General features: G+C 35.7%; 3 protein-coding genes and 1 pseudogene across 5 annotated transcripts in view; 2 read left to right on the top strand and 2 right to left on the bottom strand.

Moving 5' to 3' along the window:
* The window catches only part of LOC107910566 (ABC transporter B family member 11), a 6,016-nt gene extending 2,473 nt beyond the window's left edge, over nucleotides 1–3,543 (bottom strand). The window contains exons 1-9 of one of the 3 annotated variants that reach the window (XM_016838441.2): nucleotides 3,283–3,543; nucleotides 2,280–2,637; nucleotides 2,102–2,156; nucleotides 1,846–2,021; nucleotides 1,544–1,765; nucleotides 1,228–1,466; nucleotides 616–1,141; nucleotides 246–519; nucleotides 1–44 (exon numbers count right to left, since the gene is read on the bottom strand). The exon at nucleotides 1–44 is cut by the window's left edge and continues 831 nt beyond it. In XM_016838441.2, coding sequence (XP_016693930.2) covers nucleotides 1–44; nucleotides 246–519; nucleotides 616–1,141; nucleotides 1,228–1,466; nucleotides 1,544–1,765; nucleotides 1,846–2,021; nucleotides 2,102–2,156; nucleotides 2,280–2,606 — 1,863 coding nt within the window. In that variant the 5' untranslated portion in view covers nucleotides 2,607–2,637; nucleotides 3,283–3,543. Of the gene's footprint in view, nucleotides 45–245; nucleotides 520–615; nucleotides 1,142–1,227; nucleotides 1,467–1,543; nucleotides 1,766–1,845; nucleotides 2,022–2,101; nucleotides 2,157–2,279; nucleotides 2,638–2,943; nucleotides 3,243–3,278 lie in introns of those variants that run through there. The other 2 variants (XM_041098233.1, XM_041098232.1) reach the window with 2 other exon arrangements.
* A 24,116-nt stretch (nucleotides 3,544–27,659) lies between these two features.
* Nucleotides 27,660–28,454, top strand: LOC121220348 (uncharacterized protein At4g02000-like). Its single transcript, XM_041100038.1, has one exon. It carries the CDS (start codon nucleotides 27,660–27,662, stop codon nucleotides 28,452–28,454), a length of 795 nt encoding a protein of 264 aa, XP_040955972.1.
* A 9,263-nt stretch (nucleotides 28,455–37,717) lies between these two features.
* LOC107910587 (two-pore potassium channel 5-like) lies at nucleotides 37,718–39,265 on the top strand (annotated as a pseudogene).
* Nucleotides 39,266–43,141: 3,876 nt separating this feature from the next.
* Nucleotides 43,142–50,011, bottom strand: LOC107907031 (protein translation factor SUI1 homolog). Its single transcript, XM_041098231.1, has 4 exons — nucleotides 44,117–50,011; nucleotides 43,637–43,816; nucleotides 43,490–43,543; nucleotides 43,142–43,404 (listed from the first exon to the last, which is right to left on the bottom strand). The coding sequence occupies exons 1-4, from the start codon at nucleotides 44,150–44,152 to the stop codon at nucleotides 43,360–43,362; spliced, it is 315 nt and encodes a 104-aa protein (XP_040954165.1). The 5' UTR covers nucleotides 44,153–50,011; the 3' UTR covers nucleotides 43,142–43,359.
* Nucleotides 50,012–72,089: the final 22,078 nt, after the last annotated feature.

The raw sequence follows: 72,089 nt of genomic DNA, 5'->3' as shown, positions 1-72,089 counted from the left end.
AGAGTAAGCTCCCTCATGATCCTGGAGTAGTTCTGAATGTGAACCTGCTCAATTTGCAAAACCGTTATTAACATTGAGAAACTGCTCGAATGAATTATATGTTACCAACAAACTTTAGAGCATTACAAACTTGTTCCATGCTATATATTATATGCATTGCTGTTTTACAGCTTGGCAAAATTATGGAAGATGATAATGATTACCAAACTGAGATAGAGTTCAGCAATGATATGCTTTTAACACACCTTTTTCGACCATCTTTCCTCGGTGAATTACAGCAATCATATCTGCATTTCTCACGGTACTCAAACGATGAGCAACAATGACAGTTGTCCTATTGCCCATTATCCTATCCAATGCTTCTTGAACTACTCTTTCAGATTCTGCATCTAGTGCACTCGTGGCTTCGTCTAGAAGTAAAATCCGAGGGTCCTTCAGAATTGCTCTTGCTATTGCCACTCTTTGCTTTTGTCCACCAGAAAGCTGAGTTCCATGCTCTCCAACCATGGTATCTAGTCCCTGCATATGGAGTTCAAGGTCTTCCAAAGTAAGTTTACAACTCAATTCATATATGGTTATAGAAGTTATCATACCACATGGACGAGAAACTAAAACCTGAGGCAGCTTATCGATGAACTTAGAGGCATTTGCAAGCTCAGCTGCAGCTCGTATCTCTTCAGTGGTGGCACCTTCCTTTCCATAGGCAATGTTGTCCCTAATGCTTGATGTGAACAATACAGGCTCCTGGCTAACAAGACCAATCTTTCCCCTGATCCATCTAAGTTGAAACTCCTTGAGGTTAATGCCATCGATAAGAACTTCACCAGCATGTGGATCATAAAATCTCTCAATGAGACTTATCACGGTCGATTTCCCACTTCCACTTTGTCCGACCAAAGCCACTGTTGTGCCGTTTTGAATAGAAAGAGAGAAGCCACTGAAAATTTGCTCATCTGGTCTAGCAGGGTAAGTGAAATAAACATCCCTTAGTTCTATATCCCCACGAATGTCCTCCAATACTTTGCCCCTTGTGTCATAAGAGTCGATCTCTGGCTTCCTTTTGATGGTCTCAAACATCTTAAACGCTGCTGCTTGACCAGCTGCAAATGCGGTCACACATGGGGATGCCTGCCCCAGGGACCTGAAACATCCATAAGTACAATGACTTTAGCTTATGAAGCATGCATATAATAAGTAAAGATGGAAAAATTTTATAGTTTAACTCACATGGAACCGGTCAATACAGCAAAAATCACATTAATTACATCACCACCGCTGTACCCTCTGTCCAAAACCATCCTTGCACCGAACCATATAGCCAAAGAATAACTGCAGAATATGACTAGAAAAAGCACGCCAAGGCCTAGTCCGGCAGCAAAGCCTTCATGAACTCCCGATGTATAAGCAGCACCGAGAAACTTGTTGTAATTGCTAATGGCTTGCTTCTCACCAGTAAATGATGCAACCTGGAATCAGATTGAACAATTAGTCATATTTTTTCATCGAAAACAAAAAATACAACTATTCTTCGCATAGAACATACAGTTCTGATGGAACCAATTGTCTGTTCGACTACAGAGGCAGCTTTAGCATAAGCATTTTGTCCACGGGATGCCATCTTGGATACTATAAGGGCCATGACTCCACCAGATATTACAATGGGAGGGATAGAAGACAACATGACAAGGGTAAGAAGCCATCCTTGCACAAAGGCTATAACAAAACCTCCAATAAATGTGGATACCAACTGTATAAACTTCCCAACCTGCAAACCACAAGCAAACATTTCCATGATAACATGTATATATAGGATGATTTCGATTGCAGAGTCAAGATATACATTACCTTCTCACCCATGGCATCCTGTATGAGAACTGTGTCCCCAGACATTCTTCCAACAACCTCTCCCGTGTTGGTTTCCACATCAAAGAAAGCAACATCTTGCCTCAATATGGTTTTCAAGTACAATCCCCTTATTCGAGCTGCTTGTCGCTCACCTGTGACCATCCAACAGGTCACCTCTGCAAACAACATACCACGTTAAATACATCTGTATGGGATAAAACATTAGATGCATGGTTTAAATGAGAGATTTACTTACGAAGGAACGCTGCCACCCCTGCACCTACAGCCAGGTAGACGAATCTCAAAGCAACCTATGATGTTTCAAGAACCAAGTCATTTAAAAAATTCAACAAAATAATGGAATCTTTTAAAAAGAAAAGGCTCACACACACACGTATTGTGTTGATACAAGTTCATGTTACATGTTATAGTACCCTGGAGACAACATCAACCACTCTGTCGTCATTTTGATTTTCACCAAAAGCATCAATGAGATCCCCAAACAGGATAGTCATAAGGGGCATACATATACCGTTACCGACTGCGCCTATTGTGCCGACGATCATCAACAAGGTATCCCTTGAATCGGCAAATGCAAACAGCTTGTAAAACGGAACCGTGTTAGTTTTCTCATCATCAACCTTCTTACTTTCTAGATTGTCTCCGTTGGAACCGGAGACTTTGTTAGGCTCTTCCTGGATTTTCGATGTGCTGGCCTCATGCAGGTCAGTAGGATCACTAAATCCATTCTCAGAGTCCATCGTGGGGGTGGGGGGCCTCCCAAACTGTTACCTTGATTTTTAACACCAAAACTTCAGAATCTATGAGGTTTATTTATTGTATTACGCACGCAGGAAAACAATTGAAAGCATTGGTCAAGAAAGCCAGATTAAGAACAAAAAATCTACTGTTTGCTTGTACAGTACTACTAGCTAAGGATCTGAAACAGGATTCAAAGGGTTTCTCAATCTATAAGCAGCTTAAACATAAAAAATAAAAGACTTTTTCTAGTCTGTTTCAAACCCAGAAAAGCATCCATCTTGGAATTTGGAAATACGGTTGCAATCAAATCAATTACACTATAAAGAAACTTAGTACCTCTAAAGAGTGTACCATCAGCAGAAAAGGAAAAAAAACAAAGGATAAAGATCCTAGAGAAGATGAACAGAAGAAGGAGAGAGAAAAGGTGGTTTCTCTGTCAATGAAATACAACTAAAAGGGAAACCCGGTTTCATGATTCGTTTGGTTAGAAGAGACGACATAAAATGACGACCGATCATCATTGGTTTACTCCTAAGTGAAGAATAAACTCTCAGCAAAACCCACCATTTGAACATAACCCAAAATCCCAGAACCCAGATGCCTTCCTAAGTCCCAACTCTGCAACGATTAAAGGGGAAAACAAATGAAAAGAGACATTAAGAAGAACAGACCTACCAAAATTTCAAAAGGGTAGTTGGAAATTTGTCCAGTTATTCCAACTTTGTGGCCAACTAGCCTTCTGTTTTATGTTTCAGCTGTTTAAAAACATATTTATATTAAATCTTTGGTGAGAGGCTTTCCTTGAACAGCACGTATTTTGCCTTGTCGATTAGTCTTCACTACTTTTATTTTGGGATAGGTAAAGGTAGTCTTCACCATTATTCAATTGCGAATTTCGAGTTTTTCCACTTTGCCAACCATGGTCTCCACGGATCCAATTTATTTTTCCTCCTCTCCAAGCAAATATTATATTATATTATATGCTTTTTCCGACAATATACAAGATTTTAGCTGTTGATATGCTTCTTCGTCAAAATTATACAAACCATGTTCAGTCATAATTGTAACCAATTTAATTGTTATTATAGTAAAGTTTCGAGTCTCAATTTATTGAAATAATTATGAAAAGAAGGGGTAAATTAGAGTTGATCCATCTTATCTTTGCTTCTAATCATTGTTGCTTTTAAATAATTTGAAAGAAATATGTTCAAAAGAGGCGTTCGTGTGTACATTTGATGAAAGATGATTTCGAAATGATATGGACAGGGAGACAGAGAGAGAGAAATGAAAGCACCCATTGGCCAACTTTTTTAGGGACAGATAATTATGTTTGAATTAACCTAAAGTATGGGTTGTTTTATGATGTAAATTACACCTTTTTTTTCACTCAACTAATTAGATTTATCATAATTTTAACATAGTGACTATTAACTCGAGTCCTAAATAAGATTTGGGTCACCTACCCATGACCTGGATAGGTCTCACCAGATGATCGAATGAGAAGCGAATCACGAGAGGACAGTGAAGGGTGTTCGTGAACCCAGCTCGCATGGCAGGCTCGCGGATCTAGCTCGCACGAATCAAGGGAAGGCCGCGGTCTCAATTTGCATGCGTCCAAGGAGCTCATAGAAGGGGGACTGCATGTTCTGCAGACAACTCAGAGCGAAACATGTGTTCAGCAGGCCTGAAGCCCGCATCGAATGTCAGTGCTAGGAATGGTAGAGTCAAGACAAAACAGTGAGATTCTATCATCAGCTGTAATAATATGTATAAATACTTGAATACTCTCAGTAACAAAATACAAGATAAATTACTTGACGTATCGTTTGATCTGAGTTTAATCCTTTCATGTTCCATTTTCACATCTGTCTCATGTTTGTTTTATCCATTGAAAGTTTTTTTGATATATGTTTTGTAAGAATGGAAGAACCAAGAGTGACCTCGCTAGATGGTGCTCAACAGCTTTAGTTTTTAGTGAATCTGACTACTGCCCTCCTTACCGTACCAAAAAGGGGAAAAGGCATGTTTTTCCTTCATTGAAAAGTTGAAGTCTGCAATGAAGGTTTTTAGTTGATTTCATCTTTGTTTTTGTTTTTGGGAAAAATACTCATTTTGGTACTTACAATTTTCTTTTACTTATGCTGAGCTTCCGTCTGTGTTAATATTTTGGACGGGTATTAGTTTGTGAAAGTAAAGGGCATAGAAAAATAAATGGAATCATCTTTTTTATATAATTTAAGCAAGCTAGTGGCTAAAGAACTTTAAAAAAGTTGAAGCCCTAATAATATCCTTTCCTCCAAAAATAAATTTAATCATAAAATATATCATCATTGGAGCAGGCATATTTTAGTCAAATTTGATGTCTGACTTTATTTACAAGTCTCCATCTAGAAATAGGACCTATGTGAATGCCATTTATGTGATCACCATTTCGCCTTCTTTTCTTTTTTTTTTTTTTTTAAGTGATCAAAAAGTAAACTAATTATTTTTATGAAAAATTTCATCCATTTCTATTGTTAAAAACTTACATGTGGTTGACAGAATAACTAAATAGTTACTGATGGTGTGTCAAATATACCGCATTTTAACGTACAGACTACAGAGTCTTGCTTTTAACAATAGAAATAGATGAAAATTTTAATATAATTACAAATTTAGTCTTTAATCTAATATAAAGAGACTAAACTTATTTATTGAGTAAAGAAAACAAAATATAATCTACTCCTACTTAAACAACTTTGACCTTTTATTTTTTGCTAGCAACCATCACAAACCAATCTAGTTTTTCCCTCTCCTCTTTTACTTTTCTTTCTCCTCGAAAATTAAAGCTGACATAGTTTTAGAGTCAACATGTTATTTTCTTCTTTATTTTCTGCATTATAGATAAATGGTTAAATTTCAATTTTGGTCCCTCTATTATGTTTTGAGATTTAATCTTTATAATTTATTCTCTAAAATAATTTGATCTCTACACTTTTCTAATATTATTAATTAGTTAAATAATTAATAACGTTAGCTTTTCAATTAAAGTATTGCAAGATTATATAATTTGAAAACAAATTTTTAAATTAAAAAATATGACTAAACATATACCACTCTAAATAAAAGTACCTTCATGCATTGACACGATTGTCAACAAGCTATTTCTTTTTCTTTTTTTTCTTCATTATAGATAAATGGTTAAATTTCAATTTTGATCTCTTTATTATGCTTAAATTTAAGATTTAATCCTTATACTTTATTTTCTAACATTATTTGGTTTCAATATTTTTATAATGTTATTAATTAGTTCAAATAGTTAATATTGTCAACTTTTTAATTAAAATGTTACATGATTATAAATAATTTGAAAGTGAATTTTTAAATCCAATTTGTAGATAGACTAAATTCTTGAAAATAAAAGTAGGAGGGCTAAATTTTAAATGTATGAAGTGTATAAAGAGTTAAGAGTCGTAATTGTTTGAACCAAACTAGATCGGGATATATATCTAGAAAGAGGCATCAAATTGGTTTACATATGAAGTAGTAGATATTAGTAGAATCGTTTTTTTAATATTTTTCATTTATATGATTTTTTAGTGATTTATTTAATTAAAACTGTATGAATCAGTGGCTAGTTCAACCACTGGTTCTGTTCTAAAAATCTTGTTTAGAGTATATTTTAATATTCAATTTTTTACTTTATAATTTGACACAAACAAATAATCAACCCAGCACTACTAGTACAACATAAAAAAGTAATGTCCAAGAAATTCCTTCCATCGACGCACATAGACACATGTTCAAATAAACAAACAAAATTGAAGTCTTTAAAAGAATGGTCCAATTTCAATTTTGGTCTCTATAATATACTCAAAATTTTAAATTTAATTTTTATACTTTAATTTTTTACATAATTTGGTGCTTCAACTTTTGTAATATCATAGTTAGTCTAAAAACTTCATTCAGATTAAAATGTTAACATACGCATTCAAGATTATGTAATAATGGTGAAATTTTAGTTTTGATTCTTGTATTATGCTCAAATTTAAAATTTAATCTCTATACTTTAATTTTTGACATAATTTAGTATTTCAATTTTTATAATGTCATTGTTATTCTAGATACTTCATTCCGATTAAAATGTTAATGTACACATGTCTAAATACATAGCCTTTTACTCTTTTTTTTAGATTATATAACAATGTTCAATTTTATCCCGTGTGCTATGCTCAAATTTGAAATTTAATTTATATACTTTAAATCTTGACATAATTTGGTTCTCCAACTTTTTTAATGTCATTAGTTAGTCTAAATACTTTATTCTAATTAAAATGTTGATATAAAATTTTAAGAATTGCCAACATTATTAAAAGTCTCTGTTAAGTTCAATATTGTCATTTTTTTTGTTGCACGATGAGTGTTTTTTTTTTTAATTTCAACATGGTACATTAATAAATTTAACAAAAAAATTAATATTATTAATAACGGGACCTAAAATTTTAAATCTAAAAAATAAAGAAATTATATTCTCAAAACTAAATTTAAAATATACAAAAAGCATAAAAACTTAACATATATTTTGATGTTTAAATTTTTATTCTAGAATTAATTCCAAATAATTAAATGAACCAACATGAAGGGTAGTGAAAACCATAGGAGTTTGTAATTATAAAAGTAATCTTACCTTACTAAAACTATATTACAGAAAAAAAAACACAGACTTTCTTTTTCGGTCCAAAAGTCCTTAACAAAGTAAATAATATGTGCTGTGAAATTCATCCACCATAATTTAATCCTCAATATTTAGTTAAACTTTTTTATTTTATGTTGTATATATGTATAATAAATATAAAATTAAAAATAAGATTTAAGCAAAGTTGTAGCTTATGAATAGTCTGGATTTGATTCTTCATTGTATCAAAAAAAAAAAAGATTAATGGGGGAGTTGCTTTAAATTATTTTGGGTTTAAGTTTTATTATTTGTTATTTATAACTAGATTATTTTGATCTAGGTATGAATCATTATGTTTTATATTAAGTTGATTTTTCTTATACCCTTATACTTCCCGAACACATGGCACCACAAGAAGTTCCTTGAAAAATGCTCATAAGTGGCTCTTCACCTCACATCGCCTAGCTAACTCCTCATCTGAAGATGACCCAAACAATCTCCTTTCTTCAATCAATCGGGTAGTCACTAGGTGACTAACCACCTGCTTTTAACAAAAAAATGCACTTACCATTGATGCATAATAACCTCATACTACCTTAATCAAATGCCAAAATAGTACCACACTTGAGGACAACTAGCCGACCACACGAGTGGGTCACCACACATACTATTGGTGATGTGGCAGAACCAAACTTGAGATCAGACACATGCCTTCCTCTTTTTAGACCCCCCATCTGTATAAGTGAATTAACCTCCTTATAACATATATTATTTATGATTTATATTATATTTATAAACTTAAAGAAAACCTAGAACTAAATTTGAGTTTTTCTTTTAGTGGAAAAATGGAATTGGATCGCTGATGATGAAACAAAACTCTTACTGTTAATGAATTCGACTAATTTTATTATAAATGTTAAGATGATTGTATTTAATTACATTGTATATAGATTTTAATTTAGGTAAAAGACATTTATTTCCTCAGGTTTAGTTTATAGTTTTAGAGTATTGGCTTTTCTCAAGTTTGAAGAACTTCTCATAAATTTCTTTTAAAAGAAAAAGACAATTATACCATTATTAATGTTGTTATCATCTATTTAGTTTAGTTTAATTTATTTCTATTTTTAATTCATTAAACCATTTTTATGAGAATTAATTACTTACCTTTATTCAGAAGTTTCTAATGAAAACATCGACTCAATTATAAAAGAGAAAAAAATGAATGTATCTCAAATTTAATATATATTTTTATATTATTTTAGAAGGTTTTAGTTTTTTATCATGTGTGATGTATATATTATATTTATTCCTTGAAATTTTGTTACAAAATTTACAACATTGGAGAACGTAAAAACAAAATAGTATAAATATTTAATTTTTAGAATTTTAATGTTAAATATTAACCAACTATGAATATTTTTATATTATTTTGATAATGTTTTTTTAATTAAAGTTTGTTATGTATTTTTAAGGTTTATATATAAATATAGGGATAGAAATCAAACCACATGAATTTGGATTCAATTGTACACATTTAAAGAAATAAATACATCAATTTATTTATATATTAGATAAACATAATTATTTATTGATGCAATATGTAGACGTAAAATGGTTCTATATTGTTAATTGCGGTAGGGATTTGTGAAATTTGAATCAAATGAAAATTTTATGTATAACACTACACATTTGAGGGTTATAATGTCTCATAATTTATAAAATATATTTTTGATTCAAGTTTTCTTAAATTATTGAATATGCTTGTTTCTTATTGAATACGTTTGCAATTGATTCAACATTAAGAATTGTTGAATTATTTTTTCATGATTTTTTAATATACAAAAATTGAGGAAATGGAGACTGTTTATTTTTTGATATTATCCATGATTATTTTACGAGATTGATTTTAAATAATTATAATCATAGCTAACACTCATTGCATTAGTGTAAAAAGTATTCAAACATTTAACAATGTATTGTTGTAATTTTTGCTTAGAAATTCAATTAAATGTAGCAATATTTTATAAATTAATTCTAGTTTAGATCTCAATATATTCTTTGGATCAAACTTCATATTATATTTCTTTCAAATTTATTTGGTTGTAATTGCAAGTGTGACGGTGTTTGCAACTTTAAAAAGATATTATATTAGAATATAATGTCTTTAAAATAAATATTAAGGATGTTTCTCATCTAATCTCAAAGGAATAAAAGTATGAGATCTCAAAGTTGTGACCGGTTTTCCTTCACATATGTTTTTGACTTTATTTATTTATAAAATCTCAAAGTTGTGAATTCATTTTCTTTATTGCATGGGAAATCTTATTCATTAAGAATATGAAAATGAATGAAAGTCGGATCTTCAACCGTTGACCCTTTATAAAATGGGTGCCTTAATTTTCAATTATGTCATTGATTACGCTTACAACTACATGGGCACATTCAATTCAAATATTTGGCTGTGTTTTTCTTTTTTTAAACATAAAGCATATATATATTTTAATAGTTTGATATTCTGATTCAATTTAGAAAGACAAATGTATTCATAAAGTGTCTCCATTCATAACATACATGTTGATATGAGTATTTGTTCATGTCTTATTGATATGAGTATTTGAGTATTTATACATGTTGTTAATGATACTATGATAGCTCATGATAGAACCCCACTATTTTACCTTGACTCTACTGCCTCTAGTACTAACATTTTCTGTCCATAGTACTAACATTCTCTACAAGCTCCAGGTCTGTTGGGCACGTGTCTACGGAGCACGTAGTCCTTTCTGCTCCTGGGATTGGCATTAAGAGCGAGCTCCGTACCTACTGGACACGTGCTTGGGTGGCCTGTGTAGCACGTGGCACCTCCTACAAGTTCCTTACCTACATGCGAGGTGAGACTGTGACCTTCCTTAGGTCCCCACGAGCTAGGATTGTAACCTTATCTTGCGAGCTATTCCTGCAATCTTACCCTATGAGCTCGCACAAGGTTCCTACGAGTTGGGTTTGTTGCCTTGCCTTGCGATCTGGTTCACCTTGTTTTCCTCTCGTGGTCAGGTCATGGGTCAGAGGCTCAAATCTTTTTTAGGGTTTGAGTATCAGGTTATTGATGTATAACAATCTACTCCCCCTAAAATGAGCCTAAGGGGTGTCATAAAGTGGCGCTCCTTTCCTTAGGTTTATCATGTCAGCATTAAATGCAGCTTACTGGGTTCGTTTACAAGCGGTTTTCGCATGTGCGTATTTGATTGTTGAAAATTAAACTGTTTTTGTTTGTTCGTAGCTGGGTCGTTGATTTCCTTCTGTCACACAAATCGTCTAAAAGGCAGGAAGGGAACTTCTTCTTTAAAAGGATGTCTCTCTAAACCCTAAATCCTTCATCTGTAGCATTTTCTGCAAATAATACGAAGGTACTTTTTTGAGAAATCTTACTTTTCTTTTAAATTTCTTTTTCTTCTTTTACTTGAGTTATGGTGAAGATAAAGGGCATCGATAATCAAATAGTTCAACCCCACTCGTTGTGAGAACAATCATCTTCGGCTCTGGTGACGGATAAAATCTACTCTTGCACCACCAAGTCAGAGGAATTGGGACGAGTGTTGGCTGTCCAAGGAATAAAACTTCCTAATTTCGTATACGAGTTCTCCATTCTAGAAGGATCGTATCAGTTGTGCGAGACACTGAAGATAGTTTCCTGCTCCCTTTCCATGCGCTTAAGGTTGGGTTCCACTTCCTGTTGCATCCCCTAGTCAGCTCTCGGGCTTCGCCTGGTGGATAGTCACAACATATTTTATCGACTACTCTCAGCACGGCGAGGTTCCTCTCCTCGTGGTTTTTCAACATTTATATCAGCTGAAAGGCCATAATCGAGAGAATTCATCGAATTTCTATTATTTCTCTCATCGCAAGAAGGTGAAGACTATCATTGTGAACCACTGCTCAAACTTTCATCTAAATTGGAGAAGTACATCTGAGCTTGCAGTAAACTCGGTGAGAACTTTAGGTCCCCGATAAGGTGGTCTTCACCGAGTCAAGGTATGTGCTCGTTCCAGCAGAGTTTCCCCTCAAACGAACCCGTGGCTCAATTCCAAAGACTTCACGCTGGGCGCTTGTTAGTTTTGAAAGATCTAATCATGGCGAAGAATGTCTTCCTGTACTGTTTGGAGGGTTATAGCCCCAGCGAGTAGAGACCTGGTGATAGTGAGGAGGTTGCCCTTTCTGTTGGCACATTGTCTGAGTAGTGTACGTGGCCTCACTACTCCTATGATGAGTTAGGCCTAATATTGACGGGTCGCACAGAGGAATGGATAATTTTTTTCTATCATTATTATGAGAAGTGGGTGTGTCAATTTGCTCTTGTGAAGTCTTTGTGTGTGGAAGGTGGTAGGCAACATATTAATTTTAGCTGCGCTTATTGATCACGGGGTTGTTGCTGGTGTAGGGGTTGATCAGGGCTCTAAGGATACTTCGAGTAAGACTGATAGCATTTTTCGTGAGCTCAACGAGTCCATAGACATTGATTCGTTGGTTACTAGGGAACGCAAAAAGTGCAAGACCACCACAAGGGCTGTGCGTATTAGCTCTGCAAGTGAGGAGAAGAGGGGCAACGCAGAGTTGGAGCGTTGGAGTTAAAGAAGGTCAAATCCTATTGATGTTATTGCCACCGTGGCTAGGACTTCGAGTCCTCTCAATTTTTCACGGACGAGCTGCCATCTATTCCCTTTATGAGCTCACCGATCGCATCAACGAAGATACCCCTCCAACTGTCTCTCGAGGCCCTCATTCTGTACCTGTTACTAAAGAAGCACCTATTGAGGTTAGTGGGGGTTCATATCCATAGCATGGGGACTTAAGCTCACAAACACCCTCGATGATAAGTCTTTCTTAGTCTCTGCAATTCCTACTATCTGAAGCCAACATGGTTGGACCGAAGTAAAAAGAAGCTCGTTAAAAGGAGGGCGTGAAGATTAAGGTAGAGTTGGCAAGGGCTCTTGAGCAACGTGGTAAGATGATAGAGGAGAATGAGATTATTAATAAGCAAAATGAGGATCTCAAGGACTATTTGTCCATCATGGAGGTTAAAGCTGAAGGGTTAGAGTAGAGTTGATCACTGAAAGGGAGAGAAAGAAAGCTCTGCAGGCTGAGCTAGACGGGACTGTTGAAGAGCATACAGCCGAAAAAGATAGGATTATTTAGGAGTTCCACGACCAAGTGGACAAAATGACCAGGGAACAGTGTCGTGTCCTGAAGGATTTAAAAAAAAAAGACAATTGAGAATGTTGTAAGTTCTATTTCGAAGCTACAGCTGAATACATTGCTCCAAGCCCAGGTCGCTACTGGTCCCTTTAATGTTCGCAAAGTGGATATCGATACTCTCGCAGAGGTGGATATGAGCAAGCTAGGCTTCAATATGTTATACCCTTTAGGCATTACAGGGGATAATGCGAACATGACCCCTTCTGCAAACAATGAAGCTGCCTCTGTTGATAATGCAAACCAAGGTGCTAGTAGGGAAGACAATGCATTCTAAGTGTGTTGTAATTTGTTTTTCTCTTTTTTTTTAATGAAACGAGAGTTTATTTTAATAAAATCTATCTTTTCGTCTCATAATTACATGATTATAAGGGCTTTAAGTAAAATATTCAAAAATCATCAACTGCGAATGTGGATCTGCGAGCTGTTTTATACTTGGAAAATTTTCTAAAATAATAAGCCGGGAAAGTGACTCTACAAACTTTTTATACTTAGAAAATTTTCTAAAGTAATAAGTTGGGAATGTGACTCCGCGAACTTTTTTATACTTAAAAAATTTTAGAGGATTGTAAGGCTGTGAGATTTTAACTCTGGGTGATCATGCTTAAAGTTGTGGTTTTTCACCTACTAGTTTTAATATGGAAGCTAGGAGCTTTACTCTTGTTAACTGTGTTGGATGTTGCAGCTTTTCGTTTGCAAGCTTTAGTATGACAGCTGAGAGCTTTACTCTCGCTAACTGTGTTGGAGGCTGCGGTTCTTTGCCTGTGAGCTTGTGAGCTTGTGAGCATTAGTATGACAGTTGGGAGCTGTACTCTCGCTAACTGTGATGGAGGCTGCGACTCTTTGCCCGCAAACCTTAGTGTGACAGTTGGGAGCTTTATTTTCGCTAATTGTGTTCGATGTTGCGGTTTTTTTCCTTTGAGCCTTAGTACGACTGTTGGACCTTTGCTTTTGCTAACTGTGATGAAGGCTGTAACTTTTTCCCTACAAGCCTTAGTGTGATAGTTATGAGCTTTGCTCCTGCTAACTATGTTGGAGGCTGCGACTCTTCGCCTGCAAGCCTTAGTATGATAGCTGGGAGTTTTGCTCTCGCTAATTATGTTGAAAGCTGTGGCTCTTCGTCTACGAGCCTTAGTATGACAACAAATGCTATCAAAAAAGAGTTTTATTCATAGGGTAAGGAGTCATATATAGTATTTTTTGAGATGTCGGTTATTCCAGGTTTGTGGTATAACTGTACCCTCTATTCTTGCTACCTTATATGCTTCATAACCTATCTTTTCTATCATTTTATATGAAATTTTTCAATTTAGAACCTTTTTCCTCATTGGGAGGCAGGTAGATTGGCCTCGGTGTTTCTTAAAACGAGATCACCCACTTGAAATGTCTTGCTCTTGACCTTGAAATTATAGTAGCGGGCTACTTGTTAGGTGTGTGCTGCGTTTCTAATTTCAGTTGTCTATCTGAGTTCATCGATCAGATAGAGCTTGAGCCTGAGGACTTCTTGATTAACTTCTTCATCAAAGTATTGTATTCTATGCAACCTCAAACCAATCTCTATAGGGATTATAGCTTCTACACTATAGATGAGAGAATAAGTTTTCCCCCATTGCCGAGTGAGGTGTAGTTCGCAAGGCTCATAAAATTCCTTGTAGTTCGCAAGGCTCATAAAATTCCTTGTAGTTCTTCCAAGCAAGCTCCTTTAAGCTTACCCACTATTTTCTTGAGGGCTGTAAAATTTTTTTTGTTCATAGCTTCTACATGTCCGTTGGTCTGTGGCGTTTTTAGCGAACTTTGAGTCAGAGCTATTTGAAGGTTAGTGCAAAACTTCTTAAATTTTCCTTGAAACTGTGTTCTGTTATCAATAATAATTGTGTAAGGTATCCCAAATCTACAGACAATTGACTTCCATAGGAAAGACTCCATTTACTTTTCTGTGATGGTTGCCAAAGCTTTGGCCTCGATCCACTTGATGAAGTAATCCATAGCTATCACTATAAATTTCTTTTGTGTTGTGGCTATATGAAACAGACCAAGGATATCGACCCCTTAAGTTATAAAAGGTGAAGGACCTGACATGATCTGAAGGGGTTTTGCTAGTTGCCGTTGGATTTGGGCGTTCCTTTGGCAATAATCACATTTGTGAAATAACTGATGGGCGTCCTCCTATACGATAGGCCAATACACCCATCAGTATCATTATTTGAGGATTTTTTGTGCGAGCAACCTACCTCCTAAGTGGTCGCCACAAATTCTTTCATGGATCTCTCTCATAATATATTTGGCTTCAGACGTCGATAGGCACCGCAACAATGGGTGTAAAAATCCTTTTCTATATAGTACACCCTCAAATAGGGTGTATCTATTAAATGTAAGATAAAACACGTTGTTTTAATTTAGCGTATAATGAGTTCGTAATATCCAGATATCTAATTCATATATTAGGAGTTTAGTAAATATTCATAGTTCACAATAATGACATATCTCGCAGCCTTACGTTGAGCTCTTTCCGTTCTTAGCTTTCTTGTTCTACTTATAGTGTGTAGATTATTAGCGTCATCCATGTCTCCTCTCGGGCTATGTAGAGTATTTGTCATAACTCGGGGCTTGTCTATGTTTGAGCATGATTTTTCCTCTCTTTCAATAGTGATAGAGGATGCTAATTTTGACAAAGTATCGGCACGTGTGTTGTTATTTCTTGGAAGCTATTTAACCTCGGCTTTGTTGAATCCTGCAAGTAGTTAGGTTGCCATCACATGATTTTTTTTAGTACTGCTTCTTTTACATCATATTCAACATTTATTTACTTCGCCACCATTTGGGAATTTGTATAGACGATCAGATCCCTTGCTCCTAACTGGTATGCCAGTTGCAATCCTGAGATCAATTCCGCATATTCGGCGATGTTATTTGATATTTGAAACCCGAATGATAATCCATATTGTCATTTGTTGCCATCAGAGTCAATTACGAGTGCGTCTACCCCTAATCCTGTTTTGGCTGTGGAGCTGTCAACATAAACTAGTTAACTTTTTGGATTGTCAGTTGTATGTGTATTTTCTGGGGGTGGATTTACTAGCAACAGTTTTCAACAATAAAAAATATTTTTAATACAAAATATGAGATACATGATACTTCGCCATAAAATTCAAGAGGTGTTAACATGTTATGCCTCATCATAAAATATGTCTGATTAAACTGTTAACTTTCATCAATGTTCATATATCACATAATCTTTATAAGGTATTTTGCTATTTGATATATCAGATTATAACTCGTATTACCTGTTGCGTCATTGGCCTTTTCAAACGAGCACTCCACTATGAAGTTTGATAGTACTTGACCTTTTATTGTTGTTCGTGGGGCAAAGTCTACCCCGAATTCAGAGAGCTCAATGCTCCACTTTGCTACTCTTCTTGAGGTATTTACTTTGGATAGTACCTCTTTCATAGGCTGGTTAGTAACTACGACGACTAGATGGGCTTGTAAGTACGATTGTAATTTGCAAGCTACAATAATCAAGACATAGATAAAATTTTCCATTTTTGTGTACCTTAGCTCACCATTTTGGAGTACCTTGCTAACATAGCATACGGGGAATTTCCAAGCACTCACTGATTTAACCAATACTGCTGTGACCATCTCTTTCGAGGTGGCCAAGTAGAGGTAGAGTGTTTCTCTTTTTTGAGGTGACTTCAATAGTGAAAGGGAGGTGAGATACTATTTTAATTTCTCGAAGGCTGTTTGACATTCTTTGATCCATGAGAAGGATGTTCTTAGAGCCTTGAAGAAAGGGAGACATTTGTCCGCCATTCTAGATATTAATATGTTAAGTGCCACAACTCTGCCTGTTCAGCAGTGAATTTCTTTTATGGTTCCTGGGGGAGGAATTTCCATTATAACCTGAATCTTTTATAGATTCACCTATATTTCTCTTTTCGAGATTATAAATCCCAGTAAACTATTGACTCGCACACCAAAAGCACACTTTTCTAGGTTTAGCTTTATTCCGTGAGCTTTCAGTACAGTGAACGTTTCTGATAGGCTTTGCACGTGCTCCCCCATTGACTCACTTTTCACAAGCATGTCGTCCACATAGACCTCTAGGTTGTAACCTATTTGATTTTTTAATATCCTATTCACCAGCCTCTTGTAGGTCGCGCCCGCGTTCTTGAGACCAAACGGCATGACCCAATAGCAAAAAAGACCCTCTTCAATGATGAAGGTTGTTTTTTCTTGGTTGTCCTGGTCCAGTAGGATCTGATTGTAGCTCGAAAAAGCATCCATGAAACTCATGAATCGGTGGCCTGCGGAGGTGTCAACTAGATGATCGATCGGGGGTGAGAGAAAGCTATCCTTAGGGCACAACTTGTTGAGGTTTGTAAAGTCGACGCACATCCTCCACTTACTACTCACCTTCTTTACCATTACCACATTTGAGACCCAGTCTGTGTATTCTACCTCCTTAATAAAACCTGCCGATAGCAACTTGGTGACCACCTGCCTTACTACCTCAACCACTTGCGACGTGAATTTCCTTCTTTTCTACTCTACCTTGTTTCGGGGAGCACATTCCACTTGTGCACGATTATTTGTGGGTCTACATTTAGCATGTCCCCTGCAGACCAAGCGAAGACATCTAAGTTTTTTCTCAGGCACTTGATCAATGGGCTTTTATCATCTTCTTTTAATACTGATGAGATCTTGACCGTTCTCTCTTCATTATTGCAGAAGAGCTACAGAGTTTCAGTGTGCTTCGCAGCTTTAAGTTTTTTGTTCCTGTGCTCATCTCTCACATCTAAACTATCTAGGTCTAGAATTTGGCTTGCTAATTCAACCTCCTGCGAACCCTGCCCATCAATTGTGGGTTCCCTTATTTACTTGACAGATAGCATGTGGTATTGCCTCACTGTGCGCTGATTAGCTCGTAGGAAACCGACCCTAGTCTTTGTTGGGAATTTGATTTTCATGCAAAAGGTTGCCACTACCATCCTTGCCATTCTCATTATTGGTCTTTCAAAGATAGTGTTGTATATAATCGGGTGGTCCACTACATAAAACTGGACATACTCTGTGGTCGTTTGCTCGTCGTCCCCTAAAATGATTAGTAGGGTGATTGAGCCCTTTACCTCAACTAGATGGTTTGCAAAATCGTATAACGGGCTAGCTTTGAATAACGATCACTCTTTGAGCCTTGTCTTTTTGTACTCTTCCCAAGATAGGACCTCCACTGTATTTTCGCTATCGACCAGTATTCTTTTAACTTTAAAGCCGGTGACCGTTGCCAAGACTACCATCAGGTCATTTCCCTCCTCATTGTGGACCAAATCTTCGTCCTCACTACCGAATTCAACATTCCACCTTTCTTGCCGTTGCGGCCTCTTTGGGGCAGTGACTGACATCACACTTCTCATGTGTACCTGTCTCTTTGTGTTCAATCCTGCCCAACTGTCGTCAATACCCACGATCACATGGATAGTGCCTCGCGCATTCTGTTTGCCTTGGGGTTTCCTCTCGATCTCTGGCCCTATTGCAAACCACTTTGATTGACGAATTCAATGAGTTCACCATTTCGAACCGCTTCCTCTATGGCACCAATTGTTGAGTAATATTTTGCTCGTGTCTTATTAATATGAGTATCTGGGTATTTATATATGTTGTTACTGATACTATGACAACTCATGATAGGACCCCACTATTTTGTCTTGACTCTATTGCCCCTAGTACTGCCATTATTTGTCCCTAGTACTGACAATCTCTACGTGCTCCAGGTTTGCTAGGCACGTGTCTACGGAGCATGCAGTCCTTTCTACTCTTGGGATTGGCATTCAGGGCGAGCTCCGTACCTGCTAAACGCGTGCCTGGGTGGCCTTTGGAGCACATGATACCTTCTACAAGTTCCTTGGGTACATGCGAGGTGAGACTGCGACCTTCCTCAGGTCCCCGCGAGCTAGGACTACAACATTAGTTGTTCCTGCGATCTTGCCCTATGAGCTCACACAAGGTTCCTACGAGCTGGATCTGTTGCGTTGCCTTGCGATCGGGTTTGCCTTGTTGTCCTCTCATGGTCGGGTTATGGGTCAGAGGCTCGGATCTTTTCTAAGGTTCAGGTATCAGGTTATTAACGTATAACAATACATTATGGTATTCGTGTTATTTCATATTCAACATGATTTGATTATTTTATCAAATATTTATGTTGTGTCTCATATTTTATCGTAAATTTATTTAATTTTAACTCTAAATTAACTTATCTAAACATTAAATTATTACATCTATCATATATTAATATTTTGAAGAAACTTTAATCTAATTTTCCAAAACTTACTATTTTAGTCCAAAAATCTTAAACAAATTGTTGAAAAAAAATGGTGGTAGTTAAAGGCTTTCTATTTTAATTAAATAAAAATTGAAACTAGGTAGGTATTTTCAATGCTTTGTATTTTAAGTAATTTTCAATATCCTTGTACACATTTGTTATAGATATTCTGTATTAGAGAAATTATGGCAATAACTTGGAAAGTGAAATAGATATATTAGTTCTTAAAATTCAATTTCATAAACCTTCGTTCTCTCCATCGATTTCAAAACGCCCTCTTTCAACTCTAATTTAATAAAATATATAAGTTTTAAATTCCAATCTGTATTATTATTAACTGTTAGTATCATCACTATTTTCAAACTTATTTTTGCAAGTTTTGCTTAATTTGTTGCCATATTTTCCCCTTATTATCATGACTATTTTCAAAGGCTTGATACAAGGGTAAACTATACAAAATGTCCTTCAATTATATTTTTATTTATTTATTTTAGGCATCTAAAATAAAATGTTTGCAATTTAAGCACCCATGTTACATAGTTCGGTCATTTGGGCCACTCCCGTTAAATTCACAAACAACAAATTCATGTGGCAATTAATAAACTCTATATAATAACAAATTTAACCCTCAAATTTGACATATTATATCAATTTAGTCATGATTAAAAATTTAACCCTCAAAATTTAGAAATATTCTCAATTTGACCCTAATTCTGAAAATTTAAAAGAAATATATAAAAATATTTTCAAAAAATATAATAATAAATTTAAATTTTATATAAAAATAAAAATATTACTGACAAGAAATAATATATATAGAAATAAATATTTTAAAAAATATAATATAACTAATATAACTATTTTTATTTAATATTAATATTAATATTAAATTTAAATCAAATTGAGAACATTTGTAAATTTTGAAGGTTATTTTTTTTAAAATTATGACTGAATCAATATAATATGTAAAAGTTTATGGCTAAATTTTTTATTATACAGATTTTTAACTACCACATCAACTTGGCGTTTGTGATTTTAACGAGAGTGACCAAAATGACTGAACTATAATGCGGGTGATTAAATTGTAATTTTTTTTATTTTGGGTGCCTAAAATGAAAATTTTTTTATAATTGAGTGACCATCTGTATAATTTACCCTTAATAAAAAATTTGTTCAAGTAAAATTATTTCAAAAAGGTGTTATGATTTCCTTATTTAAAGAAATTTACAATAGATGGAAGTTTATTTGATGAAACTCTCTTTTTCTTTCATGCCATATTAATTGCTTAAATTGAACAAATTTTTAGTGTTGTAATTTGATAATAGTAGCTTGGATTCATAAGTCTGCAACTTCCTATATATTGAAGACTTGGAGTTTTTTTTTACTTGATTATTGTGTTTTTGTTTGTTATTTATTATAATATATGTATTTTTAAAAGCTATTTTTATATTATATTTTTTAGGGTTGTCTTGAAACCTATGAATATTAAGTTCAAGGTAATGTTAGATCATCACAAGAGTGCGTGCATGTTAGAAGTGAATGACTGCAAGGTACAATCAACTGAACCTTGACTCCATGAGTGTCAAGTTTAGGGTTGTAAAATTTGACAAGGAAATTTTATTTACCTGTCGGCTTAACTAACCCATTTAATATACAAAAGTTGACAACTATAGAAGTTAGCTTTCTCTCCTATATATATATATACATGGTCGGCTGACCTATTTCTTTTCTCTTCCCACCGAAAATCTTCTTAAACTTTTCAAAAAAACTTGTTATTTGCTACTTTTTAGAGAAAAAAATTTATCGTTTTGAGGTTTCAAGAAGAACACACAGCAAACCATACTATGGTAAAATTTTCAACTTACATTTTAAAAAGTTTTTGCTATATTTACAAAAACATTTTTAAGAATTTATGGATTTAAATATTATTTTTGTGATATTTTGAAGAGCATAAAGATCAAGTTGTTTGTTCTTAACATGATGTAAAATTCTCGAAGCACGATGGACTCATCGTAGACCGTTTAAAGAGTGTTGGTTTATTTGTGGCATCTATAATGATAGTTTATTATGATACCGGAGTTGCTTTCTGCCTTATTGAAAATTGAAACTATAGAGACTAGAAACATATACATTTAATTTTCCATACAGGAAAAATGATTATAATGCTGAAATATGCCATTTTAATAATTTCCATTCCAATCGATGGACAGGTGGTAATCAAAGCGAGTAGTATCGACATAGAGTACGTGTGTGATCGGTTGTTGGATGCCATGTCATCTAAGGATAATGAGAAGGATGAATTAGATGAGAATCAATTGAAATCCATATAGTTGGTGAGGCTTGTCAAACCAATCCCTCTATCACATACAATTATGGAGAAGATTAACCAATATGCTAAAGCTTTGGATGCTATGGATAGTAAGAAGAATATTGTTGCCAATTTCCAAATGAGTCTAGCAATAAGATCCATACCATGTATCTTCCTCTATTGGAGTCTTTTGAGACAACTGATACGTTTAGTTGGGGTTCAAAAATTTTGGAATATTTATATAGAATTTTTTACAGGGTAACTCAAGAGTCGATTGATGAAATAAACAGTTGTTGCATGCTTCTGTAAACATGGGTATAGATACAAATACCATAGTTAGGACTTAGTCCTTCACAAACCATAGAAGATTCCTCTCAATAGAAGGTAAAACTATAATCTTGCATGATGTCTTAAAATGTATTCAATTACCAATATTTATAATATCCTCTTACACTAAATATTTGAATAGATTTAAGGGTTACTTGGATCATAAATGTTATAGAAGGTACCTAACGTGGATGTAATAAGAAATTGATTAATCAGACAATGAAAAGGTATGCTGTTATTTGCACTCAATACAATTCATTATTTCAATTAATGAATATAATTGTATTTGTATATATTTGTCTTTTTTGTGGATGTTGTACCTAGAAAATGCGATGTTTGTCATCATACCCGAGACAACTTTTGAGTAGTATGCATTATTCCAGGTGTGTGTTTCCATAATTTGTTTTGACATCATAGAGTGGCAGCACCCTAGAAAAGAACCTATTTGAGAAATAAATTTTGGGAATATATATTATAATAAATAGGTAAAAAGGCCTGTCTAATCCCTCTCAATTATAAAATTGAGAAAATTAGTCCCTCTAAAAAATTAGAGCAATTTAATCCCTATCAATTTTGAAAGTGAGCAATTAAGGACAATTAATCACGACGTTAATGTCTTTCGTCAATTGTGCACAATTTTGATTGGTATAATAACAAATTTAACCCTCCATGTTTACATATTTTGTTAATTTGATCTTGATTCTAAAAAACTAAACAAAATTAGCCTCAACATTTACACATTTACAAAAATATTGTAGGCTAAATTTGTTAAATCATGACCAAATTAATAGAATGTGTAAAATAGGAGAGTTAAATTTGTTATTATACCAATCAAATTTATGTAAAATTGATGAAAAACATTAACGTTGTGATTAATTGTCCTTAGTTGCTCACTTTTGAAATTGACAGGGGTTAATTTGCTCAAATTTTTTAGAGGGATCAATTTGCTCAATATCAAAATGGAGAGAGATTGGAGAGATTTTTTTTTACCTAATAAATAATAAACGAAGAAAATACAATTATTAAGTAAAAATGTAACATCCCAAAAATCAGGGGTTAGTAGAATCGAGTTTGTAAATCAAGAGAGAGTGATCATGTCTTAATTTTTTAAATTATCTATGCATTTTTAGGAAATAAATGAGGTATTGGTTTGTTGGTTAAGTGTTAGTGTAACGTTTCTTGAAACCCAAGTTCAAATCCCTTCTTTCGCATCATTTTTATTATTTTTATTATTTTGCCTTAAACCCTAGTATGTGACATGCCTTGTTTTTTAAAATAAATATTTCAAATTATATCAAGAATGAGTTATTGGTTTGATGGTTAAATATTAGTGAATTTATCTTTGAGGTCCTAACTTTAATTCTCTTCCCATGCAAATAATTTAATTTTTTTTGACAAAAAACCATTGTTTTAATGTGTGGGCCATCCAAGCCTAGTTAGCCTAGGTATAAATATTAATTTTTCACTAATAATCAGCCTTTAATCCTCCTCCTCATTGCCCTAGCTATTCATCTCCTCCTCCCATTCTCTTTGATTTTAATTTTTTTCCTTTCCTCCATTGTTGTCGTCACCTACACCTAGTTTGACCATCTCTTTCTTTTTCTTTTTCTTTTTGCCACAAGATTTGTTAACATATTCTCCACAATATTTCTTTCATTTTTCCTCATTAAAATTAGCCTCAAATCTAAAATCTTGAACTCCAAGATCGATCCCGAACATTGCCAAAAAAGTGCCATTGCTGTTTCTCTCGACTAGCTTGGGTAAGGTCTCTTCTCTCTTCAATTTCGTAATTAATCTTGTCCATTAAAACCTAAATTTTTAGATCTGGAATTTGGAGGATTTTAAATTATTTCAAAGATATTTTTCTAGAATTTAATGAGATCTCAAACCATTTTAAAATTCAGCCCCAATTTTGGCTACTATGGGTGGTGGTGCATGCGCCTATGTGCAAGAAAGAGGGCTATTTTGTTTCTTGGTTCTTGCCTATATTTTTCCAGTATTAATTTGAGTTCTTGAACCCTCCCAATCAGCTGTTAAACCCATTTCAATTAGGAAAAAATGTTCTTGATCGATTGACCATTCGTATCCCACAAATCGTGAAGCGTAAGTGCAATTAAGGGTAACTAGTTTGTTATTTCAACATAGTTGTTGGGTAAATGCTATGAATTGATTAAACGAAGGAATTTAATCATTAATTAGCTACTGATTTTCCAATATATTATTGAATTAGGTGCTGACCCAATCGCCCCAAATCATCCGTAAAGGCGAAGAACGATTGGACGTACAGTTCGCTTCGATACAGTGTAAGGAATCTAACTAGTTTGGATTCATAAAATAGTTATAATTTCAACAATTTGTTTAAACTCATAAGTGGGTGTTTAAGGGCTGTTTTTATTGGTAAATTTACTGAATTTATACTAAATTTTGGTTTTGGTTTGTTTAAGGAATTATTAAGGAAAATTGGAAGATCCGCTAGTGTGCTGTAAGGAAGCGAAAAATAAGGTGTGGGTCCTAAACTCATAAAATTATTTGAAAATGTTAAATATTATATTATATTTGATAAATTAGCTTGCTGATTGGATTGACTTAATTGCCAAATTATTGATTTTGTGAGTGGCCAAACCAGGTATGTTTCGAGCCTTAAAAGATTGACATGTTGGCAAAATTGCTAGTTTGATAGTATGGATGTTTGATTGAGTTTGTAATTGCATATTTGAGTTATGAGATATGAGAATGTTTGACTGAATGATATAATGTGTTGAGATATTAAGCTTATGTATGATTTAAACGCATGAGATATTTGTTATATTGTGTACTGAAAAGGGTGCTATTTATGCACAATGAAAATCCGTAAAGCATGTGAAATTGAACGATATTGATTGATACCAACACAGTGGTAATTTGAAAGATTGGAACACTATTTCCATTTATTGAAAGTATGCAATTATTGAGGACATGCTGAGCATGTCAAATGAATGTGAAAAGTATTGAGATATGATTATGTATGAGATTGTGTGACATATTGCATATGCATTGGGTTGGGATTTTATGGTTGACGGAAGAGTTCCGTGCAGTAACAGTGGCATATTAAGTCTGCATTATTCGTAGTCAGTGCACCGCACCTAGAGTACCGAGGGGATAGGCGATTTTATCGCATATCCAGTAGATTTTCTGCATTATTGATTACTTGGTGGTTTTACCACATCGAGCTATGCTCATAATTTTTTGGAGTTTGGCAGACAGGTTCTGGGGAACTCGTGGTGTGTAGCGGATGGTATGAATAGGAACCTTTTTGCATTGCATCATGTGCACGACATATTCGAATGTTATTGATTTATGCTACGTATTGTATTTTGTTGTATTGAATGGTATCAAAATTAATGATTGTTACTCAAATGAATGATGACCTATGCTCATACACCGTTTGACAATAATTTGATAATGGCTATGTAACGATATGAAATTCCTATGATGGTTCTGTTTTCTTCTGTTAAAGCTATGTTTCACTATATTCGATATTTATGTTTGTTTAAATAATTGTTCAACTCACACTGAGCTTTTCATAAACTCACCCCCCAATAGTGTTCAACTTTTTACGTAAACCTCAAAATTAAGATCAGACTCGGCATTCAGAGAATCATTTTGGGCCTCAGATTATTATTTTCTAATTAAGTATTATTAATTCTTTATTGGTTTTGGCTTGTAATTTTTAATTATTTCTGGTCTGTGTCTTGGTAACTTTTCTTTTCGAGATTTTTGCATGCATGAATTACTCAAGTATAATAACCGGATAATGCATGATATCGGGCTTAAGTAAAATTTGATATTGTTCCCTAGTTTCCACTACATTGCAAAGGAACTTTTTTGAAAAACAAATCGATAAAGCAACTAATTTTCTAAAATGACTTGAAAAATGATTTTTTTGTTTTATTAATTTAACTTCGATTTTTTTTAAAGAAGAGCGACAAGCAAACAGTTTTTGTGAAACAACATTGTCAACAATAAAATGAATCCTAAGCATATACGACTTAATGAATGAATGCTTTTAAGCTAACTCAAAGTACAACTACGATTTTCTCTAAAATGAGTTTATTTAAAGTTTTAAAAAGTAACGTAAGTTAGCTCAACCATTTTAGTAGCTAATGTAGCCTTCTCAATCTAACCATAACGTCTAAGCCGTGTTTAGAAGCTTAAAAAAAACATGGATTCGTAGATGAGTTAGAGAGAGCACTAATTTGATGATTAAAAAACTTGTTTTGAGTGCAAAATATGTTGTATTTGTAAAGGAAAAAAAGGCTTAGCTAGAGAGTGAATTTAAATAATTACATAAAAGTGAAGCATGATTGAGTTGGAAATTAAATAACATCCTGTATTATTAAATTAATATGAATAAAATATGCAGACATAAAAAGATTTAAATTACATAACCAATTGGTATATTCATAAAATTTTATTTTTCTAGTACTAATTATTGATCAGTAATTCAAACTAACATAAACCAATCTATTTCCTAGGCATCCTCTACAATAATTGACAGGTAGTAACCCACCCCTAGAATACGCGTGCATTGAGTCAGGCTGATGTAGCCAATGGCAAAGGGGTTTTTGTATTTTGGATAGGAAGCCAATGACAGTTGATGCTTGAAAATGGGGCCATAATATAAGTTAAAAAAAAGAGTCGCATCGCAATCATTATGTTTTGCCAACAAGAGCTTATCCTAGGGCAAATTATAGTGTAAAGCATTGTCTTTTTCTTCCAACAGCAACAGAACTTGAAAGTTAGGTAAAGAATTTCACAAAGGTATTTGATTTTATATGTAGTGGAAGTACTGTGGAGCTAAGGCCAGTGCTTCAAGGCTGGAAAGTTGGTTTCCGACCCTACTACATCACCCCCATTATGCCATCTTTGATTTTGGGCTTCTTCTATGTGCTTCGCTTGGGTTTTTGAGCATTTTTCATAGTATTAAACTATGGGATGGGCCTTCTCTTTTTACTCAAATCTCGATTATCCCAATATCCAAATGGCTTTTACATATATCATCCACACAACACCGCAGATCTGCAATTCCTAACATAGTAAAAGAACCGGAGGTTGCAATAAATGTAGGGAAAGAGGGTAAATACAAAAAAAAAGTAATTACACCAAATTTAGATTCAACTCATATTTGAATTTTTTAAGTTTCATATTTAAAAAAATTATAATATATTAGTATAATATTAATTAGCGAAATTTAAATGATATCTTTAATAACATTTAGACTTAAGGATGTAAAAAGTTCTTAAACTTAAAAAAAAAAACAATTAGGTCCCTTTTTTCTTGCGCTCAATTGGGTACTTAAACTTTCAAAATGCATAAAAAAAACCCTCAGACTTTTTCAAAAAAGTAATTAAGCCCTTACATTTTCTTTACTCAATTGGATACTTGAACTGCCAAAATGAATAAAATAACACCCTTAAACTTTTAATAAAAAAATAATTAAGTCCTTTTTTTTTGCACTCAATTGGGTGCTTGAACTGCCAACTCCCTAGATCTGCCCCTAGCCTTTTTTAATACATTTTAGCAGTTTAAGTACCCAATTGAGTGCAAAAAAACAAGCAGGTGCTTAATTGCTTTTTTTTTTAAAGTTTGAGAGTTTTTTTGATGCATTTTGACAGTTCAAGTACCTAATTGAGTGAAAAAAAGCAGGAGCTTAATTACTTTTTTTTGAAAAAGTCCGAGGGCCTTTTTTATGCATTTTAAAAGTTCAAGTACCTAATTGAATGCAAAAAAAAAGAGCTTAATTGCTTTTTTTTTTTTTAAATTTTGAGAGCTTTTTACACTTTTAAACCTAAAATTTACTAATGTAATTTGATTTTCATTTAATAAAACATAATTAAAATATTTTTATATAAAATCTTAATAGTTTACGGAAAAAAATATTTTAACTAAAATTTATTATTTTTATTTCATTAGGAATAAAACTAACTTTATTAAAATTTAAAAGAAAAAACAAGACTCAACTTAATTTGATCTTAAAAAGTTAACAATCTGAGTCTGCTGCCCTAGCACGCTTAGGTCTGCCGCCGCTGGCACGTTTTTGTTTTTCTTTAATTCGTTTATTTTATGTTTTACTAATTGCCTTCTTCACTTCTAATCTTTTTTCCTGAAATCTGAAAAAGGGGTGTTTGTGTTATTCTGGCAATAAACCTGCAGCCATGGAGAATGAATTAGCACAATTATCGATTAATGAGGAGGAAGAAGAAATATTGCAGATTCAAGCAGATCCGAGTTATCAAAGTGAAGTGGGGGAGTTCCAGCTTGTGGGATGTTTCTTAACAGCAAGTGTTATTCATTTTCCAGCCATGAAAACCACTATGGCAAATTTGTGGCACCCTATTTATGGGGTCCAAATTAGAGATCTGGGTGAAAAAAGGTATTTGTTCCAATTTTATCATAATATGGATATGGAAAGGGTTCTAAAAGGTCTACCATGGACTTTTAATAACCATCTACTATTATTGAATAAGTTGGGGAGAGGCGAAGATCCATTAAAAGTGCCGCTAATATTTACTCCTTTCTGGGTTCAAATCCATGATGTCCCAATTGGATTATTCTCTAAAAAGTTAGCAATCCAACTGGGTAATTTTTTAGGTGTTTTCCTGGAATATGATACTTCAAATCTAGGAAAGGAAAATCGTAATTATATGAGGGTAAGAGTACAGATTGATGTTAGGAAGCCTCTGAAAAAGAAGAAACAGGTTTTATGCATTGGGGTTAGGTCATATGTCAAGTTTAAGTATGAACGGTTATTGCTTTTTTGTTTCTACTGTGGAAGATTGGGGCATAATGATTCATTCTGTGAGATAAAAATGATGACAGGGGCAGATACAGAAGAATTAGGCTGGGATTTATCATTGCGAGCGCAATCTCGAAGAGCCCTTTCAATGAATAGTATATGGCTACGAAAAGAGGAAGAAAGAAAAGGGAAGGGAAGATGGGGGGAGAATTGATCTGAAGAATCAAGACATAGGGATGGAAGTTCAAAAGAACGAGGGGGAAAGATTATTGACCCAATTCTGGGGTTTAGTATTGAAGGAGGGCTGCCGTCTGTAGAATGGCGAGAGAGTAAATTTGGTTCGAGTAAGATAAATATGGCAATGGAACATGATTTAGAAGATGAGACCTTAGTAGGGGAGAAGGGGAAAAATCAAAATAGGGGGAGATGGAAGATCTTTTCAGCAATGCAAAAAGGGATAATACAAGTACAAGAAATAGGAAAATGGTGGAATTCAACCTTTTTATCATCGGCGGCTGCCAAGAGGCAAGCCGACCGGACACAATGAAAATAATAAGCTGGAACGTCCGTGGTTTGGGTCTACGGACGGTTAAAAGACTTCGACAGATGCTGAAGTTACATAATCCCCAAATGGTCTTTTTTGTGGAGACAAAACTAGGAAGACAGCAGATGGAATGAGTTTGTAGAAGATGTGGTTATACGAACGGTATTGAAGTTGATCCAGAAGGTATGAGAGGAGGATTGTGTTTAGCATGGAGGAATGAGGTTGATATAACGCTGAGCAGTTTCTCTAAAAGACACATTGATGTATTCGCTGATGATAATGAAAAAGAATGCAAGTGGAGATTTATAGGTTTCTATGGATCCCCATATATACAGGATCGGAATGAATCATGGGCTGTTCTAAAAAGCCTGACTACTAATAAGGATTTCCCATGGTTTGTTGTTGGTGATTTCAATGAAATTATGTATGGATCCGAAAAGAAATGAGAACTGCTTAGAGATAAGAGGAGAATGGAATTGTTTCGAAGAATACTCGAGGAATGTCAATTGTACGATGTGGGCTATGAAGGCAGCTGGTTTACTTGGGAAAGAGGAAACTTACTGGAGACCAACATACAAGAAAGATTAGATAGAGGAATTGCAAACAAGGAATGGATTAATATGTTTTAAGAGGTAAGAGTTCAGCATTTAACGCACTCATTTTCAGATCATTGTCCACTTCTTATTAACACAAGGAGGCATGAAGAAAGAAGGAGCTACAATTTTAAATTTGAAGCTTGGTGGTCCTTGGAAGAGTCTTTTGACAATGAATTTAAGAGTTTGTAGGAGAACGCATTAGGAGAGCTAGTACAGAAACTGAATTTTTTTGAAAAAAGGATTACAAAGGTGGGTTGAGCAAATCCAAAATGAAAGAAAGAAGACAAAACAGGTTCTCATAAGGAAACTAAAGGAGCTGGCTGAGGAAGAAAGAGACGATAAGACTTTGGAAGAATTGATTGATACGAAAATCAATTTAAATTGAGCTTGAAAAAAAAGAATGCTACTGGGAACAAAGGGCCTGAATCGATTGGATAAGATATGGGGATAGGAACACATCTTTTTTTCATGATAGAGCGTCACAGAAAAGGAGCAAGAACCTCATTCGTAAGCTAAAAAACGAATATGGAAGAGAGATGGGGGACTTGCAAGACATGGAAGGTATAACACGGTCTTACTTCAAGAAGCTATTTTCAACAGAAGGAAGGGGGAGTATGATCGCATATTAAAAGGGATTGAACGGTGTATTCATGAGGAAGACAATCGAAAGTTGGCAACAGTATATACCAAAGAGGAAATTATGGAAGCAATTTTTGCCACGGGACCAACAAAGGCACCAGGAAAAGATGGCTTCCCAGCCCTCTTTTATCAAAAGTGTTGGCAAACAATCGAAGATGATGTTACCACTTTTTGCTTACAGATATTAAACGGCGGTAGGGAGGTAAGTTCAATTAATTCTACAAATATAGTACTTATCCCAAAAATTCCTCATCCATCTAATATGTCACAATTCAGGCCAATTAGCCTATGTAATATTCTCTATAAAATCATTGCAAAGGCTATTGCAAATAGATTGAGTGAAGTTATTGGAAAATGTATTGATGAGACGCAAAGTGCCTTTGTGCCAGGTCGGCTGATTTCAGATAATGTGCTATTAGCCTATGAAATATTGCACAAGTTGAAACAGAAGAGATTGGGGAAAAAAAGGTACATGGCTGTTAAACTTGATATGAGTAAAGGATTTGACAGAGTGGAGTGGGACTTCTTAAACAGGATAATGCTACAGATAAGGTTTGATCAAAGTTGGGTAAATACTATTATGCATTGTGTTACTTCAATTTCTTATTCAGTAATTATCAATGGACATATTAGAGAAAAATTCTGCCCAGCTAGAGGTCTTAGGCAAGGGGATCCACTTAGCCTATTTTTTTCCTCTTATATGGAGAAGGGCTATCTAGCCTGCTAAGACTAGCAACAACCAAGGGTTTTCTAAAAGGAGTAAGGATCAGCAGAAATGGTCTGCAGATATCCCATTTATTTTTTGTTGATGATTGCATTTTGTTTAGAGAAGCAACAAGTAGGGGAGCCAACCTTTTCAAGGACATTCTATGCGAATACAAGTCATGTTCAGGACAGTGTGTAAATTTTGAAAAATCAATTGTTTTTTTTAGTAAGAATACGATGGAGGAGGATAAGAGACAAGTTGTCAATCTTTTGGGGGTACGAAGCTCTAATGAACCAGAATGTTATTTAGGATTGCCTATAATGGTGGGTCGAAAGAAAAAAGAATTTTTCAGAATTTGAAAGACAAACTCAAAAAATGTATTGATAACTGGAGCATTAGGTTATTATCGCAGGGAGGGAAAGAAGTATTCATAAAGGCTGTTCTTCAGGCTATTCCGACTTATACAATGACATGTTTTTTATTACCTAAAGCACTATGTGACGATATGGAGGGTATCATAGCTAAGTTCTGGTGGCAGAAAAGACATGGGAAAAGGGGAATCCATTGGTGCACTTGGAAAAATCTTTGTTCCTTAAAAGAAAACGGTGGATTAGGTTTTAGAAATCTTGCTCAATTTAATGTTTCGTTAGTGGCAAAACAAGGATGACGACTTATTAATAATCCAAATTCTTTATTAGCCAGAGTTATAAAAGCTAAATATTATCCACGTTCTTGTTTTCTTAAGGCAGAGTTGGGGAATTTACCTTCACTCACCTGGTGGAGCATTTGGGCAGCAAAAGGTCTACTCCAAAAGGGATTGTGCTGGAGAGTGGGCAGGGGAGACAATATATCTATTTGGGAGGATAGTTGGATTCAGGGAATCGACAGAGTAGAAGGACAAAGCAGATCACACAATGGGGAAATACAATTAGTTTCGGATCTCATTGATAATTCAAATAGGAAATGGAGGGAGGATCTGATTAATAATACCTTTCAGGGTGAAACAGCTCAGAAAATTTTATAGATGCCGTTAGCTGAGATAGAGCACGAAGACATCCAAGTATGGAAGGGAGAATTATCCGGCGAATTTTCTGTACGTAGCGCCTATAAACTATTACAAGAGGCTACTCTTAATCCTACTGATTATTTATTATAGACCGAAACTAAGGAATTTTACAGGAAATTATGGGGATTACAGATTCCCCCAAAAATTACAATGACTATTTGAAGAATCTCCTGGGATTATATTCCCAATTTTGTTAATCTCAGATGTAGGAAAGTTATTACTAATGAGGAATGCACCCGATGCCGATCCTGGCCTGAAGAAAGTCTCCATGTGTTCCGAGAGTGCCTTATAACAAAAGAAATTTGGATATGTTAGATATGTCCTGGGTCATGGATAACATAAGTCAGAGTCTTTGGGAGTGGCTGACCTGGGTTTTTAAGAAAGGAAATAATGCTCAGTGTCGACTTTTTTGTTATGCTTTATGGTCGATTTGGGTCTCCAGAAACCATTTTATATATGAAAGGAAAAAAAACAGGATGAGTTATAGCACAAAGTATCCAAAGACAAATGGCAGAGATTAAGGGAGTAAGAGAATTGAAGACACATAAAACTATGATCAGAAAGTACAGGGCTCAAGAGGACTTACCAAAAGCAGCGATCCAATTTGACGTAGCATTCGACAAAAGAAGCTTCAATCAGCAACAAGACTGGTAGGGTGGGACCAAAACGGGGATTTTTTGGTGCTTAAGACGGTGATTCATAAGAAGGTCTCTTCCTCGTTTGCAGCAGAGGCGTATGCATGTTTGGAAAGTATTAATCTAGGAATCTCTCTACGAATGCCATCAATCAAAATCATGGGGGAATCCAAAACAGTCATCAAAAAATGTCGAAAAAATTTAATAGATAAATTAGTGATTGGGGCTATTATCAACGATATCCACAACAAGAAATCGTGTTTTCAAGAACTAAATTTTCAACACATTCATAGATCAGAAAACTCAAATGCGCACAAGCTGGCAAAAAGAGCCCTTGACAGAGAGGAAAATGTTTACCTGATGGAAGCAGATCTGGATTGATGTGTTCTTGCTTGAAAAAGGAGAAAATCAAGAAACTCGGATTGAAGGAGAGTATGGAAGAAATGTTTTAAAAACAGATAGCAAAAGTTAATATCTTTTTTGGGGGAATTGCTATCGTCAGAAGGTTGGATAACGATTTGACTATACGGAAGAAATGGAAGCCAGCCGTTTTAGGATTTGATTGGGGCAGATTTTTGTTTACTTTTCATTTAATGCTTTGTTTTCTTTTAATTTTTAGGAGGTTATTAGTGAAGCCGAATTTTTTTTCATCTTTTTCATTTTGTTTGAGATTTTTCATCTTTTTCATTTTGTTTGAGATTGGGCCTAAAAACTTTGGGCTTTGTTTGCTTTTGTTTTTAATAAATAAAGTTCCCAATCATTTTATCAAGAAAAAAAATTTAAAGAAAATATTGTTATAGAAAATTATTTTAGTAAAGAATGTACTTCATATTTCATATTTGTTACTGTTATTGTAATACCTCGAAAATTACTACAGTAAGAAAGTAAGATAATATTCCTGATATAGTAAAATAAGGAAATAAAGTGATAAAAAGGGTAATTTTGAGTTATGTCAACATTAAGAAGTAAATTATGACATATTAATTCAAGAAAGGATTAAATCGCAAAAGTGAGAAAAGTTTTGTTGCCCAAGGGTAAATACTCAAAATTAGAGGAGTTAAAGTGAAAATAAGAAAAAGTTGAAGGACTAATAGTGAAAATATTTTAAGGTTGGAATAATCTAGAAACTAAGGAAAATGAATGAATTAGGACCAAATTGAATAGGTGAAGAATTATGAGGGACTAAATCGTAATTTTACCAAATTAAGTAATGACTCAAGGATGGAATTTTAAAAGATCATAAAGGGAAAAATGATCATTTAGAAGAGGGAGAAATCGAGAAGATAATGATATGTTGGAGATATTTTAGATTAATTAAATAAATAAATATTAGTTTATTAATATTTTAATTTGATTTTTAAATGATATTTTATTATTTTATTATTTAGTATATAAAAGTGGAAAGAAAGATGGAAAGGAACCAACCCACCATCTTTTCCATGCAATTCACGTTAGAAGAGAAGAGAAGGAAGAAAGTTTTGCTTTCTTTACAATTTGGTCCTTCCACCAAAAAAATTCACCATTTTCACTTAGAAATCAAAAGAATTTCCATAGCCATCAAGAGAGAAAGATAACAAGGAGACTATGTGGAGCTAGAATATCAAGTTGGATTCAAGAAATTGATGCTGGAGGAGAGAGAAAATCAAGTTAAAGGTTGAAATCAATAGGACAAGGTAAGAACATTGAGATTTCAATATATTTTTAAGTTTGATATTATTGAAATAGCATGGAAAAGATGTTATAGTAGAGTTTTCTTATATAAATTCTTATGTTCTTGATATATTAGTGAAGAGAAATAAGTGAAAGTGATGGGAAATATTATAGAGAAAGGGAATAAGGAAGTTATAAACTTAGTAATTAACATTTTGCACTAAAACAGTTTTGGACAACAGCAGTAGGTTAACTTTGAAAAATCACCATAAATTGTGGAAATGAAATTAGAGGATGAAAAAAAATGGAATTAAATCTTATTGAGTCTAGTTTTTCATAGAGGAAACGGTGTAAGTAATGGAATTGTAAATCATGAGATATAATAGATTTTGTGAGACAATGTCAAAGTGATTTCGGGTTCCCCTGTTCTGACTTTGTAAAATCATAAAAAATTGTACAAAAATAATTTATATGTTTAAAATCCTTAAAGATTCTATTTTCAATAGAAACAAACAGGGATATCATCCGAATTCTGCACAAGGAGATAATTAAGTTTTAGTGAAGAAGGGTCGGAACTGTCAGACAGTAGAACAAAGGTGACTTGAAAGAATAAAATGTACTTATTGGCTAAACCAAAAATTCTAAAAATTTTATGGTAAGAATATATGTGAGTCTAGTTTCAGGAAAAAAATAGCGGATCCTAATTTGAAGTTCTGTAGCTCAAGATAAAAATAATTTAGTGGCTATGGCTCGAATGGATAGTTTTGAATAAATTTACAAGTAAATAGTAAAATCATAGATAATGTTACTTATAAGCATATTATATAAATTAATGATGTGGAATGGAGAGGAGGAGGACGAATATATATATATATATATGAATATTCAGCTAGCATGGATAATTTGCACGTTTTAGGCTAAGGGACTAAATTGAATAAAAGTAAAACTTTAAGGGTAAATTTGTAAAAATGTCAAAAAGTGACCAAATTGCATGAAATGAATTTTTTTATTATTTAAATTAGTAAATTGAATTAAATATTAATTTAGATCAAGATTGGGTGGAAATTTGAGAAAAATAGAAAATTTCCAAAATGTCCCTAAATTTTGGTATTTCTGCAATTTAGCCTGGTAAGTTCGTATGAACTATATTCTGTATAATTTTAATTGAAGTGAATGCTATTTGGTAATGAATATTATATATATGTGTGTGTGTTTTATTATTGGAATTGAATTATTATTGGTAATATGTATAATTATTTGATGCATTGAAATGATTATCGGAAGCTCGATTGAGTTGGAAGCTTGTTGGAGATATATCACATTATTCATTGGTTCTATCGATAATTTTGGATGATTTGATTCTGGTTATAATGGCATGTACAAGTGAAATTGGTTAACGTTAGCTCATTAATGTTTTGATTTTGATTGGTTATAAATATGAATGCTTGATGAAAAGAAAAGTCTGAAAATTAATTAGTAAACTCTGGTAATGCTCTATAACCCTATCCTGGCGATAGATACGGGTTAGGGGTGTTACAGTTATAGATAAAAAGTTATTATAATTCTTCTAAAGGATGATTGTTATAGAAAGGGCTGACTTTATGTCTTAAATTGACTTCTCAAAGTGCTAATAGTATTTTTATCAGGTTATTTGGTAGTTTAATTATTAACTTGGGCATTAAATGTTAACTCAAATACAATATGACAATTTGATACATATTTAAAACATGTGTATCAAATTGTGAATACCTATACACCTGCTAAATGAACAATAGGTTTCTAACAAGTTAAAAAAATGTAATCTTCTTAAATTTTGTTTACATTGTCTAAATTGATAGCTAGGCTTGTTGAGGAGAAGTCAATTCCTTGGGAGAAATTTACGAAGTGTTGTTAGCCGAAAGCCGACAAATTCTTCAACGGTCAATATTGTCTTTGTTGGTGGGGGGATAGAGAGCCTAAGTGCCTAAAAAGGCTACTTGAAAAGGCGGCGAGGTCAATAGAGTGAAAATGACTTGTCAGGTGTTTGAGAAGGGCCTACATGGTCACCCACTAAAAAAATCTCAATATTTAAAACTTGGTGGGGATTTGAAACCATGTCTCCTCGGACTCTCTTCAAGCACTCAAGCTCTTATTAAAGTCAAGAGACAAAATCATCATCAGGGACAACACTGATTTGTTGAGGGGTTTGCCAACTCTCGACGAACAACACATTACAGAATTCTCCATATGGAGTTGACCTCCCCTCAAAAAGGCTAATGTAATGTATTGGTTGTTATAATATTGATATTTTGAAAGTTTAATTAGAGCATCTTGAAATTTAGAGACTAATTTAAAATTTAGGTAATAGTTTAAGAGTATTTGGTTTAATGGATCTTAAAAATTTTAAGAGAAATAAAAAATTAGTATAAATTAGAAAATGCATATCATCAAGGTTTTAATTACATTAACCTTTGTATTTCGTAACACAACATATTTTTATAAGAATAATATTTGATACACTATTAGTAGAGTTTTTAGACTTCATAAGTAATATCAGAGATAGGCAAATGTTTTATAGGTGCATAATAAAATATTAAAAAAACACAACAATTTTTGAAAGTTGTTTGTAGAATAAAAAAATTACATTTAAATACTACACCAAACTTTATTAATGGCTTTGAAGTTCAATTTGGAAGAAGTTTGCCCAATGGAAGTTGCGTTTATGATATATTATGGATTATTATTCTATATGTGAGTCGGCTTTTTTGGTACATACATGCATTAATTTTGTTTTAAATAATAGGATTAAAATAAACTATATTATTAGTGACTAAATCATGAGTAAACTATACATCCAAGCTTTTCTAGATAACCAACTCCTACAAGCTATGGTAATGCAAGAGAGGAATATAGGCATCAGTAATCAGGTCAGCACAGCATCTCCATTGCTTGAAATGCCATCTTTGTTACAGATAGTGCAGGTTAACCTAATTATATGGAGCCATTCTACAATACCATGGGGTGCATCCACAGGAGGTTCTGTAAACTTCATATCCTATGGGAAGCTCTTATTTTTTTAGCAGCAAATTAGAAGCACGAAGTCCTAGTCAACCTCTACGTTCAAAATGACATTGAGCTAAGCAAGCTTCTAGTAGGAATGAAGCACAACTGCAACTTGAAACACATGGCCTGTGTTGAAGTCGTAATCAAACTGAAGTGCTTCGTGGCAACTATTCATGCTGGATCAAAACATTTCCCAAATAACTTATATATAATTTATATGAAAGTAACTCAAATCTTAAAATTTCGATTTTCAAAACTTCAATATCATTGAATCTAAATATTAATATTTAAATTAAAAAATAACCAATCGGAATAAAAAACAAATCAACTGATGTGAGGTAACCAATTATTTTAGTATGAACAATGATGATCCTAATTATAGGGGACGTGCATAGTTTATATGATTAGTAGTAAAGTAATTTTGTTGGTATAAAAGTAATATTTTTTTTAAGCAGCAGTAGCTATGGGCATGCAATGATTGGTTGGAAAGAGAAGGAACATGCTGGTTCATGCTTGTTCAACCTAATCGTCACAAATGGCAAACATTGGTCCCATTAAGCTAAAAGATTGGACGACCTTCAAACAAAACTACCCCACAGCACTTAGAAATCAACTGTCCCTCAACCACCCCCACAATCTCAGACCACTGTCTCTGAGATGGAAAATGAGCCTTTTCTCTCCCTCCAATCAAAACCTCAACTTCGACCCACTGTTGAAGACGACCATCATGGCACACCATCAGAAATCCAAGACAACTCACAAATTCAACCCCCTTCAAAGAAGCATGGTTCTCTCCATCGATGTAAAACGGCTCCAGCCATGGCTGTCATGCGTGACCGGAAGCCTAAAACACCCCAACTGCCTAAACCAAAATCCGAATCCAGCACCATTATCAGGCAAGCTTTTTTCTTGCTATCCCTTTACTTGTTGCTCGGTGTGGCTATTTACTCTTTCAACAGAGATGAATTCTCGGGTATCGAGACTCACCCAGTTGTTGATGCTCTTTACTTCTGTATAGTCACCATGTGTACCATCGGCTACGGTGATATAACCCCTTTAACCCCAGCTACCAAGATCTTCGCTTGTGTTTTTGTGTTGGTTGGTTTTGGTTTCATAGACATATTGTTGAGTGGGGTTGTAAGTTATGTCCTGGAATTGCAAGAGAACATGATTTTGACTGGTATCCACATCAAGAAATCGCAACAAGGGTTTTCAGCTAGGAACTACATCGTTGATGTAGATAAAGGAAGGATGAGGATAAGGCTTAAAGTTGGGTTAGCACTTGGGGTCGTGGTGCTGTGCGTTGGAATTGGAACCTTGATGTTGTATTTCTTGGAGAACTTGGACTGGATCGACTCGGTTTACTTGTCGGTTATGTCTGTTACTACGGTTGGGTACGGGATAGGGCATTTAAGACCCTGCCTGGAAGGTTGTTTGCGGGTGTTTGGCTATTGATTTCAACGCTGGCTGTGGCTAGAGCCTTTTTGTATTTGGCTGAAGCTAGGGTTGATAAGCGGCATAGGAGGATTGCCAAGTGGGTGTTGCATAGAGATATCACTATTCAGGATTTACTAGCTGCTGACATCAATAACGATGGCTTCATCAGGTTGGGTTTCAATCCTTTTTAGCTATTTTTCTATGAATATATGACAATTAATCTCTATTTTTTCTTGAAAATTGTGGTTGCAGTAAATCGGAGTATGTCATTTACAAGCTGAAAGAGATGGGGAAGATTGGGGAGAAAGATATATTGCAGATATGTGATCAGTTCAGCAAGCTGGACACAAATAACTCTGGGAAACTAACTCTTCCACAGCTCTTAGAAAATCGCTTGTGATATTATTCTTCAGATAAGCTTAATTTATAACTTATATTCTTTTGGCTAGAGATTCTAGAGGTTATCATTTCATTCTTGGATGAGCATTGAATGGGAAATTTTATGCACATTCAAGCTAGAAGAACTCAATTCTATACGTTTCTCAAGCCGCTGTGATGTGAAAAAGAAAATGGAATTAGCAGAAAGATAGAATGGGCAACAAGATGCTTCTGATATCATTAGTGTCTGAAATCTGAATTGTAAATCTTTGTTTTCAATGTATTCATTACCCAGACAATGGAATACAATGGAAAGTAAATATATTTCTAAATGATGTTTCCCTTTTACCCTTTCTTTCTTTGAATTAGCTGCAGATAAATAACCACTTGTCCAGAAAATATATATGTAAAGAGATGGGTTGAGGATTGAGAGTGGTCTTTGAAGTTTAAAACTTGGAACTTTTGCAATGAAGCAGCCAGTGAAGATCCTGGCATGGGAAATCCCAGGGCTGCTGTTTGTTTTGGTATTTCAAGTACAAGAATAACTAAAAAGAACCAAAATAAACAGACTCACACATACAAGGTGCAGTAATTGACTTGTTAATGAGTTTTGTTCTTTTTTCTTTGGAACTAGCTAAAGAATATGATTCCTATTGCTGGCGACTGTTGTTTAGTATTCATTTTCTTTATACTTGAAGTTGTTTGCAGCAGTTGATTCAGTGGGCGAAGAGTTGTAGATAAGTGAATGAGGGAAGGTGATCAGAATTTGGATTCCTTGAGGAGATTGGAATTTGAGAATAAAAAGAGAGATAGCAAAGACTATAAGGAAGAGAATTGTCTGTAGATTTTTGAAGGGATATCTCAGTCATTCTCAAGATGCCACATGTTGTCCCGTATTAGTTTCGTACATCTTGGAACCCAGTTGATTCATGTCCTGATCCTGTAGGTATGAGTTGTCATATCAAAACAATAGATATATGTGATGTCCAGGTGGCAGATTCTTTCCACGTCAAGAGTGTGGACCTTAGTCCTTACTGTGTGAGTCTGTGAAGTTTTGGGTTCGCAAAGTTACGTGCTCGTAGGGTTTTGATCTCGTTCTTAGGTCACAAAAAGATTCTAGTCTACGTCGTTGAGCAACGAGGTTGGCAGGAGATGACGGGAGCTCGTGTAAGTATAACACTTTTAATTTTGATTTAAACTAACCTAGTGTTCTTTTTTTATGACAAAACTAATCTAGTGTTCTAATTTGTTGTAAATGGGGCAGATTAAACCCTGAAACACAAGGTAACAGGGGCGTATGACAGAGTTGGGATAGGGATGCACCGCCGAGTCAATATCTTTCTGCAGTTGAGAAGAAGCTATACTTTTTTTTCAGGTAGAGGGAAAGGGTTGTCGGTGTTCTAATCTGAGATTTGATGTCTCCAAAAAACGATCAAAAGAAAATAGTTGGGTTCAGTTAGCATTGATATTCAATGAGATTACAATTGGACTTGAAAATCAGAGGACAGCACAGTAAGCATATTTTTTTTTTTCCAAAACTGATGCAAACCGAAATCTTGACTCTTGCTAGCAGATATATTACATACTCGTCCAATGAAAAGTACTCAAAAACCTTGTATTTTCAACGGGCACTCAAAATTGCTAGTACAGTTTCAGTTTAGTAATATTGTACTGTAATCCTCCGAACTTTAGGTTTTGTAGCATAAATATCTGAGATGACAACGTAGACTCAAACCCACTTCCCTGGTTTGCTAAAACCGCCATAATGGCCCATGAGTTGGTCATAAAAGAAGGATTGAGGCATGAGGTGATTGTCCAAATGCCAGGCTTGGCTTGGGCTTTGAAAGATGCATTGAGACTAGTTTGAGTGAGCTGAGAAAGATGGGAAAGGCAGGGAGCAGGCTCTAACCAACAGCTTTCTCCTGTTGTTTATCCGCCCATGCACTCTCTTCCTGTTTTCATCTTTTCTGCCATTATTTTCTAGTTTTCATTATAATAGCCAACTGATTATATTTAGATCCTGGTTCATGTTCATGAGTGTTATTAGCCATGAATACCATCTCATTCTTCTGCAAATATTGACCTAAACAACTGACATTAGTAGATGTTTCCTTATCAGTATTTTTTCTTCTGTATATCAATTAAATATGTAAATTACTGTTGAATCTTTACATGCTTGAAAGGGAAGTTTGCGTATCATTTTGAGGTTTGATGTTCAAGCAATAAAGAAAACCAAATATAAAAAACCATCTCTGCATTGATCCTGCGTGTCATTGTTCATTTCCAGGCAGTAATGCCAAAAATCATTGCGTGAATAAAAGCTTAGTTAATCCCACTGGATAAAAACTGCCATAACTATAAATATTATTAATTTTCTCGAGTATTACTTTTTTTTTACTCACATTGCAAAGTTTCCTTTTTCAAGTTATAATGGAAAAAAGAGAGGTTATATTCATGTCTAAATATACCTACAAATCAAAGAGTTAAAAAGAATTTCAAACAAATTCACAAATTCAGTTTTAGACAATAAAAAGATTAATTACATCTAGGAAAAACAAGATACACCTTTAGAAATGAAACATTAAAACAACATCCAGGCTTGTTGAAATGCTCTGCATTCTTATGGAACATAAGCTGTGGCGGTCAGCATCAGTAACCGGCAGTGTCTAAGCTGTGGAGATGGATCAGTTTATGTCCAATCGAACCCAAAATACTACAAACATCATAAATATCAACAAAAAGAATTGGGAGAAGAGAATCAAAACATTAAGAAGCTATGATCAGAAAAGAAAGAGATTATATATGCATACTTATTATCTCCATCAGTCCAGCATACTGGCTGAGGTTCACCACCAAGTTTATGGTCAAGTTTGCCCGAACCTATATACTGCAAATCCTCCAAAAGCACGACATAGTGTTTTTGCATATCTTCTGCACTTTTTTCCCCTCCAACTATGGCTGCAATCACTTCCTAACGATCCGGCTGTTGCTCATCCACCACCGCCAGAGCCACCTCAAACAGCTTGCTCTCCTCCCAGCTCCACCCGCTTAAAACTTTTGGAAATTTTTGGAAACGTTTGGTTCACTGTAATGGAATAGAGCTGTAATAAGTAATTCAATTGTTTGGTTGAATGGAATGGAATAGAGCTGTAATAGTATTATTATGTTTAGTTGAATGGAATGATGTTGTAATAGCATAAGGAAAAAAATAAAAAATGATTAGAATACCCTTAGCAAAATTTTTTTAGGTAGATGATTATTGTTATTGTTATTAAATTTTAATAAGATTATTATTAAAAATAATTTAATAAAAAATAATTTAACCATATATTAACATAATTATTATTAAATATAATTTAATAAAATAATATATAATTTAATAAAATTCTTAATAAAATTATTATTATATGAATTAAAAATCATAATATATAATACTATAAAAATAATATATAATCTACTTTATTATTTTTAAACTGCAATACATATTTAATGTGCTAAAATATTATTAGTGAAACAAATACTTTAATTATTTTACACTAACTTGAGAATTATATTTCACATCCAAACATAATATTCATATATTAACAAAAAGTTACGTGATTTTATTAGTTTATATGTCATAATTCAAATGTTATACAATTTTACAACATCCAAAATTTACAACATTATAATGACATTCTATCATATCATTATACTATCCAAATATTACAAACACAAAAAGTTTAATCTTATTTTTGTTGATCTTATAAAAAAAACCCAAAATTCAATAGAAGCCAGTAGAAAATAACAAATCACGAGACAAATGCTTAGAAATACAATGTAATAGACAGTGAACAGAAAAATGAAAGTGAGAAAGAAAAAGTACATCTATGTGTATCTTGCAGTAGTAATAGAATGCACCATGCATCACATGTAAAAGCTCCAATACAACAATAGGAAGGGATATGTAATGTTACATGGAAACCGTCAGTATCTTCTAGTGAAAGGCAAAAGAATAGTAGCCATGGAAAACCAAAATGGTAAATAGTTTAAAGCTCATTTTTTATGTAATAATAGAAGAAAAGAAATCATTCTCTCAAACATCCATACCACCAAGTACTCAAATAATCTTGAAGCTTCTTCACATGTAATCAAATTAACTGTAAACTAAATGGAGAAAAATAATTCAATGTCTAAAACAACACTTGTTTTAACTTTGAATTATAAAGAACCAAACTTCCATAAATTTCATAATCATCCAACAATACAACATCCAATGAACTGAAAAACACAATAAATAAGAGTTGCATTTGTTTTTTTATCAAACCAACATAAAGAAGACATAACACTATATAGATTATACTCTAATCAAGTTGTAATCAAGTTGTGTTTCCTGCTTCGACACGAGGCACAGGTGACTTAGCAGAAAACCATAAGCAGATGCAATTTAGAAACCATGGATATTGATGTTTTCCTTCTTCACAATGCCAGCCTGGTCGGGAAAACAAAGGCAACAAAGATTAGGATCTCGAACACTAAAATGGATTAGATGTTCATTAGAAAGCACTAACAATTACCTGAACAAGGAAGGTTAACACATTCTTGCGCTGGTCACCTTGAAGTTGAATAACCTGGATATAAAGAGCAACATAACAATCTTAACCACCGGTCACCGATAATGGATATCGACAAGGTTAACAATATCTACAGGATTATAAACACACCTGCCCTAATTCAGGGTCTTGGACCACAGTACCATTGCAGCAAAACTCCTTCTTGAGGTCTTTGAGTATCTTGTTGTAGCTGAATTCTTTCTTCAACCCTTGCACAGTTGTCAAGCTTTTCCTACCGTTGCGTTGCTGAATACGAATGTGCACATACTCCTTTGCACCAGCACCTGAGTCCTATATTTTCCCACTTCTGCATCTCACTTTATACTCAAACATTGCAAACAAGAGATTGTATATTTTCTCACTTTATACTCCGTTTTGTGATAAAGAAAAAGGTTGTATATTTTCCCCCTTCCGCATCTCATTTTATACTCAAACATTACAAACAAGAGATTGAAAAAAAGAAGAGCACAAAGTGAAAAATTAAAGGCACTTATATCCTTTGGCTAATAGCTATCCTTTAAAGATTTATCATATCATTTACACAAAGTGACTCTTCTTTGTATGACATACAAGCATAAAACAGAGACTTACCCAAGCTGGGAATTGGGAATAACTTTTTGGCAGCATTGAAGCAAGCCTTTCTGTAAACTGCACCACTCATCACAATAAAAAAAGGGCTTACCCTCCCTTTTTCTTTAGCATGCAATAATGCTTAATTGATCCCCCCCCCCAAAAAAAAACCATTCTTATACATATAAAAAACAAAATACATATAAAAACACCATGAAAAGAAGAACCACAATGAAAGGGACATTAAAGTTTAGCAATATAATGTTATGAACTAAAGAATTAGTAGAAAAGAAATTATGGGATCATAAAGAACGGGATGTTTTGGGGGAGGGAGTTTTTAAGTTTAATTGAAACGGAGAGTTTTGAGAGAGTAGCTTTACGGTGCATTTTAATTACAACAGAAATTGTCCACGTCACCTTGTTAATTTTCCTTTAAAACTGCATGCAATACGTGAGGTAACAGTATCGAATGAAAGAATAATATTCCAGTACTCTCTATTTTCTCTATTCTTCTTCTTCTTCTTCTTCTTCTTCTTCTTCTCCGTTCATCCTCTTTTCATCTCTTAGATTTCTGGTACGTATCAAAAGGTATCAAAGTAAACACGATCCCTACATGGCTGGCGATGGTGTGTCGACTCGTTTGCAGAAGGAGGTTAGTAGTCTGCAACAGGGCATTTCCAAAATCCAAGAAGAAATGGCCCGTTTGGAGACTAAAATGGAGACGCGGTTGCAGGACTTTAAGACTGAGTTTCGAGGGGATATGCAAGCACTGCTAAGCCAATATTTTGGACCTCCACCTACGGGTTCATCGGCAAATGTTGTGACAGATAAAGGAAAAGGGGTTTTGGGAGCTCCTCCGGGGTTTTCCCCCAAGGAAACAGAATTACCCCAAGCTTCACCAGAACCAGTGGCTGCGGATAAAGGGGTGTCTACTAGAAGGATCGTGTTTTTGTACCGAGAGTGGCTGTTAACCGAAGCAGATTGGATTGTCCTAAGTTTGATGGCACAGATTTTAGGGGGTGGTGGACCAAGTTAGAACAGTATTTCGAGGCTGAAGGTATGTCGGAGGCTAGTAAGGTTCGCACGGTAATGTTGAATTTGGAAGGCCGAGCCTTGGAGTGGCACCATTTTTACTCCCAGAGGAATGGCGGTCTACAAATGTTGTCTTGGTCAGAATACATTAAAAACCTTCAAGCTCGTTTTGGCTGTGGACAGTTTGGTAATCCGATGAGGGAATTGGTTAACTTGAAACAACATGGTACTATTGAATAGTACCAGGATTTGTTTGTTGGGTTATTGAACCAAGTGCATCTACCGAAGTCTTACGCTCTCAGCATTTTTTTTAGCAACTTGAAGGCCGAGATTGGTCACTATCTAGATCTGTTTGAACCATCGACCTTGATGGAAGATTTCCAGTTAGCTAGAAAGATTGAAGTGCTCATTTCTTATACGGGAAAAGGATTGATGACATGGGGGGTTAGTTCACCTCGACCTTTGACCAACACATCGATCAACTCCAGGTACTCCTCTTCTCCTACAAAAACGGTAGTGAGTCATTCATACATTGGCAATGCATCATCTAACAAGCCAGGGTCTTAAGTCACCAATAATTTCGCTGCGTGCCCTTACTGGCTTGCAGGGGCATAACACGATGAGGGTGGCCGCACGTGTAGGAGCATTGTGGGCTATTATTCTAGTTGACTCAAGCAGCACCCACAATTTTATAGATACAACGCTGGTCAATAGGTTATCTCTACCAGTGTGGCATCAAGAGCAACTAAGGGTCTCTGTAACTAATGGCAGCTGTCTTTTTACTAGAGGACTTTGCAAAGGGGTTACTTGGGAGGTACAGGACCATAAATTTGAGACAAATTTCATGGTTTTGTCATTAAAGGGCTGTGATATGGTGTTAGGTGTACAGTGGTTATTAGCTCTAGGGGACATCATTTGGAATTTCAGTTATCTGACCATATAGTTCAATTTAGCAGGGCAGTCGTGTGTCATTCAAGGTATTATTCCTAGCTCACTAGCGGCTGGCAATGGTGAGCTTAATCCAAAATGCTTTGTAGCAATGGGGCGAACGATGGGACCTTTTACTGCACTTTTGAGCTCAATTGAGCAAGTGACATTGTCAACCAAGAAGGACAAAGACTCTGGGGACCAACTTCATGAACTGTTGAGTGAGTTTGAGGACATTTTTTAGGTTCCAAAAGGGTTGCCACCTCGAAGGTTACATGATCATAAAATTCCTCTAAGGGATGACGGGACAGTGATTAAAATGTGGCCTTATCGATATCCAGTATTTCAAAAAAATGAAATGGAACGACTTATTCAGGAAATGCTTGCTGCTGGTATCATACGTGACAGCACCAACTCGTTTGCTTCTCCTATTGTCATAGTAAAAAAAAAAGATGGGAGCTGGAGGCTTTGTGTGGACTATATAGGCAATTAAACCAGCATACCGTAAAGGATAAATTTCCCATCCCAGTCATTGAGGAATTATTGGATGAGCTTGGAGAAGCTCGCGTCTTCTCTAAATTGGATCTCTGGTCGGGATATCACCAAATTCGCATGTAGGAGCCAGACGTTCACAAAATGGCATTTCGGACTCATGAGGGGCATTATGAATTTCTTGTCATGCCTTTTGGCCTCACAAATGCCCCCTCTAGTTTTTAGGCCCTCATGAACTCTGTCTTCAAACCGCTACTGCGTAAGATTGTGCTTGTTTTCTTCGACGATATCCTGGTCTATTCCAATTCGTGGGAGGAGCACATGCACCATTTGAGGTATGTTCTTCTTATATTGTGAGAACAACAATTATACGCAAAAAAATCCAAGTGCTGTTTTGGTTCTTCTCGCATTCAATATTTGGGACATGTTTTGCATGAAGAAACAGTATCTATGGACACGTCTAAGATTGAGTGTGTATTATCATGGTCGATCCCTCAATCGGTGAAGGAGTTGCGCAGTTTCTTCGGCTTCACTGGCTACTACAGGAGGTTTATACGTAACTATGGTGTTATCGCTCGTCCTCTAACGAATCTGTTAAAGAAAAATAGGTGGGAATGGTCTGCTTAAGCCACTGAAGCTTTTTGAGAAATTGAAGCAGGCTGTATGTACAGCTCCTATCTTAGTGCTTCCAAATTTCCAGTTGGAATTTACAGTGGACACTGACGCTAGCGGGTTTGGCATTGGAGCTGTTTTATAGCAACAAGGGCGACTGATGTCCTTTTATAGCAAGGCACTTGGGGTCCGCCATCAAGCTTTGTCGATCTATGAAAAAGAAATGCTCGCGGCTCTACTAGCAGTTCGAAAATGGCACACCTACTTGATAGGTCGACACTTCCGAATTCGTACAGACCACTGAAGTTTGCGGTTTTATCAGAGCAAATGGCTGTTACCCCTTTTCAGTAGCGGTGGATAGCGAAAATGCTTGGATATGATTTTGAAGTTTCTTATTGAAAGGGGATTAATAATAGGGTTGCTGATGCCCTCTCTCGACAACCACAATTGGAACAGTGTCAGTACTACCAACTGTCAGCTAGTTCGGTTATTTCTGGCCTATTAGAACGGGTGCAACAATCCTATACTCTTGACAATCGACTCCAAAGGAGAATCCAAACTATTTTGCAGTTACAAGCCCCTGATCAAAAATATTCGTGGGATGGCCTTTCCTGTTTCGCAAAGGGAAGATTATAGTAGGGAAGGATTTACAGTTGCATCAAGAATTATTTCTTCATTTTCACGCAAGTGCCGTTGGGGGCCATTTTGGGATACATGTCACCAGGAAGAGAATGTCGAGCCTAGTGTACTGGAAGGGACTTAAGAAAGACGTTAAGCGATGGGTCAGAGAATGTGTTGTTTGTCAGAGATGCAAATGGGAGAATGTGGCTTCTCCTGGTCTTTTACAGCCCTTGCCAATACCTGACCGGGCATGGTCTGTCATTAGTATGGATTTCATTGAAGGGTTGCCGGTTTCAGACAAGAAAAACTCGATTCTAGTGGTGGTTGATCACCTTACGAAATATGGCCATTTTCTGGCTTTGACTCATCCATTTACAGCTAAAGAAGTGGCTTAGAAGTATTTGACTAATGTCTACAAACTGCATGGTATGCCCGACTCTATTGTTTCAGACCGTGATAAAATCTTTGTGAGTGGGTTTTGGCAGGAGCTTTTTAGGAAATCTGGTACTAGACTTCTGCTATCCACTGCCTACCATCCTCAAATGGACGGCCAGACTGAAGTTCTAAATCGGTGTCTTGAGAACTATTTGAGGTGTATGACAGGGGAGACACCAGCCCATTGGTTTAAATGGCTGCCCCTTGTGGAATGGTGGTACAACTCTTCATTTCACTCCTCCATTCAACTCACTCCCTACGAGGCCTAGTATGGGCAACCATCACCCACCCATATGCCATACTTGGCTGGTGCTTCTACTGTGGCAGTGGTGGACCGCAGCTTACAAGCTAGGGAAGCTGCTAGGAAGTTGTTACAGTTTTGCCTTTAAAGAGCACAGAGCCATATGAAGCAGTTAGCCGACAAGCACCGCTCAGAGTGAAGCTTTCAGGTTGGTAACCTGGTCTATCTGCGATTACAACCTTACAGACAGCATTCGATTAGGAAACATGCTAACCAGAAGCTGTCTCCGAAGTACTATGGACCTTTTTCGGTGCTTCAGAAAGTAGGTCAAGTGGCCTACACTCTTCAACTACCTCCACATTCTCGGATTCATCCCACATTTCATGTGTTCCAATTAAAAAGGCATGTGGGATCAGCTTCTACTCAACAGCAGTTACCATTGGTGGATGCTCATGGTGTTTTGCCAAAAGAACCAATCCGCACTTTGGACAGGAGGATAGTCAAAAAAGAAAATCAGGCCGTGACGGAAGTTTTAATCGAATGGGCTGATTCTTTCCCTGAAGATGCCACGTGGGAGTTTCTTGCGGCAATTCGGTCTAAATTTCCTCACTTTCATCCTTGAGGTCAAGGATGTTTTCTTGGGAAGGAGTATTGTTATGAAATGAAGAATTAGTATAAAGAAATTATGGGATCGTAAAGAACGGAGAGTTTTGGGGGAGGGAGTTTTTAAGTTTAATTGAAACAGAGAGTTTTGAGAGAGTAGCTTTACGGTGCGTTTTAATTACAACAGAAATTGTCCACGTCACCTTGTTAGTTTTCCTTTAAAACTGCATGCAATACGTGAGATAACAGTATCGAATGAAAGAATAATATTCCAGTACTCTCTATTTTCTCTATTCTTCTTCTTCTCCGTTCATCCTCTTTTCATCTCTTAGATTTCTGGTACGTATCATATAAAACTAGTAACAATATTCAAAACTGAAAAGAAACCTATTATTTCTACTAATTTAACAAAAAAAATTAGAAACAAAAGGAAATCAAAATGGAAGAAGAGTTACTTGAGGGAGGACTGCCGATTGTTTCTCTTCTCAAGTTTCCACCTCAATCGAAAGCCTTGTTGAGGGTTGGAGTTAGAAAAACGATTCTTAATTGAAGGCCTTGTTAGGGTTTGTCGAAGGGAGATAGAGTTGGTGAAGATAGAAGCATGAAAAAGAGGGAGACAAGGTTGGAAGAAAATAGGAAGAAGAATGAAAAAATAAGAGATTGCTTCAGACGGTGAGAAAGAGAAGGGTAAATTTGAAAGTCTAGCCTAATTTTTAACCCAGCCATTCGTTGAATCCCTATTCCGCGAGGAGAGTGCCGAATTGTAAACGACATTTTTGCCCTGAATAAAGCCATATTGAATGATGCTGTAATAGCCCATTACACCCAACCAAACAAAGTTTTAATACGGGGCCTACTGAATTGAGCTGTAATGCATTGGTATTACAGCCAACCAAACATGCTGCCAGTGTTTTCCTTTTGGGGGGTCAGATGCCTGTTGTGAGCCGCAAATCTTTCACTTTTTAAATTGTTTTTGTTTTCTTCAGGATCTTTTTATCAGAGACGACAGGGCCTCTTAGATCTAACTACAACCATAGGAAAGGGAAAAAAATACTAAAATAAGTAAAATGAAATAACACAACATAAAAGAAGTAATCCAACCCATTTAACCATTTTTCACGTTTTTTCCCCAAATTTCTACCCTAAAACTAAGGAATGAGACTTTTTTGGTGGGCAAGATTAGAGAGATTAATGATTAGCTGGTTTTTCCGAGTTCCCAAGCGGTTATAGTTGAGAGGTGAGTCATTTTTCGTGCACAATTTATAGTGTTTTTTGTCAATTTAAAAAAAACATAAAAATTTAAAATTATAATTTTAAAAAAAATTATAAAATAAAAAATAAAAATTCTTTCAAATTTAAAAATAAAAAATAAAAAAATTTTAAAATTTTAAAAATATAAAAATTCTAAAATTCAATGTTATTAAAACTGGATCTGGACAGTTTGGATCAAGAACTAGCTAGGGTATCAGTCCAACAAAGGTAAAAATTTGGTTCACTCTCGAACCGGTACAGACTGATTGAATCGAGCTAAAAAACCAGTTGACTTAGCAGTTGAACCAATTTCTATATATCTTTAAATAGTTTTTATTTTTAATAATTTATTTACTTTGAACTAGTTGAACCGGTCATTCTGGGAGCCAATTGGTTAGATCGGTTCAAAACCAATTCAACAAATGTTTTAGCTCGGTTCAAGTAGTCTGAACTGCCATGGGTCAACCATTTTTTACCTCTCGCCGGACTGATATCCCAACTAGTTCCTAGTTCGACTGACCACTCTAGTCTGGTATGGATAACATTGAATTTTGAAATTTTTATATAATTAAAATATTTTTATTTTTTAAATTTTAATATTTTTTAAAGATTTTTTAAGAATATTTTTTATGAAAAAAAAACATTTAGAAATTTTTGTATATATCATACTTTTTTTCTCATTTTTAATGTGTAAAAAATCTGTGAAAGGTGTTATCAGGCTTTTTTATCTGTATATTATCAGCCTACTTGATAGGCGGCACCACATTTGTACTAGAATAGTATAAGTGCAGGGGTATGGTGCCTATTTGATAGGCGACACCAGTACCAATTTTCCACCCATCTGGCTCAATACTAAATATCTATTAAAAAAATAGTAGAACATAAGGAAGAAAAGAGGGAGAAGAAAGAAAGAAAGAAAGAAAGAAAGAAAGAAAGAAAATGTATTTTTATTTTTATTGTTATTTTCAAATAGAATAGATTATGATAAGAATTTTTTTTGTTAGTATTATATAGTTTGTTTAGTGTTATTTTTAAGCTTTGTTTTAAAGTTATTTTGTTTATTGTGATTTGTTAGATTATAAATGTAAATTTATATTAATTTTTAAGTTATTTTGTTAGTAAGTTTTGTGTTTAGATTAATTATTTGTTTAAGGTTTATTGTGATTTGTTAGGTTATGAATGTTATGTTTTAAAAAATTTTAATATATTTGAAAGTTATTTTGTTAGTAACTATTATAAAATAATTGTTAGTTAGTGATAGCAACAAATAGATAAATACTGAAAATCAAAATAAAAATATTTTGTCATAAATATTGTTAGAAATGGCAATAAATTTGATATTGCCTGATGAGATAATAACTTCAGCACAAAAGGAGAAAGTTGATAAGATGATGAGAGAATTACAAGATTATAGAATGAAACCTGAAGAAGACATCGTTCAACACCTTATTACCGTAAATCAAAAGATGCAAGAAGTATTATGGAAGGGTTGAACTGATTAGAAAAAATAAAGTGCAATACTTAACCCCTAGAGGGACATTAATAGAACGGGAGCATCAAATCATTTTAGACCAACTTTGGAAGACATTGGTACCACGAACCTATTGGAATCTAGTTATATACTTCGGAAGTTTATAATCTCTTATCGAGAAAGGAAAATAGCGAGACAAAGTGTAGGATCACCAGAGTTGACTAGGAAGCAAAATGTATTTGATATACTATGGATGGATAAATTAGTTGTTAGAAAATTACTAAGAGAATTTCTAAATTCAATACTTGTTATAAAGATTGAAGAGGAAGAAGATCCTGAGGAATTTCCAAATTGGATTGTTGAAGATGAATTTGAAGAGAACTCAGAATTTAATATAGAGAATTTCCCAGAGGAAGATACAAGATCGGAGATGGAAGAAAACGTAGAAATGAATTTAAGTGGTTAAATGTAAAGATAAATGTTGTTCATATACAAAATGAGAACTGAAAAAGTCTGAGCTTATGAATGAAAAAAATTGCATATTGATATAATTTTGGTCTCTTTTTATTTATTAAAATAAGTATTTTTTTGTTGTTCGAAATTGTTTTGAGAATTTTTGTTTATTTTTTAATAGATTGAGTATTAAAGATGGATAATCAGTTTTTCGTATGCGTTTATTTCGATGGAATAATCTTGACAACAACCGTTGGATGTATATCTGAATGTTGCCAACAAATAGCAATGAGATTTAATAGAAATGTCTTGTTCGATGATATGAAGGAAAGAATTAGAGCAAAAATTCTTAGACGTTTTGGGAGAAGGATCTCTAAACTTTTCTACAATTTTCTAGTTTCGACAGATCCCATCAAATTCACCGAAATGAAACTTGTAGACGATGAAGACGTGGAGACAATGATCGTTCTTTATTGTGGGAATTGGAGTGACCAAAATGCACCGATTCAGTTATTTACTGACTTAGTTGGTGTGGAGCCAACTGAAGATCTCACTGCATTAGGTGAAGAACATGGAGCTCAAGAACCATGTATGGTGGCTCCAATATCATACGTTGATAGTCAATCGACTATATGCGGGATCGATATCGATCTTAATATTGCACCCTATATTGACGTGGTTGGTGATGATGGATATGATAGTAGTGATCCTTGTGATCACAAGGTCGATAGTGATAGTGATCCCGATGTGGATGAGGTCTTCGATGATATTGACGACAAAGACATGAATGATGATGGAAACATTAACGCGTCTTCAGTCGGGAACCATATTCGACATATTGTGATACACAATAATCCTATGGCACACATGCCGCTCATAGACCCCGACGCGGAACACGTAGCCGAGTTCCTAGAGTACCCTGAAATACAACCTGCTCACCGGCTGGCCGTAGATTCTGATCTTGAGGAGTTGCTCGTAGGCTAGAGATTTGAAATTAAGGAATAGTGCGTATTTGCTATTAAGCGGTATAGCATGAATGATACGAACTTTCTTACGGGAGTAATTGAGTCATTGATTACCCGATCGTCAAATTAAGTAGTTCTCGTTTTTGGATTAACAAAATGGCTAAGTTATAAAAATATAGTTGTTTGGCAGCGAATAAAAAAAGTTAAAAAAAATTATAGAAGATGGGTATAATGTTCTTAAAACACGAACGAACCCATAATAGTGATTAGAACCCAATTGGTATAAGTCTTAAGGTAGAGAATGGATAGCTGGAAAAGACTGAGACCCACTATCTATGGAGATAGGAACCTACGATATAGGTGAACGCCACACTCGAAAGTGATAAGTTCAAGAACGGAGATAACATGACGCCACTAGCAATGCTAGATAAGTCAGATTAAATCACCAAGAACAAAAAGAGTGAAAAACTCACAAAGTCTGAAATATTGCATAAATTTTATCAAAAGGTTCCTACAACTAGCTAAAAACAAAGTATTTATAAGCATGAGACAAGCCCCAGCTGAATAGACACACACACTCAGCTTAATTGAGCTATTAATGAACTTAATTGAACTAATTAAAAACTGCAAGACCTTTGATGAACTCTAACATAAGAAACGGAAATGGAGAGCATGTTTGGTCTTCCTAGTCAACTAATAATTAACTCTAATGAGTTGAATAAACTTGATTCAATTCTTGATCAGCTACAGAGTCATAACAGCCTTTTAATTTCTCCTTGGACAGCCAAATGAACAGCAGCCAAAAATTAATGTCATTTGGCACACGAACAGCCCCCTTTGTGTGAATGCTTGAATATAAATGGTCAAAAGGTGTGAATGGACGAATTGGAACAGCCACCATCATGTGAAAATGTTTGTAAACTGAATGGGCTTGTGTGAACAGCTCCTTGTCCATTGAACTCCTCAAACAATCACTTGGAGAAGCTTATAACAACTGATGGTCTTAAATTCATCCATCTCTTTAATGCCAATCAATGCACCAGCTGGATTTAGCTGAATGGTAACCTAAAAACATCAATTAAAATTTGGTAAGGACACATTAACTAGCTCAATTAAGTTGTCTAAGTCTAAGCCACTTTAAAGATCTGTTTGAGCTAAGACAAATTAAATAGATTTTAGACAAATTAAATGGCTGTGCAAATTAATACAAATTAATTAACTAAGACAAATTTAATGTCGAAAATACTTAGACATATTAAATAACTAAAGACACATTTAATACTTAAACTAAATAGTATTTAAGTTTATTCCAGCAACTAAGTAGCTCAAAACGTATAAATTAAATAAAGCTAAATTTCATTTGAAACCGAATTGGATTTTCCGGCAAATTGATGCACAAGCTAAAACCAATTAATGTTGAGCTTAATGAGCTTTGATGAGCTATGAACGAACTGAATGAGCTTGTAGCAAATTGCATGGAACACTTGAATCGGACATATTTGATTGTTTGATTATTCCAGCAATGTTTTCCAACCCCATCTTGCTTAATTAAGGCCTGCACACAAATGAACAATCTAAAATTAAGCTTTATTTTGCACTTGGACGCCTCTTGTTTAGGCCAATCTCGATGGCGTCGAGTTGTGTCATAACATGAGGCGGTCGGAATCGCATCATACCCTCCCTCTTGAAGATGATTTGTCCTCAAATCTGACCAATTGCTCGAAAAAAATTTTCATCGTCACAAACCTGGAAACTACACAATACTCGAAAAGGAAACAGATTAATTGCTTGCCCTCCCTCTTTAGGAGGAATCCATTTCAAAGTGTCACCTTCACGAAAATGAAAGAGGTTAGTGACAACATGGATGATGAACTCAAAGGAACTTTCTGAAACGTTATGCACAGATTGAACATATGTTCCTATGCAAGGATCAAAAACATAAGTTGGCTTACCTTTTCAAGATGAATCAAGAATTTCCTGTACAACCAGATAGAAGAAACAGGAATCAATTCAAAGTTGTAATCAGGATGTACAAGTTTCATTTTCTTATTTAATGTCCAATCAACAATTAAGCACACATTGTGCTCACACTTATCTTCACAAAATTTGTAAGGCTTGATCTCTCTTAATGTCGAACCAGAATGGTATACTCCCGGTTTGAACACACGAAATTGTTTGCTCATCCCAAAATGTGGCACGAATTTCTTAATCATCAACAATTCACAAAAGTGAAACAAATTAGTGACATTATAAGTTATGGGCACAAAACAACTTGTCGGTATCCAACTCAAGAATGGAACGCATGAACCAATGCCAAAATAAAGGTTACTAGTTGATCTTACCTTTTCAAAATGAATCACAAACTTTATCGATGGTAACAAACCAAAATTGCAAGACATTCGCAAATTATAATCTTGGAAAAGAAAATTTCTCCGTTCAAATCCCTTGAACAAAAAATAGAACAATAATCTCCGGGATCAAAAATAAAGTTTTCTCTTACATTCTCAATCTAACATGAAGATTTCATGGTTGGTAACAAAGAAGGAATTTGCAGTAATCGAAAATTATAAACATGCAAGAGAAACTTAAATGCTGTTGACCACAATGTAGAGCAATGATTTCTGCAAACAAAGAATTGATTGTGTCTTTGTACACTAGCAAAGTTTACATACTTTGTTTTCGAAACTAATGATAAAACATGAAATAAATAGAAAGTGCCAACATATCTATACAAATTAAAATGATGGTGCTCACTTTCTCTCACCAACAACTTATAAAAATATGCTCCAGGTTTAAACACATGATTTGGGTCACTTATGTTCAAAAACAATGCAAAGACATAGTCCATAAACAACGCAATCATACTAGACAAATAGGATTTAATCGCATGTATGTACAAATAATTTCAAAATACCTTCAAACATACAAAGATATCCACAAAATTTCATCGCATTGATTGAAAGAATTCATGTATCAGTCAAAACCAATCAGATTAAGCATTTTACATGAATACTTTTTATCACATATAATAATCATATTTTGCTAACTTAAAGTCGAAGCATTATCGTCAACAACCAAATCAACTTGCAACTTGAGATTATTTGAATCAATATGGAACAAATGATGAAAAGAACATTCCAAGACACTAATCAAATTAAAATCAACAAATCGATTCAACTTATAGCAACCAGGCAAAGCATTATAAGGAATTTCATTAAGATTAATAACATGAACACTTTTATCAACGGAAATCAATAAGTTCCAATCGAATTGAATCTCAAAAGATACCTTACCTTGCTTACCTTGAAAGATTGGAAGAATGACATATTTTTCAATTAAATGAAAACGTTATTTTTCGGAAAGGTAGTGAAGTTGGAACTTGTCTTTAGATGGAATTTTACAAACCTGGAATGAAGTGAAATTACAAAGCAAACTCAAACAGGAGTTAGCAAAAGTAATCATCACATTTTGTTGATTACTCTCTTCACTCGTTTCTTTTGCAAACTCTCTTTCTTTTTCACTTGATTTTTTTTTTCAAGCTCGTTACTCATTGCATTCACATTTTCTTTTGTTTCTCTCTCGCTTTCCTCTTCTTCTTTTTCATTTTATTTTTCTTTTCTTTCAATTTCTTTTTCACTTTCATTTTTCTCTTCTCATTTTTCTTTTTCCTCACTTGTTTTTACAACAGAGTTTTTCAGTTTGAGTTTATCCTCGTAGACTTGCGTCGGAGTGAGTGGGACTAAAGTTATTTTCCTCCCTTGATGCTTAAATGTGTACCTATTGGTATAGTTTTCGTGAGTAGCTCTTCGATCCAATTGCCACAGCCTTCCTAATAGCAAATTGCAGGCGTGCATAGTCACCACATCGCATAGAACTTCATCTTGATACTTACCGATTGAAAAGGCAATGATCACTTGTTTGTTAACCTTGAACTCGCCTCCGTCGTTGAACCCTTGCAGCTTATAAGGGCGTGGATGTTTGGTAGTTGTTAGGCCAAGTTTTTCCACCATCGTTGTGCTGGCCACATTAGTGCAACTCTCACAGTCAATAATGACTCTACAAACCTTACCTTATACATGGCAGTGGGTATGGAAGAGATGTTCTCGTTACTGCTCGATCTCTAAATTTTGAAGGTTTAAACTCCTTTTGACGACAAAGCCTTCGTCTTCGAAAGCTTGCTATAATTCAAACTTAGAAAATCCTTAGAACATGATTTTAGCAAATGTTAGTAAACAAAAGACAGTTAATAGTAAATGATCCTCACCACAAACCTCACGAATATCTCTCGTAAAGAAAAAAAAATAGATGACACACCACTCATGTTTTCACTCAATCTTAGGCTTTTTCGTCACTCTATTGCACTCACTCTCACTCTTGCCTTTTACCGCTCAATTTTGCCTCCCAAAGTTTGTAAGGGACTAATTTTGTCTTAATAGCACAATCTGAACGGGTCGGCTTCAAAATATGAGATGAAGGTGGGCTAGAAAGAACAATGAAAGGTGTGGCTAAACAGGTTTTAGGAGAAAAACTTTATTTTCGGGAAAAACACTAATAACGTCTACCTTGATGTATTTCTAAATTTGTAATTACAATTTTTTTTAATTTTGATTTTTTTTATTTTTTACTTAATCTCGGGGCTTTAAAAATGAAGTTACTTATTCAATTTGGCTAGCTTTGATACCAAATGATACGAACTCGCTTACGGGAGTAATTGAGTCATTGATTGCCTGATCGTCAAATTAAGTAGTTCTCGTTTTTGGATTAACAAAATAGCTAAGTTATAAAAAGATAGTTGTTTGGTAGCGGATAAACAAAGTTAAAAAAAATGATGGAAGATGGGTATAATGTTCTTGAAACACGAACGAACCCGTAATAGTGATTAGGACCCAATTCGTATAAGTCTTAAGATGAAGAATGGATAGCTGGATAGGACCGAGACACGTTATCTATGGAGATAGGAACCTACGATATAGGTGAACACCATGCTCGAAAGTGATAAGTTCAAGAATGGAGATAAGATGACACCACTAGCAATGCTAGATAAGTCAGATCAAATCACCAAGAACAATAAGAGTGAAAAACTCACAAATTCTAAAATATTTCATAAATTTTATCAAAAGGTTCCTACAACTAGCTGAAAACAAAGTGTTTATAGGCATGAGACAAGCCTTAGTCGAATAGACACACACACTCAGCTTAATTGAGCTATTAATGAACTTAATTGAGCTAATTAAAAACTACAAGACCTTTGATGAACTCTAACATAATAAACGGCAATGGACAGCATGTTTGGTCTTCCTATTTAGCTAATAATTAACTCTAATGAGTTGAATAAACTTGATTCAATGCTTGACCAGCTAAAGAGTCATAATAGCCTTTTAATTTCTCCTTAGACAATCAAATGAACAGTAGCCAAAAATTAATGTCATTTGGCACACGAACAGCCCCCTTTGCGTGAATGCTTGAATATAAACGGTCAAAAGGTGTGAATGGACGAATTGGAATAACCACCATCATGTGAAAACATTTGGAAACTAAATGGGCTTGTGTGAACAGCTCATTGTCTATTGAACTCCTTAAACAGTCACTTGGAGAAGCTCATAACAGCTGATGGTCTTAAATTTATTCCTCTCTTTAATGCCAATCAATGTACCAGCTGGATTCAGCTGAATGGTTGGAACGACGAAAATGTGTAAGTGTACACAATCGCAACAAGTAATAAAGTGATAAGTAAATGTCGAGTTATCGTACCCATAGGGACTGTAAAAAAAAAGAATATTTATGAAATTAATGTTAAAACACTTTGGTGATGGAAAATATTTTGGTTTAAAGATGATTAAAAACTAATACCTTGTTTGGTTTGATGTAATGGGTTTACCATTATGCATCGAATCGGTAGGCCCCACCTATTCCGGCGTTTGGTTCGCTGTAATGCCCATTACACGCCGAATCGGTTATGTACGTATTCCTCCTTACTCACCGATTTTTATTCCCTACCATTTGTTCAGTTTAGCTCCCGCTTAGCATTCTTATCTTTTTTATGCCCTGTTTTACCCTCATCTTCCCAAGCTGAAATCCACCTCCAGAACTCTCCCTCCCAACATCAAACAGGCCAGCAACCTCCACCGTTCCCGTTTCACTTTCATTTGTTGTTTTGTCGAACCAAACGCACCCTTCTGTTCTTCAAATGCAGTAAGTAGGGAAGTCCAAAAACAGACTTCTGTTCTTCAAATCCCAACAAGGTAAACATTTTATTTCCAAATAAACCGTCAAGAAAACCTTTCCAATTCAATCAAGGTAAACATTGTCTGCCCTAACATTTTTCTTTCAACGTTTTTTCCCTTTTATGTTTTTAATGTCTATGATGAAAGATTCAGCATTTCTAGAAATTGAATCATGCATTAGTTTCAGGTTTTAGAAAGTTTAAGACTTGATTCATCAAATTAGTTGAATCATGTAACTATCGTTAAAAATTGGCATCTAATGTTTCTGAAAACTAGGGCTTAAACTAGTGCAATGTCGGGGTTACAATGTATTATTACTGTAACTGAACAGTTTATAGAGTTGCAATCTTTTAGGAACGTTAATCTCATTTGTGTGGTTTCTGTAGGTGAACTTTTAATTCTTTGAGAAGAAGATAATTAGATTGTTCTTTTTAAGTGTTAAATAATGAGCACATTTTATATGGTAATACTTTAATTGCAATCGTTTTTCTATCTGATATTCCTTCTGCTGTGTTCATTCTTTGTTTCTGCTTGTTATGGATGATAATGCATGATGTTGGAAAATTTATGGTTGACTTGTAGACTTGTAGCACTGGTCTTGTTTTTTCATTTTGGTTTATGCCGTGAGTTTAATTGCTTGATTATGAACTTCATTTGAATGAATTGTTATGAAGCTATGTGATATTGTTCATGAATTGAGTGGTTGCAAATGTAGTTACTTTTAACGCCAAAATATAAAGCTAAGCTGTAACAGCCCAAAATTTACCCTAGTCGGGAAGTGGTTTCGGGACCACAAGACCGAGTCGTAAAAATAATTACTTGCTATATTCTATGCTTATTATGTGTGAACATGAGTATGTGGAAGTTTCACTCCCTAATTTTACCAATTGCATGAGAAATTATTAATTGGGATCAATTTGAGACATTGTAAAAATATGATAGTCTAATTCAAATGGTCTATTAGTGCATGTACCAAAAAGAGTGGTTTTGCATGTCAATTTGTCCATAAAATTTATGGTGGCCGGCCAAGGAGTGATAATGCTCCACTCATTCTAATTTAAAATGTTTCTTGGTGAACAAATGATGGGATTAATAATAGAAAAGGGAACAAAAAAAAAAGGTGTCATACTTGCCATCACCTAGCCGAAAAACCAAGAAAAAGAGAAGGGGAGAAAGGAACTTGGGAGGGATTCGGCCATTGCTTGCCTAGGGAGAGTGTTTGATGTTGTGGCATGAAAAATGAGGGAGGTTGAATGCTTAATAAGGAGGGAAGAAGGAGTGTTCATATTTTCTTTCTTTTGCAATTGTTCTAACTAGAGGAAGAAGGGGAAACAAGATTCGGTCAAGGTGGTCCTTTAGACCAAGGTATGTTTAATGTTGTCTTAGAGATGCATGCATGTTTTAAATAGCCCATGTTCAAACCTTGAACCTTGTTGATAACATGAGCGATCGGTCATGAGAAAGTGTTCAAGGAAAGGTTGTTGATGAAAGAAATTAATGTGTTAAGGGATTATATGAAACTTATTCATGTTTATATATGTTATATGCAACGAAAATGGTTGATGATTTTGGAGGTGATTAGCTTGAATCGGCCACGGTATATCCATAAACACGATCTATGCTTGTTATGTTACTCATGGTTAAAACAATTCGGCTAGGACATTCGGCCATGGATGGTTGTATTTCTTTGATGTTGTTTTTGATGCTTTAGGGCATTGAGGGTTGATTATAGATGAGGTGAGTTTCTTGATTTAAAATTTGATGGATGTTAAGCTAATTGGGCAACCAAAGGTTCAATATTTTTGTTATGAGGTCATATGTGCATTTCGGCCATGGTCTTTGCTTGAATATGAGATTTGTAATGTGATTTTCCTAAATTGTCTATGAATTTGGTTGTTGATTTCATGGTAATGGTATATTGAATCCATGAGAATTTAGTAAGGTTGCATTCGGCAACTTACTTGAAATTAAAAATCGATGTCTAAGCTTAGGTGATTTCGATGATGATATATGTGTGTATACATAAGTATATTTAGTTGATTCGGCTTTGGTAGTTGCATGAGATTATTAGCCGAATATACTAACATACATATACATGTGAGATTGGATTGTAAATATTTAGCAAGGTGGTTAAACTAGTTAAATTATTGATATAGCTCAAGGAGCTAAAGGAGGTGAATCGAGCAAAGGCAAAGAAAAGGTTATCGAGTAGCCGAGTTGGAACCGTCTTACCCAACACGAGGTAAGTCATTAAGCATGTAGTTGGTATTATTTCAATGGTCATAATGTTGTGTATTGATGCTGAATGGAATGAATAAATGTACATATATATATGCATGTACGTATGTGATGATGAAATTGTTGAATGAAATAAAAGAGGTAAGATGTAATGAGTTGTTGATCTCGGCACTAAACGTGCGGGATAACCATTTATGACCATGAGATTGGCGCTAAGTGCGCGGGATTAAATTGTTCAGCACTAAGTGTGCGATTCGACTTTGTTGCACTAAGTGTGCGAAATGAATATGATGCACTAAGTGTGCGAATTGACCATGCGGCACTAAGTGTGCGAGTCTAACTATGTAGCACTAAGTGTGCGATTTGATTACGTGGCACTAAGTGTGCGAGTTGATTATATAGCACTGAGTGTGCGGGCTCAATATACATTCGTGAATCATTATGGACACTATGTGTGCGACACTATTGAGCTGATCGCGGACAGCGGATCGGGTAAGTGTCTTGAGTACATGGCTAATATGTGCTATGCGTATACTTGGTGTTGAGCTCGGTAAGTTGAACCTATGTGACAACTATACTTGAAGTCACGTACATAAAAATTTATCGTAGGATGGGTGAAAGGCCGTTTTGTGGTTTGATTGTAACGAAAATAAATTGATTTATGAAAATGCTTCAATGTCCTATTGATGAGTATATGAATTGTGAAGGCATGAATTGATATGAAATTGAATCGGTAGGTTGGAGGAACTATGGCATGGTTCGGTATGGATGGAGTAAATTGTCTCATTCCATTTTGTTCCTCTTGTGATAATGTTATTGATGTATAGTAGAGCATTGCTTATGACTTACTGAGTTATAAACTCACCCGGTGTTTCCTTGTCACCCACTATAGGTTGCTTGGACTCATCAATTTTTGCGGGGTCGGGCCGTCATCGAAGTCATCACACCGGATAGCTAGTTTTGGTACTTTCTTCTTAGTGTGCTTAGAAGATCATTTTGGCATGTATAAGCTAGTACGTTGTGTTTGAATTATGGCATGTAAACTTTAAGCCATGCGAAAATGGCACGAATGTTCGAATGAGTAGGATCGAGGGTAGGCATGAAATGGACCTAGTTACTTTCGTAACAGATGCTGGCAGCAGCAGTGTCATGAGATTGAAAAATCACTAAAAATAGTAGGAGTGGAATTAATTGATGAATAAATTATGTAATCGAAGCTCGATGAGTCTGTTTTCATGAGAAAGTAACGAAAAGATCATATGGGCAGTATATTAAGAGATAATCAGATTTTAGTGGGACAGGGCCAGAACGGTTTCTGGATTCCCTGCTCCGACTTTGGAAATTCATTATAAATTAACCAGAGATAATTAGGGGTCGTACCATATATGTGCAGATTCCTCTCTGAGTCTAGTTTCCATAGAAACAAACGGCAACAGTATTGAAGCCCCGTGCAGGGAGATATCCCAGTCGTAATGGGCAAAGGTCAGTGTAGTCGACCCCTGCAACTTGGGGAACTTTGAATAATAAACTGTACTAATTGGCCCAACCAAAAATTCTAGAAAAAAATACATAGATGGGCACATGAGTCTAGTTTCTGGGAAAAATTACGAAACTGATTTTCGAGTTACGAAACTCAAGATATGATTTTTAAAACGACTAGTACACAGATTGGGCAGTGTCTGGAAAATAAATTTTGTAAGAGGTTAAAGCCAGTCAACACCTCGTGTTCGACCCCGATGACGGTTTCGGGTTCGGGGTGTTACATTTTATTGGTATCAGAGCTATGGTTTAGTCGGTTCTAGGACTTCCATAGCACGTATGAGTCTAGCTATACATGCCATAATGTTAATGTTTAAAAGGGTGATGACTTCTGACGGTTGAAATGTTTTTGTCTTGATTAGTAAATGGATCCCGGTGAAGAAAGAACCATAGCGGATGACGTTGAGAGCGTAGCGGCTGCTCCTGCACAAGGGACGCCGCCTGTTGAACCTCAGTCATCTGCGAATAATCAAGGTGAGGGGGCTAAACAAGCCTTCTTTACCATGATGAATGAGTGGGTCGCGCAATATGCCCGAGCCAACCCGACTGTCCAACAATTCCCGAATTTGAATAATCCACCCCCGGAGCCTGTAATGCCATCAGTTACTGATCCTGTGAGGCTGAGTAAGCCACCTGTAGACTTGATTAGGAAGCGCGGGGCTGAGGAGTTCAGGGCCATAGTTACTGATGATGCTGAAAGGGCCGAGTTTTGGCTTGATAATACCATTCGGGTGTTTGATGAACTGTCATGCACACCCGATGAATGTCTAAAGTGTGCTATATCCTTGTTGCGGGACTCAGCCTACTATTGGTGGAGGACCCTGATTTCCATAGTCCCAAACGAACGAGTAACTTGGGACTTCTTTCAGACGGAATTTCGAAAGAAATATATTAGTCAACGGTTCATTGATCAAAAGCGTAAGGAATTCTTGGAACTCAAGCAAGGCCGTATGACAGTATTTGAATACGAACATGAATTCATAAGACTCAGTAGGTATGCCCGGGAGTGTGTAGCTGATGAGGTTGCTATGTGCAAAAGATTCGAAGAAGGATTGAATGAAGATTTAAAGCTACTAATGGGTATTCTGGAAATAAAGGAATTCGTAACACTAGTCGAACGAGCCTGCAAGGCGGAGGAACTTGGAAAGGAGAAGAGGAAGGCTGAATTTGAAGCTAGAGATTATCGTAAAAGATCGACGGGTAAAGCTCCGTTCTCAGCTGTGAAGAAGTTCAGGGAGGACATTAATAAGTCGAGGGCGACTGCGGGAATTTCCATCAGGGCAAGACCATCGATGGGCTCCCGAGCTACTTCGGTAGCTAGTGTGGGCAATAATCGTCACGAGAAACCTGAATGTCCCCAATGTGGAAGACGACACCTAGGTGAATGTTGGGGCAAGTCTACTAACAGGGCCTGTTACGGATGCGGTTCGAAGGACCACTTCATTAGAGATTGCACGGAGCTGGATGAGAAGAATAAGATTCAAGGTGCAAGACCTAGTGGAGTGACATCTAGAGGTAGACCACCGAGAATTTTTGGAGGCAGGGGTGGTAGTCAGAGGGGGGCTTCTGATACGGCCGATCGCGCCGAGAACCGTGCTCCTGCTAGAGCATATGCCATTCGCGCACGAGAGGAGGCATCCTCCCCCGACGTCATCACTGGTACCTTCACTCTCTTTGATACTAATGTGATTGCATTGATTGACCCTGGTTCTACTCATTCATATGTATGCGAAACCTTAGCAACCAGTAAGACTCTACCTGTTGAGTCTACTGAGCTCGTAATTCGAGTATCAAACCCTTTGGGCCAATGCGTACTTGTTGATAAAGTGTGTAAGAGATGCCCTCTAATAATCCGAGAATCCTGTTTTCCGGCCGATTTGATGCTTTTGCCGTTCGACGAGTTTGATGTTATTCTTGGTTTGGATTGGTTAACCGCGCATGATGCGGTTGTGAATTGCAAAAATAAGACTATCGATTTGAGGTGCGCGAATGACGAAATAATCCGAGTTGAGTCTGCGGACTTAAGGGGGTTGCCAACTGTAATATCAGCAATGTTGGCCCAGAAATATGTAAGGAAAGGGTGCGAAGCATACCTCGCGTATGTACTTGATGACAAAGAGTTAGAAAAGAAACCCGAGTCGGTGCCGGTGGTTTGTGAATACCCGGATGTTTTTCCTGAAGAGTTACCGGGTTTGCCACCTGTTCGGGAAGTAGAGTTTGGAATTGAGCTTGTACCTGGAACTACGCCAATTTCGATCGCTCCGTATCGTATGGCACTAACTGAGTTAAAAGAGTTGAAAGCTCAGTTGCAAGAATTGACGGATAAAGGTTTCGCTCGACCGAGTTTCTCACCTTGGGGTGCACCAGTATTGTTCGTGAAAAAGAAGGACGGAACCATGAGGTTGTGCATTGACTATCGTCAACTGAATAAAGTGACGATAAAGAATAAGTATCCGTTACCGCGTATAGATGATCTGTTCGATCAATTAAAGGGAGCATCGGTGTTTTCAAAGATAGATTTGAGATCGGGTTATTATCAGTTGCGGATTCGAGATTCGGACGTACCCAAAACTGCTTTCAGAACGAGGTACGGTCACTACGAGTTCTTAGTGATGCCGTTTGGGCTCACTAATGCCCCTGCGGTGTTTATGGATTTGATGAATCGGATCTTCAGGCCGTATTTGGACCGGTTTGTAGTTGTGTTTATTGATGACATCTCGGTCTATTCAAGAGACGAGACCGAACATGCTGAGCATCTGAGGCAAGTGTTGCAAATTTTGCGGGATAAGCAGTTATATGCTAAGTTCAGTAAGTGTGAGTTCTGGTTAAGAGAGGTTAGCTTCTTGGGTCATGTAGTATCAGCATTGGGTATTCGAGTTGACCCGAGCAAAATTTCAGCCATACTTAACTGGAAGCCTCCGAGAAATGTTACCGAAGTCCGGAGCTTTCTAGGGCTCGCCGGCTATTACCGACGATTTGTCAAAGGTTTCTCGATGATAGCCACACCAATGACGAAGCTACTTCAGAAGGATGTTAAGTTCAAATGGACGGAGAAATGTCAGAAAAGCTTCGATCAACTGAAAACTCATCTGACTGAAGCTCCAATTTTGGTGCAACCCGAATCGGGTAAAGAGTTTGTTGTTTTTAGTGACGCATCCCTACTCGGGTTGGGTTGCGTATTGATGCAAGAAGGTCGAGTTGTGGCCTATGCGTCGAGACAATTGAAGCCACACGAAAGAAATTATCCGACCCATGATCTCGAACTAGCCGCCATTGTGTTTGCATTGAAAATATGGCGACATTATTTGTTTGGTGAGAAGTGCCATGTGTTTTCGGATCACAAAAGTCTCAAATATTTGATGACTCAACGAGACTTGAATCTGCGACAAAGACGTTGGCTTGAGTTGTTGAAAGATTACGAGCTTGTCATTGATTACCACCCGGGAAAGGCTAATGTGGTTGCAGACGCCTTAAGTCGGAAATCACTGTTTGCTTTGCGAGCAATGAATGTACACTTGTCTGTCCTACCTGACAATGTGTTAGTAGCTGAATTAAAAGCCAAACCATTATTGACTCATCAAATTCGTGAAGCTCAGAAAGTTGATGATGAATTGGTTGCAAAACGGGCTGAGAGTGTTCCGAACAAGGAATCGGAGTTTCAAATTGATGATGATGATTGTTTGAGGTTCAGAAGTCATTTGTGTGTTCCAAGGAATTCGGAACTCATTTCGATGATTCTGAACGAAGCCCATTGTAGCCGAATGTCAATTCACCCGGGGAGTACGAAAATGTACAACGATTTGAAACGTCAGTTTTGGTGGCATGGTATGAAACGAGACATCTCCGACTTTGTTTCGAGATGTTTAATATGTCAACAAGTGAAAGCAGAACATCAAGTACCTTCAGGATTACTTCAGCCGATCATGATACCCGAGTGGAAATGGGGTCGAGTCACAATGGACTTTGTGTCTGGACTGCCATTGTCAGCAAGTAAGAAAGATGCGATTTGGGTTGTTGTTGATAGGCTGACTAAGTCGGCTCACTTTATCCCCGTGCGTACGGATTTTTCATTGGATAAACTAGCCGAGTTGTATGTTTCTCAGATTGTGAGATTACATGGAGTACCTATTTCTATCGTGTCAGATAGAGATCCGAGATTCACCTCGCGATTTTGGAAGAAATTGCAAGAAGCTTTGGGTACCCAGCTGCATTTTAGCACCGCTTTTCATCCCCAAACCGATGGTCAATCCGAGCGGATAATTCAGATACTCGAGGATATGCTGAGATGCTGCATCCTTGAGTTTAGTGGTTCATGGGAACGGTATGTACCTTTGATTGAATTCGCTTACAACAATAGTTTTCAACCAAGTATTAAGATGGCACCTTACGAGGCTTTGTACGGTCGTAAATGCCGTACACCATTGTTTTGGACCGAGCTCGGTGAAAGTAAAATTTTCGGAGTTGATTTGATTAAAGATGCCGAACAGAAATTAAAGGTAATCCGTGAAAGTCTGAAGGCAGCCACAGATCGTCAGAAATCGTATGCGGACTTGAAACGAAAGGACATTGAATATCAGGTGGGAGATAAAGTGTTCCTTAAAGTTTCGCCTTGGAAAAAGGTACTCAGGTTTGGCCGTAAGGGCAAGTTGAGCCCGAGATTCATTGGGCCGTACGAAATCTCCGAACGAGTGGGGCCAGTTGCGTATAGATTGATTTTGCCCCCTGAGCTTGAAAAGATTCACGATGTCTTTCATGTTTCGATGCTTCGACGCTATCGATCTGATCCGTCGCATATAATTAGCCCATCAGAGGTTGAAATTCAAGCCGATATGAGTTATGAAGAAGAACCGATACGTATCCTAGCTCGTGAAGTGAAGGAGTTGCGAAACAAAAGGGTTCCGTTAGTGAAGGTGTTATGGCTCAAACACGGGATCGAGGAAGCTACTTGGGAAACCGAGAGCTCGATGAAAGAACGATACCCAAACCTATTTACCGGTAAGATTTTCGGGGACGAAAATTTCTTAAGTGGGGGAGAGTTGTAACAGCCCAAAATTTACCCTAGTCGGGAAGTGGTTTCGGGACCACAAGACCGAGTCGTAAAAATAATTACTTGCTATATTCTATGCTTATTATGTGTGAACATGAGTATGTGGAAGTTTCACTCCCTAATTTTACCAATTGCATGAGAAATTATTAATTGGGATCAATTTGAGACATTGTAAAAATATGATAGTCTAATTCAAATGGTCTATTAGTGCATGTACCAAAAAGAGTGGTTTTGCATGTCAATTTGTCCATAAAATTTATGGTGGCCAGCCAAGGAGTGATAATGCTCCACTCATTCTAATTTAAAATGTTTCTTGGTGAACAAATGATGGGATTAATAATAGAAAAGGGAACAAAAAAAAAAAGGTGTCATACTTGCCATCACCTAGCCGAAAAACCAAGAAAAAAGAGAAGGGGAGAAAGGAACTTGGGAGGGATTCGGCCATTGCTTGCCTAGGGAGAGTGTTTGATGTTGTGGCATGAAAAATGAGGGAGGTTGAATGCTTAATAAGGAGGGAAGAAGGAGTGTTCATATTTTCTTTCTTTTGCAATTGTTCTAACTAGAGGAAGAAGGGGAAACAAGATTCGGTCAAGGTGGTCCTTTAGACCAAGGTATGTTTAATGTTGTCTTAGAGATGCATGCATGTTTTAAATAGCCCATGTTCAAACCTTGAACCTTGTTGATAACATGAGCGATCGGTCATGAGAAAGTGTTCAAGGAAAGGTTGTTGATGAAAGAAATTAATGTGTTAAGGGATTATATGAAACTTATTCATGTTTATATATGTTATATGCAACGAAAATGGTTGATGATTTTGGAGGTGATTAGCTTGAATCGGCCACGGTATATCCATAAACACGATCTATGCTTGTTATGTTACTCATGGTTAAAACAATTCGGCTAGGACATTCGGCCATGGATGGTTGTATTTCTTTGATGTTGTTTTTGATGCTTTAGGGCATTGAGGGTTGATTATAGATGAGGTGAGTTTCTTGATTTAAAATTTGATGGATGTTAAGCTAATTGGGCAACCAAAGGTTCAATATTTTTGTTATGAGGTCATATGTGCATTTCGGCCATGGTCTTTGCTTGAATATGAGATTTGTAATGTGATTTTCCTAAATTGTCTATGAATTTGGTTGTTGATTTCATGGTAATGGTATATTGAATCCATGAGAATTTAGTAAGGTTGCATTCGGCAACTTACTTGAAATTAAAAATCGATGTCTAAGCTTAGGTGATTTCGATGATGATATATGTGTGTATACATAAGTATATTTAGTTGATTCGGCTTTGGTAGTTGCATGAGATTATTAGCCGAATATACTAACATACATATACATGTGAGATTGGATTGTAAATATTTAGCAAGGTGGTTAAACTAGTTAAATTATTGATATAGCTCAAGGAGCTAAAGGAGGTGAATCGAGCAAAGGCAAAGAAAAGGTTATCGAGTAGCCGAGTTGGAACCGTCTTACCCAACACGAGGTAAGTCATTAAGCATGTAGTTGGTATTATTTCAATGGTCATAATGTTGTGTATTGATGCTGAATGGAATGAATAAATGTACATATATATATGCATGTACGTATGTGATGATGAAATTGTTGAATGAAATAAAAGAGGTAAGATGTAATGAGTTGTTGATCTCGGCACTAAACGTGCGGGATAACCATTTATGACCATGAGATTGGCGCTAAGTGCGCGGGATTAAATTGTTCAGCACTAAGTGTGCGATTCGACTTTGTTGCACTAAGTGTGCGAAATGAATATGATGCACTAAGTGTGCGAATTGACCATGCGGCACTAAGTGTGCGAGTCTAACTATGTAGCACTAAGTGTGCGATTTGATTACGTGGCACTAAGTGTGCGAGTTGATTATATAGCACTGAGTGTGCGGGCTCAATATACATTCGTGAATCATTATGGACACTATGTGTGCGACACTATTGAGCTGATCGCGGACAGCGGATCGGGTAAGTGTCTTGAGTACATGGCTAATATGTGCTATGCGTATACTTGGTGTTGAGCTCGGTAAGTTGAACCTATGTGACAACTATACTTGAAGTCACGTACATAAAAATTTATCGTAGGATGGGTGAAAGGCCGTTTTGTGGTTTGATTGTAACGAAAATAAATTGATTTATGAAAATGCTTCAATGTCCTATTGATGAGTATATGAATTGTGAAGGCATGAATTGATATGAAATTGAATCGGTAGGTTGGAGGAACTATGGCATGGTTCGGTATGGATGGAGTAAATTGTCTCATTCCATTTTGTTCCTCTTGTGATAATGTTATTGATGTATAGTAGAGCATTGCTTATGACTTACTGAGTTATAAACTCACCCGGTGTTTCCTTGTCACCCACTATAGGTTGCTTGGACTCATCAATTTTTGCGGGGTCGGGCCGTCATCGAAGTCATCACACCGGATAGCTAGTTTTGGTACTTTCTTCTTAGTGTGCTTAGAAGATCATTTTGGCATGTATAAGCTAGTACGTTGTGTTTGAATTATGGCATGTAAACTTTAAGCCATGCGAAAATGGCACGAATGTTCGAATGAGTAGGATCGAGGGTAGGCATGAAATGGACCTAGTTACTTTCGTAACAGATGCTGGCAGCAGCAGTGTCATGAGATTGAAAAATCACTAAAAATAGTAGGAGTGGAATTAATTGATGAATAAATTATGTAATCGAAGCTCGATGAGTCTGTTTTCATGAGAAAGTAACGAAAAGATCATATGGGCAGTATATTAAGAGATAATCAGATTTTAGTGGGACAGGGCCAGAACGGTTTCTGGATTCCCTGCTCCGACTTTGGAAATTCATTATAAATTAACCAGAGATAATTAGGGGTCGTACCATATATGTGCAGATTCCTCTCTGAGTCTAGTTTCCATAGAAACAAACGGAAACAGTATTGAAGCCCCGTGCAGGGAGATATCCCAGTCGTAATGGGCAAAGGTCAGTGTAGTCGACCCCTGCAACTTGGGGAACTTTGAATAATAAACTGTACTAATTGGCCTAACCAAAAATTCTAGAAAAAAATACATAGATGGGCACATGAGTCTAGTTTCTGGGAAAAATTATGAAACTGATTTTCGAGTTACGAAACTCAAGATATGATTTTTAAAACGACTAGTACACAGATTGGGCAGTGTCTGGAAAATAAATTTTGTAAGAGGTTAAAGCCAGTCAACACCTCGTGTTCGACCCCGATGACGGTTTCGGGTTCGGGGTGTTACAAAGCTTGCACCTTACACTCGGCTATCAAAATTTTCATTTCTTATACAGTAATGAGTTCGAGTTCGAGTTAGCATCCTGTGTGTAACCGATATTGCATGAGTGAATGAGGAGCTATTCCTATTCAGAACAAAGGAACAGCCGCAAGTATCTTAAATCTTTAGAGAGTAGGATCTGAAAAGTTAAATAATATTAGTTTCTTGTTCAACTGATTTGAGTCATTTCAATATATTCATAAACCTGTGTATAAGGAGAGGGATAAGGTGTATGAGCAGAAAGATGTAAAAATATTTCACCTTGGAAGATTATATAAGACCGCAGGATGTAATGTAAGAATTAGTTTATTCTTTACCATTTCCTCTTTAGGTAATGCTTGAGATAGAGTCATAGGTAATCTCTTGTAAACATTCTATCTCAGTGTGCTAGGTTCTGTTAATTTTCATGTTATTTTTTCTTCCTACTAAATGAACTTCATGTTGTGGATCATCTTTTTTCCTTGTAACCATCAATCAGTCAGTTGTATCTTAATCTCTAATTGTGCTGGCATGTTAGAAACTAGAACTATTGGTAATCTATTTTCATTAAGATAAGTATTTTA

Source organism: Gossypium hirsutum, chromosome D08, assembly GCF_007990345.1.
Source record: "Gossypium hirsutum isolate 1008001.06 chromosome D08, Gossypium_hirsutum_v2.1, whole genome shotgun sequence".
Lineage (NCBI taxonomy): Eukaryota > Viridiplantae > Streptophyta > Magnoliopsida > Malvales > Malvaceae > Gossypium > Gossypium hirsutum.
The sequence above is the reverse complement of the archived record's forward strand: the minus strand, read 5'-3'. Positions and strand labels throughout refer to the sequence as shown.

Coding starts and splice junctions, on each gene's coding strand:
- LOC121220348 (XM_041100038.1), top strand. CDS start 27,660: ATGGAGAATGAATTAGCACAATTATCGATTAATGAGGAGGAAGAAGAA.
- LOC107907031 (XM_041098231.1), bottom strand. CDS start 44,152: ATGCTGCCAAAAAGTTATTCCCAATTCCCAGCTTGG. Junction 43,817..44,116: donor ATTCCCAATTCCCAGCTTGG/GTAAGTCTCTGT, acceptor GGGAAAATATAG/GACTCAGGTGCTGGTGCAAA. Junction 43,544..43,636: donor AAGACCCTGAATTAGGGCAG/GTGTGTTTATAA, acceptor CTTTATATCCAG/GTTATTCAACTTCAAGGTGA.